General features: G+C 38.3%; 2 protein-coding genes, 1 long non-coding RNA gene, 1 other non-coding gene and 1 pseudogene across 4 annotated transcripts; 1 reads left to right on the forward strand and 4 right to left on the reverse strand.

Moving 5' to 3' along the window:
• Window positions 1-12,383: 12,383 nt before the first annotated feature.
• Window positions 12,384-13,887, reverse strand: LOC133829209 (uncharacterized). The gene is made up of 4 exons (XR_009891620.1): window positions 13,751-13,887; window positions 13,575-13,644; window positions 12,721-12,809; window positions 12,384-12,641 (listed from the first exon to the last, which is right to left on the reverse strand). It is a non-coding gene; the product is annotated as an uncharacterized LOC133829209 (long non-coding RNA).
• A 164-nt stretch (window positions 13,888-14,051) lies between these two features.
• LOC133832585 (conserved oligomeric Golgi complex subunit 7-like) lies at window positions 14,052-17,778 on the reverse strand (annotated as a pseudogene).
• Window positions 17,779-24,103: 6,325 nt separating this feature from the next.
• On the reverse strand, window positions 24,104-24,210 carry LOC133833444 (small nucleolar RNA R71). The gene has a single exon (XR_009892823.1). It is a non-coding gene; the product is annotated as a small nucleolar RNA R71 (small nucleolar RNA).
• Window positions 24,211-30,875: 6,665 nt separating this feature from the next.
• LOC133832586 (uncharacterized) lies at window positions 30,876-31,196 on the forward strand. Its single transcript, XM_062262908.1, has one exon. The coding sequence runs from the start codon at window positions 30,876-30,878 to the stop codon at window positions 31,194-31,196; it is 321 nt and encodes a 106-aa protein (XP_062118892.1).
• A 36,754-nt stretch (window positions 31,197-67,950) lies between these two features.
• Window positions 67,951-68,418, reverse strand: LOC133832587 (secreted RxLR effector protein 161-like). Its single transcript, XM_062262909.1, has one exon. The coding sequence runs from the start codon at window positions 68,416-68,418 to the stop codon at window positions 67,951-67,953; it is 468 nt and encodes a 155-aa protein (XP_062118893.1).
• Between the last annotated feature and the right edge of the window lie 3,671 nt (window positions 68,419-72,089).

Raw genomic sequence — 72,089 nt, forward strand, 5'->3', positions numbered from 1 at the left:
CTAAACTGACAACCCAGTGGCCTGAGGAGGGCCTGCTGCCTCAACTGTCGAAGTTCTTCCTCTGTTCATTGCAGTCTTGCTTTCATTTCAGCAAACATCTGTTGCCAATTTTGTGGGGCAAGTGGAGGGTCCTAACCCTGGTTGTCATCCTTGGCCCTACTGCCGCGAAGTCTCCATGATTATCGAGGCATCTCAACAATATGCCTGCAATCAACGACGCCGCTCATCAGGCATGATAACAACATCCAAAACCACGTCCCAATAGCATTAGCCAACCATAACAATAATCCACATAACATACAAATAGCATATAACACTCAACGGGCAATGCCCTGGCCTCATGCATATGTTAACTCATTCATCATACTCTATATAAAATAAGCAGGCAAACAGGGCAGCTAAGCACATATTCAAGCATATAAGTTAATCATTACCAACCAACTCTGAGTTGAGCTTGTCACTGACAGCGAGTGTACATGTTCAGTCAATCTCCAGGAACCATAAACCTTGGCTCACTCTGATACCAAGTTGTAACGCCCTACTTCCTTCCTTAGAGCCGTTACTAAGTGAGTTCAAAACGTGCAGTTAACTCGCTAATCGAGGTTTTAAGACAAAAGTGTAGCTAAACCATAAACAAAGTCACATAATTTGAAAATATATCCATTCATTGAAAATTATAAAGCGTTTAACATTTGGGATCCCAAAATACTATTTAGAAATATTTACAACTAAAAAATATAACTAAAGTTAGCAAAATGACAAAATTAGGTTTAATACAAACATCTCCCAAAAATACCCTGGCCGTGGCAGCCAAGCAGGTCAAATATGTATGCATCACCTCACGCTCTCCATACTCATGGTTGGTCGTCTTTCCATTTTCCCTTACCTGCACCATAGAGCACCCGTGAGTCGAAGCCCAGCAAGAAAACTCACACAAGCAAATAACATATGCATATCTTTCGTTCAACATATAATCTAACCGCCAACAGGCTAAACACATACGACCATGACGTCCCAGGTGCTTTACCAGGCCCTGGGTTCGCGGTCTACACCGTGAGGATATCCTAGGTATCCTATAGGGTCTTGCCCTGGCAACTCGCACTCTGCGTGCTAAAGGCTTCTTCCGGGCTCCTTGCCGTACTCGGCCTTCGCCGTTCCCGACCCTCGCAGTTCCCGGCCCTCTCCGTTCTCGGCCTTTGCCGTTCCCAGCCCTCGCCGTTCCCGGCCCTCGTCGTTCCCGGCCTTCATCGTTCCCGACCCTCGCCCTTCTTAACCTTCGCCGTTCCCGGCTCTTGCCGTTCATTCACATATATGCACACATAGCATAACTAAACAAATACTTAAACACGTATAAACAGAATCAATGGGGCTACGCCCTGTAACACAATCATATAGGGTCGTGCCCTACAACACAAGATATAGGGCCTTGCCCTGCTCTACGGGTACAACAGTTTTCTTACTTGTGTCCTGAGCTTTCCAAGCACCGATATCCCGAGCATAGTCCCCTAGTTTGAGCCTTGCTAAAAACCTAGCAACAACGCATCAACAACATCCATACATCAAGTTCTAATCCATTAAATAGCTTTGGGTCATAATTCTAGTCTTCGGGACCTTGAATTCTATCAATCCGAGTGATAAAATCCATCCCGAGCCTTAACTTTTGGATTCCTGAGCCTAAAACTTCCTTGAAGCCCAGAAACACACTAAGTGTCATGGCCCCATGAACCCATGTCGCGGCCCGCCTCAACCAGAAACCCCCAACCCCAAAACAGGGCAGGCGCGCTAGGATCACATTTTTACTCAGTCAAAGCAGTTTAATTAATTCAAAATATGTGAAAGAGTGCAAATACGTGTTTGATATATCAGCGTATGCGAATATATCGCAGCTATAGGGATATCTGATGACTTGCTTTGTCCAACGACTGATGCATTTATTTAATTAATTTTAGCTTGGGATATTTAAAAACTATAGGGTAAAGTTTTGGTTATAAATTTGAAGTGAAATTACCAAAGGGTCCTTGAATGCCTTAAAGTGTTGTAAAATTTGGCAACGACATAAAAGTCTTTTCACAAGGGAGGAGAGAGAAAGGTGGAAGGCTAGGCTATGCCTATGCACTCAAGTGTCTTATGACAAATATCATAGGGAAGATTAGGATACTACCCTAATGATTAGTGCTCTTCAATATTATTGTCCTTAATCCTTTCACCAAAACTACACACTTCCCTCAAAAATCATTGTTTTCCACTCAAGCAAACTTTCTCTCTTCCCCTACACTCCCAAAATCGAAACCCTAAGTCCCCTAAACCCCCCATTGCTACATTTCTTCTCTTCTTCACAAGCTCAAGAGTACTCACCTCCATGGAAGGAATGAGATCTTCAAGAGTTCTAGCATTGTAAGTTTCGAATCATAGCTCTTCCTTCTCTTCTTTTTTTTTTTCCTTTAAAATTTGAAACCCTAAGGGGAATTTTTGTGCATGCATGTGGTTCTAATGGCCATTCATGGCATGGATCTTATGTTCTAGGGAAAAAAGGGAAGTTGTTTTGAGGAGATTTCAAGGTTTGGAAGCGCATTGGTACATTAGTGAGAATCAAGGTAAGATTTTAGGATTTGGTTAAGTTTTTTTTTCTCTTTCCACTCATCTCCATTTTCTACCCTAACACTCTCTAAAAATCTGCATGTGAAACCTATGGGGCTCGGTTTGAGGGAATAGAATCCAAGAAGGTTCTTTGGAAAAGCTAAGGACTATCATCTCCAAGTTAGAACCATCAAAGGTAGATCTTTGGTTGGTTTTGAGTTGTTTTTAGTTATTGATGTTAGACCTGGTTGTATAGGTTGTTTTGTTGGTATTTTAAGTTTATTTTATGCTTGAGGGTTAGATTGGTTGATTTGTTGATTTGCATGCATGCATATGACTAGGGTTTTGCTAGTTGTGTTTAGTTTTGCTAGAATATGTAAAAATGCATGCTGCCAAGTTTTCATGGTTTGACTTCCAACGGGAAACATAGAAAAAATGTGTTTTTAAACTGAAGTTATGAACTTTTTGGCATCTTGATGTAAATCTAGAAAAATTATGGGCAACATGCACTACCTAGATTGTTTTGACTTTTGAACGAGTTTTATTATTAAAAAAGCTATAAAATTTGTAAGATGTTAGTTTAAACTTGTATAAGGGTCACTGTGAAAATTTAAAGGAAAATATGTTAAGGTATAAGAGATATGATTTTTCAAAGTTTTCCCTAGAATCTAGAAACAAAACTTCTGGGCAGCAAGAGTTTTATTTTTAGACATGTATAAAAATCCCTGTAAAATTTTAGAAAGAACTGCACTATGATGTAAGAGAAATAAATTTTCAAATTTACGATAAAAATAGGGAAAAACTTATGGGCGGCAGGCACTGCCTAGATTGCTTTAGAAATTCGAATGGGTTTTGCCATCCCGAAAATTATAAACTTTTGAAGGGAATTAGTTAAGATGTGTACAAGGACTCCTGTAAAATTTGAGAGAAAAATATGTTACGGTTTAAGAGAAATAATTTTCCAAGTTTCCCTAAAAACTTAAAAGCAGCAATTTCGAACCTTAACGAAAAGTTGATTTTTACCATTTTATAAATTAAGGGTCCAATTGTCATTCTTTTCCAAAAACAGCATAAATAGAGATCCTAGGTTATGAGTAAGAATTGGTAAGAATGCAAGTTTGGGTTTTGTAGAACCTTTAAGAGAGCGATATGACAATGTTAGATATTATTTGAAACGGATCAATAAGCGGTATTTTGATAAATAATAGAAAACGGTAAATTTTCCTATGAGGACGACAAGTTGATATTTTCTAAAGATATGAGTTGAGTATTACTCATTTTTCCTAAAACCAAAATACGAGTTATCCGATAAGTGTGTTCTTCATTTAAAGAATATTAAATTGCATGGCACGGTGAGCGTGTCGCGACGAGACCGATTTTCCTATGATTCTGTTAAGACTTAAATGAAATCTGACCTTATACAATGTCAAGTGTATAAGAGACTATAGTATAGAATCTTTAAGAATTTATTTCATCTAGCTATTGTGGAATATTAACTACAAGAATATGCCATAGTTTAATTCGAGTCACTCTGTGGTTTCCCTACAGTGTTATCTAAGCATGAAGGCTCGCTTCTGGATAGAAGATTTCCACAAGCAAGCGCTAAGCAATCCGAGAAAGAAAACTTATGACATGTTTGGCTACAACACATTAATGACTAGTTTAGATAACTGCGTTATTAGTTAAAAATTTGAACTAGTCCTAGAAGGTTTACGCAAGACCGTGGTCCTAGAGAATTCACATAATCATGACTAAGGTAAGTAGTCCTGCTAGCTACCGCGACGACAATGAACACTGGCTAGCCACCAGGGAACTATGTGAGAAACCGGTTCTCCACTGATGCCAGTGTGGTTAAGTTCGGTCAGCCATCGCAATATGTAAGAAGTCCGGCTTAACACCCGTGTCCTAAGAGTCCACCTAGCTACCGTGACAACTATGAACTCCGGCTAACCACCGAGGAGCTATGTGAGAAACCAGTTTTCCACCGATGCTTGTGTGGATAAGGTTGGTTGGCCATCGCAATATGTAAGAAGTCCGGCTTAACACCCGTGACATAAGAGTACGACTACTTACCATGCCAACTATGAACTCCGACTAGCCACTGGGGAACTATGTGAGAAACTGATTCGCCACCAATGCCTGTGTGGCTAAGGTTGGTTGGCCATCACAATATGTAAGAAGTCCGGCTTAACACCCGTGACATTAAGGTCTGGTTAAACTTCGTGACACATAAGCAAGTTAATTCCATAATCAATTCTCTATGGCTAGGAAAGTATGTCAAATTCCTCTAGGAGTCTGGGTAACTGGTGTAACTAGTTTACACCCGTCGACGCTATGGTGAGATATGTTAAGATGTATTAAGATATGTTAAGTTATGCTAATATCTATTGGGATATGCTGAGCTATGCTAATATATGTTGAGATATGTTAAGCTATGTTGAAGGTTCCTCCAGAACCTTAAGTAAGTATGTATGATATGATACGAATGACTAAGTAAGTATGTATGTTATGATATGACTGAGTAAATAAGTATGTATATTACCAGTTAAGACTGTATGTATGCTCTGGGATTTTCTACGTGCAGGTGTACTTTCAGGATACAAATCTTGGTTATGAGGCATGACCATAAGTTTGTCAGGACGTTCACACGTTCTTAAATTGTATGTTAGGGTTCGGTTTCATCCGAATCCTATCCTTGGTTTATTATCTACCTAGTTACAGTTAGTTAAGTTCATGCTCTATTTATGTGGTTGTGTTTGTTAAGTTATTCTTACTAAGCATTTCGCTTACCTAGTTGTTTCGTGTTGTAGGTAAGCTCAAAGGCAAAGTGGATCAGTGATCGCTGGAGTTTATCTGCAAGGATGTACATGTGTACCAACCTTTTGTGGAAATTATGTTTTGGGAACTAGAACCCATCTGATAACTAAGAAATTGTTTTGGTCTTGTTGAATGTCTTGAAATTATGACACTTTAATTTACTTTTAAGTATGCGCATACTTCCAAACTCTTGCATGTTTTGAATTTTTTTTTTAATATGGATTTTCGTTTTCCTTATTTTAGAAAATGGTTTTGTTTTTTTTTTCACAAATTATGTTAAGAGAGTTACGGGACCTCACATGTTTTATCCTATATTATTGAAATGTGATAAGTTACCATTTATTTGGTGAATAAAGTGAATTATTTGGGAAATTAAAATTTCTCATTTAAAGTGTTGAGCATCTCAATTATGAGATAAGAAAAGAAAAACCTAAGGGGGTTGCATCTTTTGATTAGTGAGTCTTGCTACTGCAAGAAAAATGGATTAAGGGGATCCAAAATTATGGGATGACATATTGACCTATAGGCTTGGAGTCTAAAGAGTGGTCAAAAGAGAAAATATTTGAGAATTATTTAGTGATAATAATTCTTAAATATTCAATGTCTCAACGAGGAGACATTAAAAAATTAGAGAAGCAATTTTGAATCTTTATACCAATAGTGAATAAGTTTGAAGAGAATTTTTTCATTCTTGCTAATGATGGTGATATGTTTAACTTAATCTCAATGAGGAGATAAGTTGAGATAATTTTAAACCAAAGCATTAGAAATCAAACTGTTTGAATAAATCACTGGTGATTTATTTTCTTTTAAAAATTGGCATCTTCAAATTGATTTTGATGAGAAAATCAATGGATGTCAAAATGATGTTTTAAAAAGAATCTCAAAGAGACTCTTAGAAAGCGCACAAAAGTTGTTTAAGTGATATTAAGATTATTTAGACAACTAAAAGTGAAATTAGTGATTATTTGCTTGAGAAATTTTCACATGGTATTTATATCTCCATATGAGTTATGGAAAGGAAGAAAACCCAACATAGGGCACTTCAAAGTGTGGGGGTGTCTTGCATTTTGCAAGAAAAACGAACCTAATAGAACAAATTTAAGTTCAAGATCAATAAAGTGTGCATTTGTTGGTTATGCCAACAATAGTAAATCTTATAGGCTATTAGACTTAGAGTCTAATGTTGTGGTTGAATCTAGAGAAGTTGAATTCTTTGAGAACATGTTATGTGACAATAATTCTCAAACTTCAACATCTCTAAAGGATAATTTGTTATATGAGAACAGTTCTCAAACATCTATATCCAAAAATGATTCTCAAGAGGATAAATCTCAAATTAATGTAGAGCAACCCATTGAACTTAGAGGAAGGCAAATGGTTAGAAAGGAGAAAAGTCTAGGATTAGATGAGATAGATTCTCAATGAATTTCTTTCTATTTGGTAGAAGGAAATAGAGAGAATTTCTTTCTGTATGGTAGAAGGAAATAGAGAGGAAGTCATTAGGAAAATTCCTATTGTACGTCTAGTTGATGATGATCCTAAGACTTATAGAGAAGCCATGCAATCAAGAGATAGTGCATTTTGGAAAGAAGCCATCAATGATGAGATGGACTCCATTCATTCCAACAACACTTGGAAATTGGTAGATCTCCCATCGGGTTGTAAGCTAATTGGGTGTGAGTGGATATTTAGGAGAAAATACCACACTGATGGAACTATCCAAACTTTTAAAGCTAGATTAGTAGCTAAAGGATTTAGGCAAAAAGATGGTATCAACTATTTTGATACCTGTGCGCTTGTTGCAAGAACAACATCTATACGAATTTTGCTCGCTTTGGTTTCTATACATAGGTTGTATGTTCATCAAATGGATGTCAAAACGACATTCCTTAATGGTGACCTCAATGAGGAGGTCTATATTGAATAACCCGAAGGGTTTGTCCTACCATGATATGAACATAAAGTATGTAGACTTGTAAAATCCTTATATGGATTGAAACAAGCTCCTAAGCAATGGCATGAGAAATTTACTCAAGCCATCATGTCTAGTGGGTTTAGGCATAACAATGGAAACAAGTTTTTGTATTCCAAAAATTGTAAGGGATTTGTGATCATTGTTTTCTTATATGTGGATGACATGCTTATTCTAGGTGATATCATGAAAGGGATAGAATAAATGAAGAGGCTTCTATCATCAACCTTCAAGATGAAAGATCTTGGAGATGTTGACACCATACTCGGTATCAAAGTGAAGAAACATAGTGGGGGGTTTTGTGTTGGGGCAAGCCCACTATATTGAGAAAGTATTAAACAAATTTAACCATCTCAATGCTAAACATGGCAATACTCCATTCAATCATAGTGTAAAACTAGAGAAGAATGAAGGAAGAGCGGTGGCTCAATTTGAGTACGCAAGTACAATAGGGAGACTTATGAACGATGCCCAATGTACTAGACCTTATATAGCATTTGTGGTAAGTAAACTTAGTAGGTTTACAAGCAATCCAAGTGTGGATCACTGGAAGGCTATTGGGAGAGTCCTAGGTCATCTTAAGAAAACCAAAGGACTAAGCCTTCACTACTCCAAATTTCCTTCAATCTTAGAAGGATATTAAGATGCAAGCAGGGTATCAAATCTTGGGGGCAACTTGTCCACCATTAGTTGGGTATTTACACTTGGTGGGGTGCAATTTCTTGGGGTTCCAAGAAACAAACCTGTATATCTCATTCCACTGTGGAAGCAGAGTTCATAACTCTAGCTGCTACTAGAAAAGAGGCCGAATGGTTAAGGGATCTTTTGATGGAAATACCCCTAATCAAGGAGAATGTATCCACTATATCAATACATTATTATAGCCAAGAAACATTGGCTAGAGCATACATTAGAGTGTATAATGGGAAGTCTAGACACATAAGTCTAAGACATGGATATGTAAGAGAATTGATTCAAAGAGGAGTCATCTCAATATCTTATTTGAGAACAAGTGAAAACTTGGCGGATCCTTTCACTAAGCTACTAACGAGAGATTTAGTGGCTACATCATCTCGAGGGATGGGACTTAAACTCCCTAAAGAGGTTCACGATTGATGGTAACCTATCTTAATATATTAGTTGTACTCAAAACAATCCCATCTGAGATCGAGGGTTTAAACCGAGAGATTTTTTAATAGAATTCAGTCTTGTGAAAACAAGTGTTTTTGGTAACAAAATACTGTAAGAGTTCTACCTATATGGACCTAGGGGTGGTGCCGCCTCTCATAAGAATTGGGTGTATTCTCAAGAACATCCATTAATGGAAAGTGCACATGGGCATTAACAGTGCAAAGCGAGACATTAAGGTTTCAAGTGAACATGGCAAAGGTGTGTGTGTTATCAACGATATGTTATCATGGAAAGATTGTTCAATGCCTAATGCAACCAAATTTTCAACAAAATTTGTGATAATTACAATGTAGTAAAGTTCAAATTGAAAAACAGTTTACTTTATGCACCGATACAATGGCTTCTATAAGAGAGAGTTAAGAGAGAGTTATTATTTAATCAAGTGGAGGATATGTTATATTTTAGAATATAATGTTAATTGATTGAATAAGTGTTACAATGGATAACTATTTAATCTAGTCGGGGAATGTTATATTATTTTATAATATAATGTTTTAGATTAAATAAATGTGACAAAGAGTTTCACATATTGTGACATATAAAAGAGAGTTACAATATTAGGATATATGTGAATATTCATGTATGTAACATATTTGGTATTACAAATTCAGTTACAAATTTGTAACTTCCAAATATTGCCCATTATTGTGTAAATTTGTTGTTACACAATTTTGAGTTGAATTTCTTAAAGCCATAAGTAAAATGGTTGTTGGAGACTTGGTTTTAACCTCAATAATGTGTTTGGGAGTTACAAAAACAATTAAGAATGATTTGGAACCGTTTGGAAAAACAGCACAATTTTGTGTGCTGAAATTGGGTGGTGGTCGCGGCCTGGGGGACAGACACCAGTGGCCGCGACCACTGATACTCCTAGCTGCGGCCAATGTGGCTGACTGCCAAAAATTTCAGTTTTCCAACTTTTTTGAACGGCTCCAAAAACACAAATAACTCTCAAATATCCTTTTAATTCCATAAACATCCAATTAATCATTGGTAACATTCATGGAGGTTGGTGGAATTTGAAATTCAAAGAGTGTCTGTAAACTCTATAAATATGGGCCTATTGCTCACTTGTAAGACACAATTTTTCTATCCATTAGAGCACTTGGCTAGAAAACACCTAGAGGCTTGATAATTTCAGAAAGTTATTTCCAAAATAGATAGAGTTCCCTTAGTGCTTGAGTTAGGGGAAAATAAGCTTTTGGACAAAGGTTTCAAATCATGTTCAAGTTGGCGATCCCCAACACTCTTCACTTTGGTTGTGTGAGTGAAAGTTCTTAGTTTATTGGTATTCTTATTTCCTTTTATTCTATTGTTTTTCACCTTCTATATTTACATGTATTTTTTGCTTAGAGTTGTAATCCTTTCATTTCTTTTGTTACAAACACTATTTTTTTATTTGTATCTTTTGTTTAGAGTTGTAATTTTCTATTTTATTCTTCTACTTTTTCTTATTCTATTTATATTTTTCAATTATAGATTTGTAGCATTATTTAATCAATATTGTTTATTTGTATATTTTGCTTAGAGTTGTAAAGTCTTTTTACCATTTCCGTTGTGACAATCTATTTTTTTCTAACAAGCTTGCCACCATTTCTCATGGCTCCCCAACTTCCTGTCGTCTCCCATGGGTCCCCAGCTTTCTGGCATCGCCCATATCCCATCAAGAGCTTTTGTGTTACTCCAGCCATGTCGTTGCCTGAGAAGAAAGGAAGAAGAAGTAGAGAGGGAAAAAGGAGCAAAAGAAAGAAAGTTTTAGGGATTTTGATATTCAAATCAAATTTTAGCTTTTTTTTACGATAGTTTTTATTTTTTGTTTTAAGATTTAATTTAATTCAATAAATATTTTATAATTTTTAAATAGATTTTTAATATTTTATTATTTAAAATTGATTTTTTTAATATTTAAATGATTTTTTAAATATAACATTATAAATAACACTTGGACAATTAAGAATCTGCCATGTAGGCACTTACTTGCCACTTAACGCTAGGTACTTACGGCTATCAAAAAATATTGACAAAAAGTATTTTAGCTACAAAAAAAAAAAGTATTTAAATGTTACAATTTGCAAAACTTAAATATTTTGACCACAAATACCGCTTTTATTTTTAATATTTTTTCACTATTAAAACTAAACAAGTAAGACTATACAATTTTCCAGAATAGTATATTACCCATAGAAATATTTTCCCACTATATTTGTAAATATACACAAGAGAGCTTTTCATTCGTCTAGCTATAAAACTTTAAGAATCATTAAAAACAATAAATTTTATATATTATATTTATATTAAAAATAAAAATCAATTTTTGCAAAAAAAAAATTAATTAGTTTTTTATGTATATATATTGGGATTTGAACCCCTCCTCCCACGTATCCAACCACAAATAGTCTTAATCAAGATAAATTGAAAATAAAAAATATATAATTCAAATTCATAAATATATTATTCAGCAAATCACCATAATTTTTTTTTTATATCCAAATTAAAATTTTCATATTTGAATTTGAAATACAATAGTCCCTCATCCAAACTTATGATCTCACTTTGTCCATTCCTATTTTTGTTACGAATTCCATTAAATAATAATAATAATAACTATGAAAAACCCCACATAAATTAACATTACAATAACCAAGAAAGAACCATACAAAGTCAAGCCAAATTAGTTTTACTGAAACATCATAAATCAAGACAATTTAGTTCAATTGATTTTTGCTGTATCCTATTATCAAAATGGGTATCAAAATCTCAACCAAAGAAAAAAGAAGAAGCTTATTGAACTTCGAAATGGCCACTTGCCATTCCCTCACCTACCTTTAACCTGCTGCCAATTTACCTCCGTCCCACCTCTGTCTCGCCTCACCTAACAACCTCTATTTGTGTGTTTCCTTGCACAACCACCTCCACCCCCAGCTGGTGGTTTTTTATTTCGCCTCTGGTCGCCTTTGTACACTTATAAAGAGTCATTTTATAAGATGAGCTTGCCTTGGTGCTAGATGACAAATACCCTTTGATATATATTGCAAAAGTATCTAGTTTAATTTTCTTACAAAAAAACTATTTAGGAAAATTTATTATTATGGTTTTATGTAGGATTATAGCCATAGTCTTGGAGAATCTATTATTATAGTTACATGTAGGATTATTGCCATAGATGTCATTTTTATTTTTTGTGCAAGACTTGACTAATGATCAAGCACCAAGGCATGCTCACTTACAAAATGGCCCCATGTGGGTGTGCCAAAGGGGCAGCACGCCACACAGCGCACCTGCTTAATAGAGCCCAGGGGAGGCTCTGGCATAGGTCCAGGTCACGACGACATGAACTCGCACTACAAGAAAAAACAGTATTCATAACACTTAAAAACTGCTAACTGGGACTATTGATAACACTTCTGAAAATGCTAACATAGCCCCTGTTATTAAAAGTCCAGTGTTTTCTATAACAGTATTTGAACGTTATGTTCAGTGTTATCTTAAACTATTCAATAACACATTTTTAGGTGCTATAATATTCAAATAATAACATTTAGATAGAGTTTTTGGTTATAAATTTGAAGCTTAATCTTATACTTTTTTCATAACACTTTTCAACTGTTACATTTGATTATTTTGATAACATTTTTAGTTTGTTATATTATATAAACCATAACGATTTTTTACGCTTATAATATGTTTTTAAATCATAGCATATAGTAATAAAATTTTAAATTTTATTTTGATAAGTATACTTATATGGTTTTTTTTTTAATTAAAAGATTTTCATTATTGTATTTTGATAAAAAAAATTCAAAATTAATCATAAAATGTAATTCTCAATAGATTGATAAACCATAAGTATTACATTAAACAATAACTAATTCAAACCATGAATGTGTCTACTTCATGAGATCTTAGTTCTAACTTAAGTTTGAAAGCATAACATAATAAAGTTTTATAATTTTGAACAATTTTTACTTCAAAAATGAAAAATAGAAACATTACAAGATACACAAAAGTAAACGAAACTTGCTCCATCCTTCAATTCATCATCCTTTGTGCACTTGTCTTTGTTGTGAGTCCATTTGCTTAGCTACAACAAAATTTAAATAATTAATGCTTCAACTTAAAGTTATAGTAAACTAAAAGAGTACATAAAAAAAGTTAATTACCTAATTATAACTTTATCAGCTGGAAAAGCTTAGCCAAACCATTCAAGAACTTGAGGAGGTTGTTCTAGCTGGAGGAGTTGCAGTCAATGCTATTCACGATTACAAATGACAGATAGAAGAATTGAATGTGAGTCTAGATAAATTTACTTGTTGTCTTTTTGACAATTATGGTATGCTAACCTCATTTGAGTAAAAAATTAAGGAGGAAAAGAGGACTCTAGAGCGAGAACTTGCAAGAGCAAAAGTTTCAGCAAACCGCATAGCAACTGTGGTGGCTAATGAGTGGAAGGACGAAAATGATAAAGTTATACCAGTTAAGCAGTGGCTGGAAGAAAGAAGGCTTATGTAGGTATAGTTTGATTACCTCAGAAATTTCCTACAAATCCTACATTTGACACAATGGTACAACTCAGTTATGCCTTTCCACTGCTTTTCATCTACTTTTCTTTCTAGTTGTACGAGTCTCCTTACAAATGAAAGAAGAAACTTATTATTATGTATATGTTAGCATTTATTTTCACTTATTCTATGAATGTTCAATTCTACAATATGTAGGCTTTAAAAAAACAACACAAACCAGTAACAAAATACACCAAAGCCAATAGAAAAATAAATATTCTAAGCCATTAAACCAGTAGCAAAATGCACCAAAGATGTTTTCAAAAAATACCTTCTTGCTTTCAAAAAGCAAAAAATTCCATATGCAACCAAGCTCTTCTCTTCGTTGTGTAATAATGACTAAATGATATTCACATTCAGTCATAATACAAACAATATATAGCAACCACCAAAAAACTTTGTAAAATTTTGTAACACTAAATGTGCATAAGAATGGATCAAGGAAAACAACAAACCTCCAAATTGTCAAGAGTGACATGCCCAACCTTGATCATCCCATTTTCCATCATCATTCAATTGGTAGACCTTAACATTGAAATTTATGTTAAAAAACTAAGGTTAATTAGTCAAACAAACATATGTATACATAGGTTAATTAGTTATATATATATAGCTAAAAATAAAACTTCACCTGAGAATGAGACACGCATGGAGAGGAAGATAGAGAAAAAAAGAGAACCACATCTGGGCCCTTGTTCTTGCTTGTCGCCTGAGGGCTGAGGCAGAGAGAAAGAAAAAGGGAGGGTGTTGTGGTGTGCTTCAAGGGATCAAAAACTGCACTAAATTTCTTGGTGGGAGGCCTAAGCTCATAACGCAACAACTAAAAAAGCTTCAGTCTTGCAAGTTAAATGGCCAAATATTCACCATAACGTCGAGTAACATGAGAGTATAACACGTTCAGATCAAAAACATCTATCATATAAATAAATATACTATACTAAGAGGAGCAAGATCAATAGAGACTAAATAGATCAGATATACAGAACAGAAAACAATAAAAATACTAATGAATAATTCAGATTCAAAAATTTCCATACTAATGAATAATTCAGATATACAAGTTCATTTATTGTGTCAGCAAATGCTGTGACTCTTTGAGATGCCAAAGGAAGTGCATGAAACCTGGGATCTTTAGACTGCATAACAAAAGGTAAAACTTGTGAGCATCATCTCCTTACCCCACAAGAAGTTCCAGCAAGGAATGCGACAAAATCTTTTTTCAGTCATTAAAAACTAATATGCCTCTGAAATTGAAATATTGGTATCATGTACCTGACTTAAAAGGTTAAAGAGCTTCTAGGCCTTCTCAGGAATGTCAATAAGCTGCACTGCTGCCACATCCAAGGCAGCCCTTCCACCCACAGATGCTTCTCCATTACTGTCATCACCAACATGTGATGGGCTTTGGTCCACACTTGAACCAAATACTGACAGAGAAAAAGTCGTGCTTAATCTAGCAAGAGTAGCTCTCAAGGAAGCTTCAAAAACAAAGGACCTGCTAGTTAAACAGTCTGAAACTGCGAGGATCTGCAAAGCCCCTTGAACAATGGACCATTCCTCCTCATTTGAAATCAATTCAACTTTTCGTGCAGTGTTGCCATCTCTCTTGTCTGATCCCATCTCTTTCTTTGAACCAACACCATCATGGTCTACTCCACAGACCACTCTTAATGATCTTAGTATCTCTTGTAAAGCAGAGATATATTGTAACATTATGTGATCAAGAGCAAGAATTAGTTCATTTGCCTCAGAACCACCAGTAAAGTTGATACACCTTTCTACAACTGCCTCAAGAAGTACAATGATATGGGGAATAGATTCCTCCATTCTGCAAACTGTTTCACTGAGTTCAATCCCCTGGGCACCCACACCACAAGTAACAGCTCCCCTGAGATCCACCCCAGCAATTTTAGAAGAAAGGATGGCCCGCTCCATCTGTCCATACCTTATATACATATTCAATCATTAATCAAAAAATGAACATAGCATTTACAGAATCTAGTATATAACGAAGAAAAAATAACAGAAAAAAGTTTTCAAAAAAAAAAAACCTAGATATTTTAGAAGAATGTGGAAGTGCAAAAAAGTTTATGATTGCTTACCTTTGTTTAAATGATTCAAAGGGAGAGTACACTGGCTTCAGTGTATCCATTAGAACTCGAAGATCAGAATCTGAAAAGGAATGCTGAATATTTCTAGCGAAAGTCTGTGTCACGTTGTGTAACTCAATCAATGCCTCCAAATGTTTCCTAATCTTAATTCCCTTTGGCATGTCACCAGACATAATATCTAATAAACTTGAATAAAAAGAAACACATTGATAGGATAATTTATAAATTGCCAAAAATAAAATTGCATGACTTAAAGCTTGTCCAATTGAAAGATATCATATAATATTAAATGCCTACAAAATTTAAAAGCACCATAAAAACAAGCCCGTACAAACCTTTTCCCAAAGCTCTTGTTTCAGGAACAACTTCTCCAATTGAAAGGTTGATACGTGAAATAAAGCTTGCTCCAATAGTTGCCATTGTCTCAATCAGTAGCTTTGGTACAAGAGTTTTATAATCCTCAGGAAAAGCAACCATACACCTGCAGATGACAGTTTAAGCTCAGTGCTTAAATTCAGTGATAGCTTCTTTGTATCAACAAGATGTTCCTCGGTGCTTAAAAAAATATATAGTCAGAAGAATTTACCACTTCCACTCTTGCTCAAGATAAAGAATCAACTCATCATAGAAGCTTGGCAACCAACTTGCGAATGAAATTGTCGAAGAGCTTGATTGAAACTCATGGCTTGACAGCCTTTCAGCTTCAGTCTTCTCATTTGCAAGCTTAATAGCACGTTGTTTTGAATTGAAATCTTCCCAGAGTTGTTTTATGGGCTTTAGGTGAACTTTTGTGTAATGTAGCTCCAGTGATTTGAATCTTCCAATTCGAATGAGAATACCCCGCAAATTTTGAGCAATGTCTATCTGCAGGATGATAATAGATGTAAGTTATTCAAGTTGCGTATGGTATGTACTAAAAGGAATTAATAGGAGATAAATTGAACAGAAAGCAAGCCATAGGCAAAACAAGTGCTGTAAGAAATTTGGTGACCTTTCGGCTGGATAATGCATCTGTTAAACGTGGCTGTACCATTGCATCTAGCCTATCCTCTAGGACCTCGAGTTGCTTTCTCACATTAGCAAATTCAGCAACCTAAAATGAGCAAAACAAAAAATAAAATATCAAGTTAAAATCATCAAAAATTATAAAATCAAATGTAGAGTATAATGTTAAAACAATTTATAGAAAAATATTACCTCCCCAACAGCAGACAAGCAATGCCTCATGTTGGCTAAGGTTTCTGCAGCCCTTGGAAGATCACCACTGGCAAAAACATCTTCCACAGTTGAACTTAATTGAGTTAACCCAGCAGCATCCTATTGATCCATCAATGAGTAAACCAAATGCAACATCAACATTTTCCAATACTGCACTGATTATAACTTTTATGATCAAATACCCACCTGCAATGTCTCATAAGCAGCTTCCATTCTCTGCTTAACAGTATCAACTTTGGCCAGAGCAGCTATAGATTCAGCTGATGATCCTTCAGCCTGCATATTGAAACCAATTGTTTGAAGAGAAGAGTATTGTTATACATATGTATCAAGTGAGAAGCTAAAATCTCAAACCATATAAACAAAGCTAAGCCGGCAACAGCTGTCTACCCATGTAAATTATATAAACCAATTACATTAGTAAATGTACTGAAACGTGGGTATATCAATGTGAACCTGCTACTATAATTTATAGTAATGCTCTACAACATATTGCAAAGCAGAATATATATATTTAGGCAACTATTTCAGTTATGTGTGCGTATATCCATGCATATAACTCAACGTAATTCCATTGTTCACATTAGCAATAATCTATTCATAATATCTACATTTATTTTTAAGCAGAAAATGCAAAAACGAGACGTTTTAACCAAAAGGGTGCCCTGCCTTCTTGTAATTTATTCCAAAAATCTATTAACTCATTGCCAAGAGATTGAGCTCAAAAGGTAGCACAAACTACACAATCGTAGTTCTCAAATATCCAAAAAAAAAAAAACTAATATTGAAAAATTTGCATTAGAAAATCTTCCTCAAATTTCCCTCGTTCACTTAGGCAAATTGAAAAAACTCAGTTGAGTAATTGAGAAATATATTAAGCTTCAAATTTGGCATTAAGGGATAGCATAATTAAAAGATTATACTTTCTTAACTTATAAAATGTAGTAAATCTGACACCGCCATCCTAATATTGTCCAAATTTTCCATACTTCACGTCTTCTAGTGAATTGAACCCAAAAATAAAGTTAAAAAACCAAATTCGAATTGCGCCAAAAAGAAGAAACATAGCAGAAACAGACATAACATGTAGGTACCTTCTTGAGCTTCTGAAGGATTCCGGCAACGGCGGAGCGTAGTGAGACCGCATCATCGCGGAGTCGGATCACATCGCGGGTGGCCCGTGGCATGCGAAGTAGGGCAGCGGAGCTCTGCTCCTCTAGCGAGGCAGAGATCTCTTCAGATACGATTTGGAGCCTCATCTCCAGATCGGCGAGATGGTTATCGACTGAGTCCTCCGGGTGCCGAGTCTGACACGCCGAGTTCACCCATTTCTTGGGATCGAAACACAAAACACAAAAATCACACAAAATGCAAAACACAGACACACAAAACGCAAAAACAAAGCAAACCCAGATCACAAAAATCATCGAAAAACTTGAGAGAAAAGAAGAATTGACAAGAGAAAGAGTCGAGAGCAGGAACATACTCGTGTGGAGGCAGAGATAGATGGTAGTAGCTTCGCTCAAGAGCTTATTACAAAGAGGGCACGTCATGCATGCCTCCATCCCTCCTCGCTTTAACAATCTGACCCGCCATATCTGTGTGCGACTCCCTCTCTCGCTCTCTCTCTCTCTCTAGGCTGAGAAATTGGTGTCTATTGAAATGGCATTCGACTCAAATAAATTGAATATATATATACATTGATTATATGATATTAATTGAAATCTAAATGCTAAAAAAACAAAAACAAAATACCTCACAGAAAAACCGAGGTCCAGCGGGAGAGATATTAGAGAGAAAGAATGACGGGGAAGCTGGCACAGTCATGGTGCGTTTCAGCGACTCGCATGAGAGAGAGAGGGCTGAGGAAACTAAGTGAGAGAGAGAGGAAGAGGAGGCGACACTGATTTAGGGAGCTGGTTTGGGTAGTTTAGGGTTTAGGGATTCAATGAGAGCAGATGAGGGATTAGACCAAAAGTTTCACATGGCGCCTTATTTCTTTTTCATTTGGCGCCTAACACATACACGACTTGTTAAAAAATAATTAATTCTCCTTTTTTTTTCACTTACACATTAATAACACTTCTTCATTTATGTTATATTTTAATGTAACATATAGTCAAAATTGTTGTAGTGTCGGTCGCGACTTAACCCAGCAAACCCAACTCCCCTGCCCATTTCTCAATTCAAACTAGCCCAAACCTTCATCAATTAATTCCCAAAATCACACCCAAGCATCAACACAATATACACACCAATTTAACAACAAATCCTAAGATTTAAACCACCCAAAACAACAACACACATCCAAAACCTTGAGCTAAAGAACTAACCTTAAAACAGAGCAAAACCAGAAACTATGGCTGGAATCTTACCTTAATCATAGGTTTGAATCCCCTTCAATGGATGATCACTAGCCTAAACCCTCAAGCTTTAATTCCCTAACTTGAATCATCAATCTTGCTTCAAAATTCCAACCAAGAAGAAGAAGAAGAAATGATCATGGAAGAGGAAGAGAGCTACTTTGTTTTGGCTACCTAAACCTTCTACAACCAGCCATCTAAGTCTATCCAATGGTCAAAAGACCAAAATGCCCCAAGGGTCAATTAATTCTTTTCAAGGATAGCAAGGGTAAAACTATCATTTCCCACTAATCCCGTTAATTATAACTAACGTCCTCCAATTCCTGTTATTCCCAATATTCTCAAATAATAATTAAATCATAACCCATTACCCATTCATTCCCAGTAATGTACTAAGCATCAAATTACCCCCAGACTTACCCCGAGCCTAGAAATTAATCCCATTATGACCAAATCGCTAACTTGCGTTCTAGGATCGTCTCATGCTGAATAGCTCAAACATATCCACATTATAATGTGGTCTCATTCATAAATCATAAACATGCACATAAATATACAAATATGCTCTTAATAGATCAAAATTACGAAAATGTCCTTCTAATAAGAAGTGGGCCCACATGCATGAATTATCATCATATCATCATATAATCATGCATTAATCTCATAATTGCATCATAAATAAATTATGGCCCTCCTGGCCCCCTAATCCAGGCATTAAGCCACATTAGGGAATTTGGGACATTACTTCTTTGGTACGACCTCATCTCGGACTGTCCCTGGACTCTGGAGGAGTACCAGGATTACCAAGACATGATTGACGCTTATCTCCACACCCAAAGAGACGGCTCCCTCCTCGGGGTTTGTTCCTTTGGATGACGTGTCATCCTTCCATGCGCATTGGTTTTGCCAATACGATACTAGCACCACTCAAGAGATGAGAAGCTCGTATGGGAGTTCAAGGATTCGATGCTTCACCTGGAGGATCCATCTAGTGGTGAGGATTCTCAAGAAGCCCACGTGCTGTCGACACTACTGTCATTTATGTTTTATTTAACAGTTTTTTCCTTATTTTTTACAAATGTTAACACCTACTATTTTTCTTGCACACCAAATGTGATTTTCTGATGCAATCCATGCCAAGAAGCAATGGTTTGAAGCTCTGACCCAAAATGAGGTGCCCGCGACTCAAGTTGATGGGCCTGCGGCCAATGTCGAGTTGCTTATGGCCCAAGTTGAGGGGCCTCGGGTTGTGGATGCTCTTGTCATTGATCTTTTTGGTGGTTTACCCACCACCGGAGAAGGGACTTTCGTGGCAGGCGAAGTCCTCCAAAGTACTGGAGTTCTCAAAGTGGCGGAGAACCTAGATGTCGAGATCTCTCGGTTACTGATATATCTGGAGTACTATGAGAGGGAGGATCTCGCCAGATACAATGCCATGGTGGAGCACTTCAACGCCTGCTTGGAGGAGGGAGACTGAACTTTCCACGCACTGGATGAGTATATTCGCCATTACAAGCCACCAAAGGGAAGACCTCAAGTGCCTTTAATTGGCAGGGCTTAATTAGAAAGTCTCTTCGCCAATAAGCTAGGCAACCTTGTTTCTCCATTGGCCCACGTCGAGTTGCTTGTGGCCCAAGTTGAGGGGCATCGGGTTGTGGATATTCTTGTCATTGATCTTTTTGGTGGTTCACCCACCACCGGAGAAGGGGCTTCTGAGGCAGGCGAAGTCCTCCAAAGTACTGGAGTTCTCAAAGTGGCGGAGAACCTAGATGTCGAGATCTCTCGGTTACTGATATATCTGGAGTACTATGAGAGGGAGGATCTCGCCAGATACAATGCCATGGTGGAGCACTTCAATGCCTGCTTGGAGGAGGGAGACTGAACTTTCCACGCACTGGATGAGTATATTCGCCATTACAAGCCACCAAAGGGAAGACCTCAAGTGCCTTTAATTGGCAGGGCTTAATTAGAAAGTCTCTTCGCTGATAAGCTAGGCAACCTTGTAGCTCCATTGGCCCACGTCGAGTTGCTTGTGGCCCAAGTTGAGGGGCCTCGGGTTGTGGATATTCTTGTCATTGATCTTTTTGGTGGTTCACCCACCACCGGAGAAGGGACTTCCGAGGCAGGCGAAGTCCTCCAAAGTACTGGAGTTCTCAAAGTGGCGGAGAACCTAGATGTCGAGATCTCTCGGTTACTGATATATTTGGAGTACTATGAGAGGGAGGATCTCGCCAGATACAATGCCATGGTGGAGCACTTCAACGCCTGCTTGGAGGAGGGAGACTGAACTTTCCACGCACTGGATGAGTATATTCGCCATTACAAGCCACCAAAGGGAAGACCTCAAGTGCCTTTAATTGGCAGGGCTTAATTAGAAAGTCTCTTCACCGATAAGCTAGGCAACCTTGTTTCTTCATTGGCAGCTGAACAACTTCAGGGGATAAGCTCCACTATGTACGAGATGACTTCTCACAACTTTGTGCAACTTGGGAGTGACAATGAGGCTTCTCTCCTTGCCACCTACCGATGCTCCACCACAAGGGTAAGTACTCATCTTTTTTCCTTAGTCTTGGAAGGCAGCTCCCATTTTTTGGTTTTAACAGTGTTTTTTGTTTCAGGTTGTCATGATGTGTAACCATCTGGGGGATGTTATGACAAACAAATCCTTCGAACTAAAGCAGGCCCAAGACGAGATGCCCATGTTGAGGGCCCAACAGACCGTTCCCCCCGAGGAGCTGGAGCAGCTCAAGAAGACACTAGAGGAGGAGAAGGTCCATTCTTGGGCACTTGAGAAGACATTGGAGAAGGAGAAAGTCTGTGCCTAGGCCCATGAGGAGGCACTGGTCAAGATTGTCAAGGAGGAGAAGGCCCGTTCTTGGGAACTTGGGGAGGCATTGACCAAGGCGTCCGAGGAGAGCAAGGGTGCCCAGAAGGAAACTACCAAAGGATTGGGAGAAACTTCTCAAGCCTCGGAGGTTTTAGTTTTTTATCATGTGATTGACAGTGCAGCGGAAGAATAAGATAATAATTCAATGCAATAATAATAATTATTAAAGCATAAGAACGAATCACTCCAGGAACCATAACTAGAATGGGATCTTTCTCATGCGCATGAATCTGAATCAAATAGAAACTTACATATACCTTTTTTAGATGTAGAACACGTGTAGATCAAATAGCGTCTTAGCCTCCTAACCCACCATCTTTCATACTATGACTCACACAAAGAGAAGGAGACAGGTGGATGTCTATGCTATTTGGTAGGATACACAAGAACAAACTTTTGAATCTCTACACATGAAAGAGTGTTCTTCTCATAATTCAGAGAGAACGAAGTTCTCTATTTTTCTCTCTCGGCAAATAATCTTAGTTACATATTGATAAGTGAGTTTTAGACTCATTTATCTATGTGTTTTTCAGGTAAAGTATTAGGTGTTTGTTTTGTTTTGTTATATTTTACGTTTGTTTCGTTATGTTTTTAGGTATCGAAGGACTTAGGTGATTTAGGTGTGGAAACATGGTGGAAACATAGACAAAATGACAAAAAGTGGTGGAAATTGTGTTTCGGAGCACTTCCTGCGACCGCAAGAAGTGTGTCTTGCGGCTGCAGCTTAAGAGGAGTTTCACATTCTAGAGCATTCCTGCGACCGCAGGAATGGCATCCTGCGACTGCAGGATATGCCTGAAAAAGAGAAAAATGCAGATTTTAATTAAGGGGTTTTTAGTCATTTGAAGCGGAACAAAAACAGGGATTAGGTTAAAAATGACGACTAATTAGAGAGAGGAGGCGTTTATGGGAGGGTTGAACAGAGGGAGACGACGACGGAGAGTGGAGGACACCATTGGAGGATCCATTCTTGAGTTTTCATCATCTGTCTTTAATATTTTCATGTTTGTAATTGAAATCTATGACTGCTAGAATGAATATTATGGGCTAATTTCTCCTTTAGGGCTATTATGTGAATCTTTTGGAAACCCTTTTTATGGATTAATGCAAAATTCATGTTCTTCTTCATCTCTTTCAATTCCTTACAATCTGTGTTACTTGTGCAATTATTGATTGACCAACTCTAATTGTTATTTCATGAATCAAATTGAAATCTGAAAAGTGAAATTTGATATGCTTTGATTGTTTGGATGCAAATTCAATTTAGAACGAAAGTATCTAAATTGTTTGCCTATTTTTCTGAGTTGCGTTTTAATGCCTTCTTCATGATTCAACTTACCATAGAAATATAGGAAGTTGTCATTTAGATTGAATTTTGTAAATCTTAACCAGATTATGAATTGCTTTTTTGCAACTTGTTCTTGAAGAAGGAGAAGGGGATATAATTCTTGCATTAGGAAATAAAAGGGTGGAAAATAGAGGATCATAATTGTCCTAATTTCATTTTCTCTGTTATTTTGTTTAAATTTTCATTGTGCTTCGTTAGTATTCTTCTTTGTTTAAAATCTTTGAAATTGTTTAATCAAATAGAATTAAAAAGATTGATTGATTGGTAATTGATAAATCAGTCCTTGAGGACGATACTTGGTTTTTACCATTTTATTACAAATTGCGACTGTGTGCACTTGCATAGCAAAAATATCGCAACAAGTTTTTGGCGCCGTTGCCGGGGACTGAAAAATAATTATCAATATCAGTCTAATTAATTTTTATTCTAATTTGATTTTAATTTCTCTTGTTTCTAATCTGTTTAGTTGCTTAATTTATCTATCTCAGGTGAACTGTGTTATATGCGTAGCAGAAAAGGAGCAGACAATCTTGTTCCTTTGAATCCTGAGATTGAAAAGTCTTGCAAGCAAAACAGAAAGAACAAGAGGGAGGCCCAGAAATCTGTGAAGATGGCACAGAATGAAGGGGGTGGCAGGAATGTTTTAATTCCTGGAATTGTACAAGGGGGTCAGGCTCAGAACAATGCTGAGAGGAGCCTGAGAGACTATGTGGTGCCCACTCTGACGGGAGTACAAAACAGTATAAGCCCACCAGATGTAGAGGCTAACAGCTTTGAAATCAAGCCAGCTATTCTACAAATGGTGCAATCCTCTGTTCAATTTAATGGGTTTCCTTCTGAAGATCCTCACACCCATTTGTCTAATTTTCTGGAGTTGTGTGGAACTTTCAGATACAATGGGGTGAGTGATGACGCAATTAAACTTAGGCTTTTCCCATTTTCTCTAAGGGACAGAGCTAAAAGTTGGCTGAACTCTTTGCAACCGAACTCTATTGTCACCTGGCAAGATCTAGCTCAGAAGTTTTTGTCAAAATTCTTCCCTCCGTCCAAAGCTGCTAAATTGAGGGGAGAGATCAATAATTTTTTTCAGAATGATGGAGAGTCATTGTATGAAGCTTGGGAATAGTTCAAGGAACTCTTGAGAAGATGTCCTCATCATGGCATTGAACAGTGGATGTTAGTACAGAATTTTTACAATGGTTTATGTCCTACAACCAGAACCATTATTGATGCTGCAGCGGGTGGTACTTTTATGAGCAAGAGTGCAACTGGTGTGTAACGCCCTACTACCTTAGAACCGTTACCAAGTGAGTTTTAAGACAAAACAGTGTGCACAGAACTCGCTAACTGAGGTTTTTAAAACGAAAGTGTGACTAATCAAAAGTTTAAGGCTGTAATCTTTGAAAATGCGTTGTTTCATTAAAACTTCTAGTATTAAACATTTGGGATCCCAAAATAAGGTTTGAAAACTATTTACATCTTAAAATCAGTTTACAGTTGGTTAGTTATAAAAATCATAGATTATTACAGCCATTTCTCGAATAAACCCCCAACCAAAGCAGTCGGGCAGGCCAAACATGTACGCGTCGCCTCACGCTCTCCGTACTCATGGTTGGTTGACTCAATCTATGCCTTTACCTGCAACACAGAGCACCCGTGAGCCGAAGCCCAGCAAGAAAACTCATGCAGTACATAACATATGCAAATTATACAGTTAATCATATCAGATAGTCCACAGATAAACAAGTCAACCATTAGACTAAGCAAACACGGCCATGTCACCCTAGAAGCCTTACCAAAGCGTGGGGTCTCGGTCCTCATCGTAAGGATATCACATGTATCCACTGGGTCCTACCCTGAATATAAGCATCCCCATGTGCTAAGTGTTACTTCCGGCCCCACTGCCGTTCTCGACCTTTCGCCGTTCTCGGCTCCGTTGCCGTTTCATTCCACTATAATCACATATAGCATAGCTCAAACAATCATTCAAACAAATATCAATTCATTTAAGTCTGCACCCTAACATGTAATGCAATATAGGGCCGTGCCCCGCAATCACACTATGGGCCCATGCCCTATCCTACAGGTGCTATAGTTTTCTTACCTGTCAATTCGATAGCTTTCAACACTTGATTCCTTGAGCACGATCCGACTCGAGCCTTAGCGCACACCTAGGCACAAACATAGGTCAAAGTCAACACCGAACCCCAAGTCCGAATACCTAGCCTCGGGACCACTCCCGAGCCCCCGGGAAGTCCTAGATCCCCAAAACAAAGTGGCGGAATCGAGCCCCGAACCCTAGGTCAAAATCCCTCTCAAATAGCCCAAAAACCCCTTCTGTGAACAGTGCAGCGCTACAGCGCTCTAAAGAGGGCGCTGTAGCGCTACAAGCAGAACCACACCCCCAGGAACAGGGGCTAGCGCTACAGCGCCCACTGACTAGCGCTGTAGCGCTAGTTGCAGACCAGCACTACCCAAAATCGTCTCCTGCGATTTCCTTCTACCATTTCAACCCCAAACTTGTCCAAATCATTAGCAAACTCAAAACCAAGCATATAAACACTCTCCATTCATCCCAAGCATCCCCAAATCTCAAAACCCAAGCACACACATCCCAAATCTCAAGATTCACCATAGATGAACCCTAAACCCAGAAATTCAGTCAAACAACAAAGTTAAGGACTTAGAAATCATACCATTGATGAAATTTCGACCTTGATTCAACCCTAGGCTCCTTAGCTTGCTCTCCCTCAAAGCTTGCCCAGAAATTCCCTAAAGTTCCCATCAACTCGGCTCAAAACACAGCTCAAACCAGCAAAACCCTTAAAATTGAAATCTCTAAAAACTTACCTCAAAAGTTGATGTGTTCTTGCTAATCCTTGCCAAATCTTCAAGTCCAACATTAAGATCCTTGATGCTCGGCCTATCCTAGCTCTCCAATGAGCTTTGCCCCAAGAAAAATGGAGAGAAATGGTGCAAGAATGCATAAACCGATCCTTGAGAAAAACCCCTCTGTTTTCTCTGTTTTCTATAAATCCCACTAAGTGTAAAGCCTTATAAATAATTCTCTAAAAGCCAATTGACCGAAATGCCCTCCCTAATAGTTCAAATCCCTTTTTGTCCAAGTAGGGCCATTTTAGTCATTCACCCAATTCCCGCTAATCCTCAAGTGTCTCTAATATTTTCCCGTTGCTTTCCAACACCTGAAAAGTCACCAAATAATATTCCTCGATATCAAAATAAACCCCAATATACTCATTAACTTCCTATTTATACCCCCAGGCTCGCCCCGAGCCGGGTATAATTCTCTGCCTCGACTTTCTGCTAATCCGCTCACTGGGATCGTCTCGAGTCACAAATCACAGATACATCCACATCACAGTGTGGTCTCAACAGTCATCACATATCAATACAGTTATGCCCAACATGGCCAAAATTACAATTATGCCCTTCTAACACAATCCAGGCCTACATGCATACTAATGTACATAGTCATGCATCTCAAATATTCAAATAGTCATATAACACGCTTTCAATCATAATCATGCATTTAACTCATAAAATCACACAAAAGTCCCATCATGCCCTCCTGGCACGCTAATCAAGGCCCTTAAGCCTTATTAGCGAATTTGGGTCGTTACATGGTGCTTATGAGCTGCTGGAGGACATGGCCACAAACAATCATCAGTGGTCTGAGGAAAGATCATCAGGGGTCAGAAAGGTAGCTGGGGTGCATGAGCTGGATGCAATCACTGCTCTAACAGCACAAGTAGCCTCCTTGACAAAACAGTTACAAGAGAGCACTGTATGTGCTAATGCGGTTCAAATGTCAGTTAGGTGTGAAATTTGAGGTGGTTCTCACTCTATCGATCAGTGCCCTATCAGTATGAATAATAACACTCCGATGGATCACGCTTAAGTTCAAGCGGTGGGAAACTTTCAAAGGCCACTCAATAATCCATTCTCCAATACTTACAATCCTGGGTGGCGAAATCACCCCAATTTTTCTTGGAAGAATAATCAGGGCCAGCAACCTCAGTTTCAGGGCCAATTTCAGAATAATATGCCTCAGCCACCTATGCATCAAGCCTCTTCATCACAATAGCCTAGGCCTCAACAATCAATGAATCAAGCTCAACCTGAAAGGCCTAATGAACTGCAAGTTGCATTATTGACCCTCACCAATACTCAAACTCAGTTTATGACAGAGACTAGATCTTCTATCAGAAATCTGGAAACACAAGTTGGGCAGTTGGCCAATATGCTCAATAATAGACCGCAGAGAAATTTGCCCAGTAATACTGAAGTCAACCCTAAGGAGCAAGTTCAGGCAATTACTCTGAGGAGTGGGAAGCAAACTGAGCAGCCTAGACCTCCACAGGCAGTGGTTCTGAATAAAGAGATGGGTGAACAGTCTGATCCAGCAGAGGTTACTGAAGACCACCAGTTCGAGGCTTAGAAAGACTACACTAGATAAACAGTTTTCTAAGTTTTTAGAGGTGTTTAAAAAGCTGCATATAAATATTCCTTTCGCTGAGGCCTTGGAGCAGATGCCTAGCTATGTGAAATTCATGAAGGAGATTTTGTCAAAGAAAAGGAGGATGGAGGACTATGAGACTGTAGCACTCACTGAAGAGTGCAGTGCGATATTACAAAGGAAGTTACCCCAAAAGCTGAGAGATCCGGGGAGCTTCACCATACCTTGCACCATTGGCAAGTTTGAATGCAAACATGCTTTATGTGATCTGGGGGCAAGTATTAATCTGATGCCCTTATCTGTGTTTAGAAGACTTGGCTTGGGGGAGGCAAAACCAACAACTGTCACTCTACAACTAGCAGACCGATCAGTGACACATCCACGGGGTATTATTGAAGATGTTCTTGTGAAGGTGGATAAGTTTATATTTCCAGCTGACTTTATCGTTCTGGACATGGAGGAGGATACGAATGTACCAATTATTCTTGGTAGGCCATTTCTAGCCACAGGCCAAGCTCTTATTGATGTTCACAAAGGAGAGCTTAAGCTTAGAGTTCAAGGAGATGAGGTGGTCTTTAATGTCTTCAAGGCCATGAAGTATCCGGTGGCTAGTGACAGTTGCTATAGTGTGGATGTGATAGAGAAGGCAGTCTCGAAGAGAAGGATGAATAGTGATGCCTTAGAGGCAGTATTATTGGGTGATGAGGTCGGTGATGATGATGCTGAGATAAGAGATTGTGTAAACTGGATCAACTCTTTCTTGCCATACTGGAAGAAGTTTCAAGAATTAGCAGATGCGCTTGATAAACTGCTAACATCCATTCAGCAGCCACCGCAGCTGGAATTGAAGGTTCTCCCAGATCATTTGCGATATGCATATTTGGGAGAGAATGAAACTTTACCTGTCATTGTGTCAGCTGACCTGTCAAAGATAGAATTGGAGAAAATGTTGAGGGTTTTAAGGGAGCATAATTTGGCCATTGGGTGGACTTTGGCGGATATTAGAGGAATAAGCCCATCGACAGTAATGCATAAAATCTTATTGGAGGAGAATAGCAAGCCATCCATAGAGGCCCAGAGAAGACTCAATCCAGCCATGAAGGAAGTCGTACTGGAGCAAATTCTTAAATGGTTGGATGTTGGGGTGATCTACCCAATTTCTGATAGTGCATGGGTGAGCCCTGTGCAAGTGGTACCTAAAAAGGGTGGTATGACTGTGGTGAAAAATGAGAACAACGAACTCATTCCAACAAGAACTGTAACGGGGTGGCAGATTTGTATAGATTACCGCAAGCTCAACAAGGCAACAAGGAAGGATCATTTTCCTTTACCTTTCCTTGATCAGATGCTTGACAGATTGGCAGGCCATAGCTACTACTGTTTCTTGGATGGGTATTCAGGGTATCATCAGATCGCTATTGCACCAGAGGATCAAGAGAAAACAACTTTTACATGTCCTTATGGCACATTTTCTTTCAGGAGAATGCCATTTGGACTATGTAATGCCCCTGCAACATTTCAACGGTGCATGATGGCCATATTTTCAGATATGGTAGAGCGGTGTATTGAGATATTCATGGATGATTTCTCTGTTTTTGGCTCATCATTTGACCTCTGTTTGGGTAACTTGGAGAATGTGTTGAATCATTGTGAGAAGGCAAATCTGGTGTTGAATTGGGAGAAATGCCATTTTATGGTGAAAGAGGGGATTGTTCTTGGCCATAAAATTTCAAGTGAGGGAATTGAGGTAGATAGAGCAAAAATTTCTACCATTGAAAAGCTGCCTCCACTAGTGTCAGTCAAAGGTGTTAGAAGTTTTCTTGGTCATGATGGGTTCTATCGAAGATTCATAAAAGATTTCTCTAAAGTGTCCAAGCCTCTCTCGAATCTGCTTATGAATGGAGTTGTCTTTGATTTTAATGATGAATGTTTGAAGGCTTTCAATTTCTTGAAAGAAAAGCTTATTTCTGTTCCAATTGTGATAGCTCCTAATTGGGAATTGCCTTTTGAGTTGATGTGTGATGCCAGTGATTATGCAGTGGGGGCAGTTTTGGGACAGCGAATTGACAAGGTATTCAGGTCTATTTATTATGCTAGTCGGACTCTAAATGATGCTCAACTGAATTATGCTACTACAGAAAAAGAGTTGCTAGCTATTGTGTTTGCTTGTGATAAATTTAGACCGTATCTAATTGGTAATAAAGTGATTGTCTACACTGATCAATCTACCATTAAATACTTGATGTCAAAGAAAGATGCCAAGCCCCGCCTGATTAGATGGATTCTTTTACTTCAAGAATTCGACATGGAAATTCGTGACAAGAAGGGCAGCGAGAATGTGGTAGCTGATCACCTCTCTAGACTTGAGGTGGAGGAGACTGAAAATAAGAAAGCAGTGCAAATCAATGATCACTTTCCTGATGAGCAGTTGTTTGGGGTAAGTGAGAAATTAGCTATCCCTTGGTTTGCTGACATAGTGAACTTCTTGGTTGCCAAGATTGTGCCTCCTGAAATGTCGAAGCAGCAATTAAAGAAATTATTTTTTGAGGTGAAACATTACTATTGGGAGGAGCCTATTCTCTATAGGCATTGTGTTGATCAGATTATCAGAAGGTGTGTTCCTGAAGAAGAGATGCAGTCCATTCTTAACCATTGTCACACTCAACAATGTGGTGGGCACTTTGGTGCATCCAGAACGGCGGCCAAGGTATTACAAAGTGGTTTCTATTGGCCTTCATTATTCAAGGATGCCAATGCTTTTGTCAAAGCCTGTGATAGATGTCAGCGAACTGGTAATATCTCGAGGAGAAATGAAATGCCTTTACAGGGAATTCTTGAAGTGGAACTGTTTGATGTATGGGGCATTGATTTCATGGGGCCCTTTCCACCATCTTACAACAATGAATATATTCTATTGGCAGTAGATTATGTATCTAAATGGGTGGAGGCTGCAGCAACTAGAGCCAATGATGGTAAAACTGTGCTTAATTTTCTTCATAAACATATTTTTACTAGATTTGGCACTCCCCGAGCTCTTATTAGTGATGAAGGGAAACACTTTGTGAATAAACAACTTGATGCATTATTGGCTCGTTATGGAGTATATCATCGAAAAGCCTTGCCTTACCATCCTCAATCAAATGGGCAAGCTGAAATTTCAAACAGAGAAATCAAAAGTATCCTTGAGAAGACCGTTGACAGTTCGAGGAAAAATTGGTCGAAGAAGTTAGATCATGCGATTTGGGCCTACAGAACTGCATTCAAAACACCAATAGGTATGTCACCTTACAGGTTGGTGTTTGGTAAAGCGTGTCATTTACCAGTTGAATTGGAGCATAGGGCATTCTGGGCTATGAAAAAGTTGAATTTTGATTGGAGTGCAGCCAGTGAACGAAGGTCGTTGCAACTGAATGAACTTGATGAATTCATAAATGAGGCTTATGAAAATGCCAAGATTTATAAGGAGAGAACAAAGGCTTGGCATGACAATAACTTAGTCAGGAAAGAGTTCCAACCAGGGAAGAAGGTACATCTTTTTAATTCAAGATTGAGACTTTTTCCTGGCAAATTGAAGTCAAGATGGTCGGGACCATTCACTGTTGTTCAGGTCTTTCCATATGGTTCTGTAGAAGTTCAGGGCAATTCCAGTGATTCTTTTAAGGTGAATGGCTAGAGATTGAAACCCTACTTGGGTGGGTATGTTGATCAAGCAAAGTCGATCCTTCTTTTGAAGCCCCTCTGAAGAGGAGGTCAGCGTCCGGCTAAATGACATTAACGACAGCGCCATTGAGAGGCATCCCAAGTTCATTTAAGTTTTTTTTTTTAAAGTTTTTAAAAAAATTTAATTGAGACAATTTTTATTTTTTTTAGTTTTTGGTTTATTTTATTTTATTGTAACAATTATGGTTTTATCATCGTGAAATACGTGAAAAAAAATGATGAAAGTGTGGTTTATAGAGCAATCCTGCGACCGCAGGAATCACCTCCTGCGACCGCAAGATCAGAGAGTTGGGAAAACTGGGAGCAATCCTGCGACCGCAGGATGCGCATGCTGCGACCGCAGGTCCAGAGCTGCACGCGAAATAGGGACATTCCTGCGACCACAGGAATGGTGTCCTGCGACCGCAGGAGCCCGTGTTTCACTTGAAAATAATAATAATAATAATAATAATAATAATAATAATAATATATACTATCAGATTTCTTCTTCTCTTTCTATTTTCATTTTCAACTCTTTCTTTTTCTCTTCAAAAAAATATGCTTCTCTCCTTCTCTCCTTCTTTCATTCTTTCAATTTTTTTCAAGAAGAAATCTTAGGCCAACTCCAAAGTTTTGTAAGTATTACTCTCCTCTACTCATTTTCACTCTCTCTCTTTCATCAATTACCATTGTAAGTCCCCTAACTCTTTCTCCTTTTAATTTCTACATTGTGTTCTTAAGAAAATTGTTCATGCTAATCTCTTGAATCCGAAATTCTGTGTAGTGTTTGATAAATATATGTTATTTCTGGATTTTTAAGATATTATTGAAACAATTTTGCATGTTGGTGGATTTGCATGTGTATTGAGATTCCTTGATTTTGGAATTGGGAAATTTTGACCTAATTTTGGGTCTGAATTTTGCTGTGTGATTTTGTAAAATTGACTTGACATTGGTGAAATTGAGAACTATAATTGCTTATTTTTTTGTTCAATTTCATTGGGTCTTCCATTAATTTGGAGAATTTTGTCATTTTCTTATTATAAGGGGTTAATTTGGGGCTTTTAAAAATTTGAAGGAGTTGATCCTTGTTTGACTTGTTTTGAGTGGGTAATGTTATAAATTGAATATCGCTATCACTTGTGCAATTGGTGCCCTTGAATAAATTGTTGGTGGAGTGTGCATTCCTTTGGGTTGTTTTGGTTCTTGAGTCATAATGTCTACTAGTAGAAAACACCCTAACACAGGAAAAGCTAAGAAACGTCAACCACCACCCCCGCCCATAGAAAATGAGGACGACCTAAATTTTGAGGATGTGCCTAGGTTTGTCAACCCAACAGCCAATTCTAGGTACGTTCAAGATAAGGAGCGTAGCCTCATTCGAGAGAGAGGGTTTGCTACCAATTGGAAAGATGAGTTTATTGTCCCTAAGGAGTATACATCAGTGATTAGAGCCCATAAGTTGGAGGTTTTCTGTGCACCTCCAATTGTTGCTATTATCCCTGTTGTTTGAGAATTTTATGCTAATGCTTTTCATCATGATTATACCTGGGAAGCAACTGTTAGGGGAAAAATTGTGAAATTTCACAAAAGTGATATCAATAAATTTTTCAAATTGCCTACCTTAGAAAATGACGAATATAGGGACTTACAGGATCAACTTTGTGAGGAGAGTACTTGGGACACTATCGTGCAAGCCTTAACCCCGCCAGGTACTGAATGGACCTTCAATGGCACTCATCGAGTGGGGTTTCCCTTCAACTCATTGACTAGGGAGAAAAGAGTGTGGTTGTATTTTATTTGTTCAAATCTGACACCCACCGAAGCCTTTACCATTGTCACACCTAGTAAAGCCGTATTGCTGTATGCTATTTTACACAAGAAATCCATAGATGTTGGCAGCATTATTGCTGCTAATTTAAATGAGTGTTGTGTCACTGGTTATGTGGGGCTTTATCTTCCTAGCCTCATCACTAGTTTGTGTTTGCAAGTAGGGGTCCCCATTTACGACTTAGAGGAGAAATTGCCCCCTCTAATTTATGATCTGGTTAAGATTAACAAGGTCAAGACTTTTTTAGCTGATCCTAGTGCAGGTACTTCAAGGCAGGCTGCTCATCCACCACCAAGACCTCAGAATGTCAACCAAAGGTTGGACACTTTAGTGTCACAGTTCCAGCAGCACCACTTGTGGAGTGTTGGTGTGGCGCAGAACCAATATGCCTACAACCAAGCTTTCGCCACTCATTTTGGCATAGACACAAGTGGATTTCCACCGTTTCCACAACCACCTAATTTCGCGTATCCTCCGCCTGAGGGGGATGACGAGGCCGGTCCTTCTTCCTGAGTCGAGTCAGGTAATTTTCCTTTCCTTAGCTATTATTTAAACATTGGGGACAATGTTTTTGTTAAGTTTGGGGAAGGGGAATTTTCTTATTTGTGTTTTGTTTGGTGTTTGGTGTTTTGTGTTTTGTTAAAATTGTTAATTGTGTTGTGTGTTAGGGTGTCTAGAGAGTCTGTCGAATCAAGATAATAATGATTAGCTGATGAGAATATGTGAATGACTTGTAATATAATTCGAGAAAAATATGCTTGATTGTAAAAACAATCCGTGTGCTTGGTTTGACCACTTCTTTGGATTACTTTAATACATTGTAAAACTGAATACTTGATCATGACTGGTAAATTCTTGCATTTAAATAAGTTTACACTTGCTGAATTTTGAATGTGGAAAGAATGTATGAAAAAATTCTAGAACTTGCTTGCTTATTATTTGAGGCGAAATCATAGACAATGCTTGTTTAGGAAGATGATTTAGGCAATTTTTTTTTGGAACGTTTGAGCCTTTCAAGCTATCCTTGATTGGTTTATCCTTAGTTACCCCTGTTTCGAGCCTAAAAGTATAACTTTTTATTGTTTACCACTTATTTTGAGCCTAGTTGAACACTTAATTATTTTTTTCATTCCCTTGATTTATACCATATAAATGGGGATTGAATTGTATTGGGTGTTATTCTTTGATGTGGTTGTAACAATAGAAAAATAAAGGAAAGATTGAGAGGAAAATTCTGAAAAAAAAAAGAAAAGAAAGAGATTGAAAATAAATTACACTTCTTATATTTGTTCACATTGAAAAAAACATAAGTTTGGGGAAGTGTAGTTTTTTTTAAAGAAAAAAAAAACAAAAAGGGATACAATTAGTGTGAATTCTTCTCAATCTTGGAAAATAAAGGGAAATTTGGGATTGTTTGGATTACAATGTAGATATCAGGTTTGGGTTGTTTGGATTATGTGCTTATGGTATAAATGAGCCTAAATGACTATTTTATCTACCATTACCTAAGCCTCTCAATACAAGCTTTAAAAGACCTTTTGATTCTTGAACCTGCATTGATTTATATTAGTGGAGAGTAATAAGTTAGCAAGCATACGGAAATTTGAGAATTGATGGATTGTTGGTGAGAGTTCAGCATGTGTAAATTATTTTAAATATGATTTATTTACTGTTCATGATTGAGTAGACAAAAGTGATCAATGGGTTAAGGTAAGTTGAAGAAGTGGTTGGATTGAAAATCTGGATTATTTGTCAGTTATTTTTCAAAAATTATATTTGCTTCTCATTCATTAATTTTGAGGCTTTAAAAACATTGTGGTTATCTTGGTTCATTTGTTTAGCGTCTGTATTTATTTGTTTAGTTTATCTTGAGTCGTGTTTTCTTTGCTCGAGGGCGAGCAAATGCTAAGTTTGGGGAAGTTTGATAAGTGAGTTTTAGACTCATTTATCTATGTGTTTTTCAGGTAAAGTATTAGGTGTTTGTTTTGTTTTGTTCTATTTTACGTTTGTTTCGGTATGTTTTCAGGTATCGAAGGACTTAGGTGATTTAGGTGTGGAAACATGGTGGAAACATAGACAAAATGACAAAAAGTGGTGGAAATTGTGTTTCGGAGCACTTCCTGCGACTGCAGGAAGTGTGTCTTGCGGCCGCAGCTTCAGAGGAGTTTCACATTCTAGAGCATTCCTGCGACTGTAGGAATGGCATCCTGCGACCGCAGGATATGCCTGAAAAAGAGAAAAACGCAGATTTTAATTAAGGGGTTTTTAGTCATTTGAAGCGGAACAAAAACAGGGATTAGGTTAAAAATGACGACTAATTGGAGAGAGGAGGCGTTTTTGGGAGGGCTGAACACAGGGAGACGACGGCGGAGAGTGGAGGACACCATTGGAGAATCCATTCTTGAGTTTTCATTATCTGTCTTTAATATTTTCATGTTTGTAATTGAATTCTATGACTGCTAGAATGAATATTATGGGCTAATTTCTCCTTTAGGGCTATTATGTGAATCTTTTGGAAACCCTTTTTATGGATTAATGCAGAATTCATGTTCTTCTTCATCTCTTTCAATTCCTTACAATCTGTGTTACTTGTGCAATTATTGATTGATCACCTCTAATTGTTATTTCACGAATCAACTTGAAATCTGAAAAGTGAAATTTGATATGCTTTGATTGTTTGGATGCAAATTCAATTTAGAACGAAAGTATCTAAATTGTTTGCCTATTTTTCTGAGTTGCGTTTTAATGCCTTCTTCATGATTCAACTTACCATAGAAATATAGGAAGTTGTCATTTAGATTGAATTTTGTAAATCTTAACCAGATTATGAATTGTTTTTTTGCAACTTGTTCTTGAATAGGGAGAAAGGGATATAATTCTTGCATTAGGAAATAAAAGGGTGGAAAATAGAGGATCATAATTGTCCTAATTTCATTTTCTTTGTTATTTTGTTTAAATTTTCATTGTGCTTCGTTAGTATTCTTCTTTGTTTGAAATCTCTGAAATTGTTTAATCAAATAGAATTAAAAAGATTGATTGATTGGTAATTGATAAATCAGTCCTTGAGGACGATACTTGGTTTTTACCATTTTATTACAAATTGCGACTGTGTGCACTTGCATAGCAAAAATATCGCAACACATATGATATCTCTTAATTTTTCTTGATGTTATATTCTATTAATATAACAATAGAAATCAGACCTAGCCCTAATCTCATTCGGCCTCTGCGTGGGCCATAGTCCATTTAGACTGTGGTTGGCGCCAACTACAAGGCTTTGGGCCCTGTATTATTTTATCTCTATAAAATTCTATTTGTTGGGACTTCATCAAATTATTTTATGTAGTATACAATTATACCGCAAAATTAAATATGATTAAATTAATTTCCAATAAAAATTAATTTCACACAATTATTAATATAATTTTATTTTCCATTAAATATTATTTCATAAATAATATTTTAAATATTTTTTAAAAATAATATTAATTTGTGAGATTAAAAATAAAACTTTATTATTTTTAATTATTTCCATTTAATACCAAAATCCTACCTCTGTGTTATCTAGCTAGTACGGAGACTGTATGGAACCGTAGTTCTATGCTCCAATAATTTAATTAATTTCATTAACTCTTAGTTCCATTAATTAATTTATTAACTTTGAATTACTCCAATAGAAATTCATAGTTGAAATCTCAAATCTACAGTGTTGTATTATTGGAAGATATAACTATAAATTCGTCCATTGATTTTGTCATTGCATGAATTATGACCCCTTTGCTACTTGTTCATAGTTAAAGTCAGATCTTAATGTCCGTTAACCTCTCTAATTATGTCTTTATCAATTAGTTCCATTGATCCTCTAATGGACATTATTCTATAAATTTAATTATAGAATGAAATTTATATTCTCTAACAGAAATTGAGTGCTCTATGTTAAACTTCCGAATCAATACTAAAAGGAACAACTAATCTGCTTTCATTTAAGTAAGGAGTAGATTCCATATTTTTGAAGTATGTTCCCAGCCACTTATAGTTCTATGACTCCAAAATATCAGGAATACGGTAGTAGGAATATTGAACCTTACCCGATAAGTCAAAAGTCATAAAAGCACAAATAGGAGTTCATTACTCACTTCAGGATTGAGGTCAAGTATAACGCCCTGAATAGCCAAGACCGTTACACTGTGTGTTTATGAAGGTGCAAGACTTGCTAATCAAGTCATAAAGTTGAAAACGTGGACCTAAAGTCATATTATGAAAAGATTAAAAGGTTTTAGTTATAAACAGATAATTTTTCATATAAAATGAATGTTTAGTACATGGGATCCCAAAACAGGATTTAAAAGACATGTTTACAAAAATTCCAAAAGTTACAAATAACCATGGCCACTCTAATGACAAAATTACATTTTAGGTTTTCTTCCCTGTACAAACCCTCGACCGTGGCGGCCGAACAGCTAACAATGTACACCTCGCCCCCACAGCTCTCCAACTCATGGCTGAACCACCAAGCCCTTGTCTTACCTACACCATGCAGCACCCGTGAGCCGAGGCCCAGCAAGTAAACATAATATCACCGCATGATCAATATAATTAATAAAATATTCCACAAGCATCACCAAGTATTCATCAATTCTTAACATTCACCGATTCAGTGATAAGCAATGACAAATTAACAATTTGTCAACTAGATAATCAACATATCATATTCATCAGGTTAACAACAATTCAAATAATACTCAGGGTCGGTGCCCTTAGGCCGCACCCTATGTTTAACCCACTGTGTTCGGCTCACTTAGGCCGTCCCCAGTGTTATACCCACTGACTCCGGCCAGCTTAACCGAGCTCAGTGATTAATAAGCTGTCCTCAGCTACCAGTGGCTGAGCCGCGCCCTATGCGCAAATATTGATTCTGGCACTCTTAGGTCATTTATCATATGTCCCCGTGGCGTAATACCACCTCATGACATTATATACTAATAAAGGGAACTCTTAGTCCCAGTACAATCACATATCACAATCATACAGTAATGTATACCAATATAGGGAACACTTAGTCCCAACTTAACCACTTAACCGGGTGCAGTTTTCTTACCTTAGATTCTGATTGCTTTCATTAGCAAAATTGACCTTCAAGCATGATCTCGTCCGAGCCCTAGTGTACATCTAGTCACAGCCACAATTAGAATCATCGCCCAAACTTCAATTCCAAAACCTAGCCTCGGGACCAATCCCGGGCCCTCGGGAAGCCCTAATTCCACCAAACGGAGTGGTGGAATCAAACCCCGAGCCCACGGGCAAAAACCCTAAGAAATAACCCAAAAATCCTTTTCTGGAAACAGGGTAGCACTATAGTGCCCTAAAGTGGGTGCTATGGCGCTACAACCAGAGCCAAAATGCCCTAATCACCCAAGCCTAGCGCTGTAGCGCCCAAAGGCTAGCGCTATAGCGCTAGTCACAGATCTGCAACACCCTGTTTTTCTTCCTTCGTTTTTCCTCGAACCAAAACCCCTTGGAACCCTTCCAAACCTCAACTATACTTCAAAGCAAGCCTACCAATCACTACACCTCACCCCAAATGGCCCAACAACCTCAATTCTAACCACATGCATCATCAAGCAAAGAAAACAAGCATTGAACTCATAATTCAAGAACTCATCTGAAAACCAGCAACTACCTAGCAATTCAAGATGACCAAACCCAGAAATCCTCACCTTTTATGGAGAGCCCAAAACTAGGTTGCCTCTAGTATCCTTCCAGTCCTTAGCTCCTCAATCACCAAAGCTCAATTCCCTTAAGTTCCATCCAAAACTCAAGTTTAGAAATCCATTCTAGCAAAGTTTAGAAAACTCAACAGAACCCTTTAAACCTTACCTTAATTGAGTAACTAATCCCTGTTAACTCCTTTAGCTTCACCAAGTTCTCTAGCCCCAAGCTCAAGCCCAAGCTTTCTCTAAGATTCCAGCTCGAAAACTCACAAGGAATGGTGAGGAATAGAGCAAACCGAATGAAGAAGAAAGAGTCCCTATTTTTCTTCTTTCTTTCTACTTCTAATATTTTCTACAACTTCCACTAAGTGCGTAAAGGCAGAAAACATCCTTATCACTTCTTAACCAGCAAAATTACTATTTTGCCCTCCCATTTTAAACCTAAGTAATAAATCATCATATGGGCATTTCAGTCATTACTCCCAATTCCCGCTAATTCCTCGAGGGTCCCTAATAATTACTGCTTACATCCCGACACCTAACTAATCACCAATTATTTTCCTCGATATCAAATAGTCATTAATATATTTCCCAAATTCCCAAAAATACCCCCAGGCACCCCCGAGCTGGGTATAAATCCCCACTGTAACTTTTTCGCTAAATCGCTCACGAGGATCGCCTTGAGTCTCAAACCGCAAATATTAATAATGTGGTCTCTACAATTCATCACAAATAATCATGTTTATACCCTTATAACCTAATTAGGGCCTATATGCATACTAATACTCATAGTCATGCATCTCATTTATTCATATAATCATATAAGCATGCTTATCACATAATCATGCATCTAATCATATCCATATACTCATTTAGTCATGCATGCCATATAGTCATTCATTTAATCATCCATTCACATAGACACTGTAACAACCCAAATTTACTAATGAGGCTTAAGGGCCTTGATTAGTGTGCCGGGAGGGCATAATTGGAATATATGTGATTTAATGATTAAAAGTATGTTATATGACTATTTGAATATCTGAGATGCATGACTATGTGTATTAGTATGCAAGTAGGCCTTGATTAGGTTTGAAATGGCATAATTGTAACTTTGGCTTGTTGAGGGCATAACTGTATATAAATGTGAAAAATGGTTGAGACCACATTATTATGTGGATATATTTGTGATCTGTTATTCGGGACGATCCTAGTGAGCGGTTAAGCGAAAAAGTCACGGCGGGGATTTATACTTGGCTCGGGGCGAGCCTAGGGGTATAAATGGGAATTTAGAGAATATATTGAGGAATATAATTGGTGATTAATTAGGTATCGGAAGTAAGCCGAAAATAATAGAGACACTCAAGGAATTAGCGGGAATTGGGTGAAATGACCAAAATACCCCTAGGTGGATTAAAGGAGTTAGAATTAAAGGGGAGGGTTTTATGGTCATTTGGGCTTATAAAGGATTGGCATAACTGAGGCTTTATGTTTAGTGGAACTTGAAGAAAGGAAAGGAAAGAAAGAAAAGAAGGAAAGAGGGAAAGGAAAACAGGGCATTTTATCAAGGTCGGTTTAGGCTTTTCTCCATCAGCTCTTGGGGTCTTTTGGAGAAGAAGCCCAGGAGGAGTTTGAGCAAGAGCTAGAGGCTAGGATCCTTGTTCTAGCTTGAAGAATTGGCAGAGCAATTCATCCACTTGAGGTAAGACTTTGAGGTTTTCTTCAGTTTTTGGTGTTGGCGTTGAGCTAGTTTTCTAAGCAAGGTTCTGTGGGAATCTTAGGGAGTTGAAGCTAGGGATTTGAAGAGGTGAAGGCTAAGAAATAGTGGGAGATAACCTAAGCTAAGCTCATTCATCAGAGGTAAGGAACTTTAGTTTCAAGCTCTGTGATTTCTACGGTTTTTGCTGAGTTTTTGAGTTTTAGGTTCAACTATGGTGAATTCTATGGTTAGGGATGCATGTGATTGGGTTATGTGTATTTGGGATTCTTGGGATGAGTGGAGCAAGTTGATAAGCTTGTTTTTAGGTTTGGTTGAAGATTGGAAAAGTTTTGGTAAGGTTTGGCTCGGGAGAATCGCAGGAAGGAAAAATGCGGGGTTGCTGGTTCTGTGACTAGTGCTACAACGCTTGCTTTTGGGCGCTGTAGCGCTAGGCCAAGTATTCTGAGGATGTTTTTGGTTCTGTTTGTAGCGCTGTAGTGCCCTCCAAAGAGCGCTGTAGCACTACCTTGTTTCCAGAAAAAGGTTTTTGGGTTATTTTCAAGGGTTTTTGCCCGGGGGTTTGGGGCTCGATTCCGCCACCTCGTTTGGTGGAATTGAGGCTTCCCGAGGGCTAAGGATTGGTCTTGAGGTTAGGTTTTGGACTTGAGGTTTGGTAATGATTCAGACCTATGGTTGTGACTAGGTGCGCGTTAGGGCTCAAGAGGGTTCGTGCTCAAGGATCAAAGTGAACGAAGCTAGCGAATCTAAATGTAAGAAAACTGCACCCGGTTATATGTTTGTGATGGGACTAAGTGCTCCCGATATCTGTATAATGTTAGTGATGGTATTATGCCATTGGAAAAGTGATAAACGACCTAAGGGTGCCGTATACAATATTTGCGCACAGAGCGCGGCTTGGCCACTGGTAGCTGAGGACAGCTTAATATTCACTGAGCTCGGTTTAAGCGGGCCGAAGTCAGTGGGATAAGCAGAGGGTGTAGCCTAAGGTCGCTAAACCTAGTTATCATTTGTGAATTGATTATTGATATGAGGTGATATGTTTGGTATGCCGAATACTTGGTTACCACGAATGCTTAAACTATTGAGGACATGTTTATGTGATATGAGATATTGGATTGTCTATTGATTGTTTATGCTATGTTATTGTGTTTTCATGCTGGGCCTTGGATCACGGGTGATACGTGGTGCAGGTAAAGGCAAAGGCAAGCTTAACCAATTCTGAGATGGAGAGCTACGGGGCTGAATGTACGTAGTCAGCTGTTCGGCCGCCATGGGCGAGGAGTAGATCAGGACAAGGAATGCCTTTCAGTCCGTTTTGCCTTAGAGTGGCTAATTACTGTATTTAAATCTTGGATCTTTGTAAATGACTTTAATCGTTATATTTTTGCGATCCCGTGTAAGCAGAAAATGTTTATTTATAAGAAATGCGGCTTTTGAGACCAAAATCTTTTAACCCTAGTTCCACAATAGTTTCAGTAACATGTATTCAACTACACGACTTGATTAGCAAGTCTATCACTTTTATAAACACACAGTGTAACAGTCTTGGCTATCAAGGGTGTTACAATTTGGTATCAGAGCGTCCTAGGTTTATGGGTTCCTTAAGACTAGCTGGACATGTACATTCGCCACAAAAGAAAAGCTCGACTCAGGGTTTGGTAATTGTGTACACATGATTATGTGCTTAAATGATTTGGATGAGATATGACTGTTAAAATCTATTTGATTAATAGGGAGCATGAGATACTGATAGGGCCTGGCCCTTGACTATTGCATGATGTTATTGAGGTGTGCTTATTTGCACTGCTATGCATGTTGATGAATATATGGATGAATATTTGGATAAATTATTATACTTTGATTGCTTGTGAATGATTGGAGTTCCAGTGATGGATCATGAAAGGATTATTACCCTATCATCATAGTTTGATTGCCGAGTCGTTGATTGCAGATTGACTTGGATAATTATGCGTCCAAGAAAATCTACGCGACTAGCCGGCAAGTCCGGGACTAGATATGATGATCAGGGTCAGACCCCTCCGGCAGTCCCTGAGAACTGGCAGCAACTGATGGCAGACATGCAGGCTCGACTACAGAGCCAAGATGAACATATTTGAATTCTGCAGCAGCAGGCTCCATCTGGGAGTGTTGCCCCCATTGTGCAACCTGCGGTGGTACCTGTTATATTATTTTATAATATAATGTAAAATTATATTATATTATAATATAATGTTTTAGATTAAATAAATGTGACAAAGAGTGTCACATATTGTAACATATAATAGAGAGACACAATATTTAGATATATGAGATATATCCAAATAATGTAACATATTTGGTGTTACAAATTTGTAACTTCCAAATATTACCCTTTATTGTGTAAATTGTTGTTACACAATATTGAGATGAATTTCATAAAGCCATATGTGATATGGATGTTAGAGATATGATTTTAACCCCAATAATGTGTTTTGGGAGTTACAAAGTCATTTGGGAGGGTTTGGAACCGTTTGGAAAAACATCACATTTTTAAGTGCTGAAATTGGTCGGTGGCCGCGGCCACAGGCCAAAAACTGACCAATTTTTCAGTTTTTTCAATCTTTGTTGAACGACTCAAAAAACCCAAATAACTCCCAAATCTCTTTTTTAATTCCATATTAATCCAATTAAACATTGGTAACAACCATGGGTGTTGGTGGAATTTGAAATTCAAAGGGTGTCTCTAAATTCTATAAATAGGAGCCTATAGCTCACTTGTAAGACACAATATTTCTATCCATTAGAGCACTTGGCTAGAAACACCTTGAGGCTTGATAATTCCATAAAGCTTTTCCAATATCTAAGAGAGATCACTTAGTGCTTGAGTTAGGGGGAAATAAGCTTTTGGACAAAGGTTTTAAACCTTGTCCAAGTTGGTGATCCCCAACCCTCTTCACTTGGGTTGTGTAAGTGAGAGTTTGCTTGTGTTTCTGTTCTTCTTTTTATTCTATTGCTTTTCTTCTTATTCTCTTGTTCTATTTACTTGTATATTTTGTTTAAGAGTTGTAATCTTTTCTTTTGGTCTAAACACTTTATTTTACTTGCAATCTTTTGCTTAGAGTTGTATTCTCACTATTCTCTTCTTCATCATCATCTTCTTCCTTTTCTTTGTTTATTTGTAATTTTCAGTTATAGAGTTGTAACCTTATTTAATCAATCTATTTTTATTTGTAATATTCTGCATAGAGTTGTAACATATTATTATCATTTCCATTGAGGAAAAACAATTTTTCCTAACATTCAAAAGCTTATCCCTTTTTGTTTCAATGGAAAGGGAGACAATCAAGATCATGAACCAAGACCTAGTGAGATTGGATAGGTTTGATGGAACCAATTTTACTAGGTGGCAAGACAAGGTGAGGTTTCTTTTAACCACTCTTAAAATCGCCTACATCCTTGAGTCATCCTTGGCACCTCTAGCCGAGCCATCCGACAAAGACACTCCCGAGGAGGTGGAGAAGAGAAGGAAAAGGGAGGAGGAAAACCTTCTTTGTAGGGGTCATATCCTCAACGCCCTATCCGATAGGCTCTATGACCTCTACACCGAGACCAAATCGGCCAAGGAGATATGGGATGCACTTGAGAAAAAGTTTAAGACGGAAGAGGAAGGTACCAAAAAGTTTTTGATATCTCAATACTTCGATTTCAAATTTTTTGGTGATAAACCTATTCTTCCTCAAATTCATGAATTGAAAATTATTGTTAATAAATTGAAAGTGTTAAAGATTGAGCTTCCCGAGGCCTTTCAAGTTGGTGCTATAGTGGCTAAATTACCACCAACTTGGAAGAGCTATAGGAAAAGAATCCTTCATAAAAATGAGGATTATTCTTTGGAGGAGATCCAAAAGCATATTCGAATCGAAGAGGAATCGATATGTAGAGATAAACTTGTGGAGGGGTCTAATGGAGAGACTTCCAAAGCAAATGCAGTGTCACAACTGAAACATCCCAAAAACAAAGGGAAAAAGGGTAATGAGAAACCTTTGGGTCCAAAAATCAACCCAAACAAGTTTAAGGGCGAGAAAGGTCCTTGCTTTGTGTGTGGGAAAAATGGTCACTATGCTAGAGAGTGTAGGCATAGAAAAGACCAACAAGGACCTAAGGTGAACGCAACTCAAGAGGAAAACATAGTTGCTACCGTTAGTGAGGTGAATGCGGTCCAAGGCAAGGTGAAAGGGTGGTGGTATGATACATGTGCCACTGTCCATGTCACCTATGACAAATCATTGTTCAAGACCTTTAAAGAGTCAAAGGGCAACCATGAGATACAAATGGGCAATGATGGCAAATCCAAGGTACTTGGCAAAGGTACTATTGATGTCTACTTCACCTCTGGCAAGAAAGTTACATTAGTGAATGTACTTTATGTTCCCGAAATGAGTAGAAACTTGGTAAGTGGTGATTTTCTTGGCAAGCCCGGCATTAAAGCCGTTTTTGAGTCTGGTAAACTTATACTTACCAAATCAAATGTATTTCTGGGAAAGGGGTACTCTTGTGAGGGTATGGTTAAATTGTGCACCAATGATGTAACTTTCAATGTTATCAATAAAAATGCTAATTCCGCCTATATTGTTGAGTATGATTCTTTATTTTTGTGGCATCTTAGACTATCGCATATAGGTTTTTCTACCATGAAAAGAGTAGTAAAATGTGGTATGATTGCATGCACTATTAAAAACTATGGTAAATGTGAAACATGTGTTAAGGCGAAAATGATTAAGAAACCATTTCCTAGTGTAAAAAGATCATCTAATTTACTAGATTTAATCCATAGTGATCTTTGTGAATTAAATGGTGTTTTAACTAGAGGTGGTAAAAGGTATTTTCTTACTTTTATAGATGATTTTAGTAGATATACCTATGTGTTTCTTTTAAAGCATAAGGATGAAACTTTTGATGCTTTTAAATTGTATAAATTAGAAATTGAAAATCAACTAAATAAAAAGATTAAGGTGCTAAGAAGTGATAGAGGAGGAGAGTACTTCTCTAATGAATTCAATACATTTTTTGAAGAAAATGGTATAATTCATGAGTGCACTGCACCTTATACACCACAACACAATGGTGTTGCCGAAAGGAAAAATATGACTTATCTAGAGATGATAAATTCTATGTTGGTGTTTTCTAAGTTGAAATTCAACTTATGGGGTGAGGCGCTTTTAACCGCTTGTCACATTCTTAATCGAATACCGATGAAGAAAAATGAGATATCTCCATATGAGTTATGGAAAGGAAGAAAACCCAACATAGGGTACTTCAAAGTGTGGGGGTGTCTTGCATATTGCAAGAAAAAATGAACCTAATAGAACAAAGTTAGGTTCAAGAGCCATAAAGTGTGCTTTTATTGGTTATGCCAACAATAGTAAAGCTTATAGGCTATTAGACTTAGAGTCTAATATTATGATTGAATCTAGATAATTTGAATTCTTTGAGAATATGTTATGTGACAACAATTCTCAAGCTTCATCATCTCTAAAGGAGAATTTGTTATATGAGAACAATTCTCAAGCTTCTACATCCAAAGTTCATTCTCAAGAGGAGAATTCTCAAAAGGATGTAAAGCAACCCTTTGAACCTAGAAGAAGTCAAAGGCTTAAAAATCATAAAAGTCTAGTAGTGGATGAGATAGATTCTCAACGAATTTCATTCTACATGGTAGAAGGAAATAGAGAGGAAGTCATTAGGAAAATACCTATTGTACTTCTCGTTGAGGATGATCCTAAGACTTATAGAGAAGTTATGCAATCGAGAGATAGTGCATTTTGGAAAGAAGACATCAATGATGAGATGGATTCCATTCTTTCCAATAACACTTGGGAATTGGTAAACCTCCCACCGGGGTCTAAGCCAATTGGGTGTAAGTGGGTATTTAGGAGAAAATATCACACTGACGGCACTATCCAAACCATCAAAGCAAGATTAGTAGCTAAAGGATTTAGGCAAAAAGAGGGTATCGATTATTTCGATACCTATGCGCCTGTTGCAAGAGCAACTTTTATCAGAATTTTGTTCGCTTTAGCCTCTATACACAACTTGTATGTTAATCAAATGGATGTAAAAACAGCATTCCTCAATGGCGACCTCAATAAGGAGGTCTATATGGAACAACCCGAAGGGTTTGTCCTACCAAAATATGAACATAAAGTTTGTAGACTTGTAAAATCCTTATATGGATTGAAACAAGCTCCTAAGCAATGGCATGAGAAATTTGATCAAGCCATCATGTGTAATGGGTTTAGACATAAAAATGGAGACAAGTGTTTGTATTCCAAAACATGTAAGGGATATGTGATCATTGCTTGCTTATATGTGGATGATATGCTTATTCTAAGTAATAGCATGAAAGGGATAGAAGAAACGAAGAGGTTTCTATCATTAACCTTCAAGATGAAAGATCTTGGAGAAGTTGATACCATACTCGGTATCAAAGTAAAGAAACATAGTGGGGGTTTTGCGCTTGGGCAAGCCCACTACGTTGAGAAAGTATTGAACAAATTTAACCATCTCAAGGTTAAAGATGCCAATACTCCATTCGATCATAGTGTAAAACTAGAGAAGAATGAAGGAAGAGCGGTGGCTCAATTGGAGTACGCTAGTGCTATAGGGAGTCTAATGTACGCTGCCCAGTGTACTAGACCTGATATAGCATTTGCGGTAAGTAAACTTAGTAGGTTTACAAGTAATCCAAGTGTGGATCATTGGAAGGCAATTGGAAGAGTCCTAGGTTATCTTAAGAAAACCAAAGTACTAAGCCTTCACTACTCCAAATTTCCTTCGATTTTAGAAGGATATACAGATGCAAGTTGGATATCCAATCTTGGGGACAACTTGTCCACAACTGGTTGGGTATTTACACTTGGTGGAGGTGCAATTTCTTGGGGTTCCAAGAAGCAAACCTGTATATCTCATTCGACTATGGAAGCAGAGTTCATAGCTCTAGCTGCTACCGGCAAAGAGGCCGAATGGTTAAGGGATCTGTAGATAGAGATTCCCCTAATCAAAGATAATGTATCTACTATATCGACACATTGTGATAGCCAAGCGACATTGGCTAGAGCATGCAGCGGAGTGTATAATGGGAAGTCTAGACACATTAGTCTAAGACATGGATATGTAAGAGAATTGATTCAAAGAGGAGTAATCTCAATATCCTATGTGAGAACAAGTGAAAATCTGGCGGATCCTTTCACTAAGCCACTAACGAGGGATTTAGTGGCTGCATCATCTCGAGGGATGGGACTTAAACTCCCTAAAGAGATTCACGATTGATGGTAACCTATCTTAACACTAGTTATTCAACTAAGGTTAGGTTCAATAGGTAATAACAAGTCAATCAAGTGAATATTAGTTGTACTCAAAACAAGTCCCATCTGAGATATTGAGTACTTGTGTGTTACCAAGTGGAGGGTTAAAACCGAAAGGCTTTTTAATAGAATTCAGTCTTGTAAAGACAAGTATTTTTGGTAACGAAATACTGTAAGAATTCTACCTATATGAACCTAGGGATGGTGCCGCCTCTCATGAGAATTGGGAGTATTCTCAAGAACGTCCATGAATGGAAACTGCACATGGCCATTAACGATGCAAAGCGAGACATAGAGGTCTCAAGTGAACATCGCAAAGTTGTGTATGTTATCACCGATTTGTCATCATGAAAAGATGGTTCAATGCCTAGTGCAACCTAATTTTCGACAAATTTTGTGATAATTACACTATAGTAAAGTTCAAGTTGAAAAACACTTTGCTTTATGCACTAATGCAATGACTCCTATAAGAGAGAGTTCTTATTTAATCAAGTGGGGGATATGTTATATTTCAAAATATAATGATTGATTAAATAAGTGTTACAATAGATAACTATTTAATCTTGTGAGGGAATGTTATATTATTTTATAATATAATGTAAAATTATATTATAATATAATGTTTTAGATTAAATAAATGTGACAAAGAGTGTCACATATTGTAACATATAATAGAGAGTTACAATATTTAGATATATGAGATATAACCAAATAATGTAACATATTTGGTGTTACAAATTTGTAACTTCCAAATATTACCCTTTATTGTGTAAATTGTTGTTACACAATATTGAGATGAATTTCATAAGGCCATATGTGATATGGCTGTTAGAGATATGATTTTAACCCTAAAAATGTGTTTTGGGAGTTACAAAGTCATTTGGGAGGGTTTGGAACCGTTTGGAAAAACAACACATTTTTAAGTGCTGAAATTGGTCGGTGGCCACGGCCACAGAATTTTGTTTGGTGGCCGCGGCCATTGAAATTGGTCGGTGGCCACGGCCACTGAAATTGGTCGGTGGTCGCGGCCACTGAAATTGGTCGGTGGCCGCGGCCTGTTGCAAGAACAACTTCTATAAGAATTTTGTTCGCTTTAGCCTCTATACACAACTTGTATGTTCATCAAATGGATGTCAAAACAACCTTCCTCAATGGTGACCTCAATGAGGAGGTCTATATGGAACAACCCGAAGGGTTTGTCCTACCAAAATATGAACATAAAGTTTGTAGACTTGTAAAATCCTTATATGGATTGAAACAAGCTCCTAAGCAATGGCATGAGAAATTTGATCAAGTCATCATGTGTAATGGGTTTAGACATAACAATGGAGACAAGTGTTTGTATTCCAAAACTTGTAAGGGATATGTGATCATTGTTTGCTTATATGTGGATGACATGCTTATTCTAAGTCATAGCATGAAAGGGATAGAAGAAACGAAGAGGTTTCTATCATCAACCTTCAAGATGAAAGATCTTGGAGAAGTTGATACCATACTCAGTATCAAACTAAAGAAACATAGTGGGGTTTTTGCGCTAGGGCAAGCCCACTACGTTGAGAAAGTATTGAACAAATTTAACCATCTCAAGGTTAAAGATGCCAATACTCCATTCGATCATAGTGTAAAACTAGAGAAGAATGAAGGAAGAGCGGTGGCTCAATTGGAGTACGCTAGTGCTATAGGGAGTCTAATGTACGCTGCCCAGTGTACTAGACCTGATATAGCATTTGCGGTAAGTAAACTTAGTAGGTTTACAAGTAATCCAAGTGTGGATCCCTGGAAGGCAATTGGAAGAGTCCTAGGTTATCTTAAGAAAACCAAAGTACTAAGCCTTCACTACTACAAATTTCCTTCGATTTTAGAAGGATATACAGATGCAAGTTGGATATCCAATCTTGGGGACAACTTGTCCACAACTGGTTCGGTATTTACACTTGGTGGAGGTGCAATTTCTTGGGGTTCCAAGAAGCAAACCTGTATATCTCATTCGACTATGGAAGCAGAGTTCATAACTCTAGATGCTACCGGCAAAGAGGCCGAATGGTTAAGGGATCTGTAGATAGAGATTCCCCTAATCAAAGATAATGTGTCTACTATATCGATACATTGTGATAGCCAAGAGACATTGGCTAGAGCATGCAGCGGAGTGTATAATGGGAAGTCTAGCACATTAGTCTAAGACATGGATATGTAAGAGAATTGATTCAAAGAGGAGTAATCTCAATATCCTATGTGAGAACAAGTGAAAATCTGGCAGATCCTTTCACTAAGCCACTAACGAGGGATTTAGTGGCTGTATCATCTCGAGGGATGGGACTTAAACTCCCTAAAGAGATTCACGATTGATGGTAACCTATCTTAACACTAGTTATTCAACTAGGGTTAGGTTCAATAGGTAATAACAAGTCAATCAAGTGAATATTAGTTGTACTCAAAACAAATCCCATCTAAGATATTGAGTACTTGTGTGTTACCAAGTGGAGGGTTAAAACCGATAGGTTTTTTAATAGAATTTAGTCTTGTAAAGACAAGTATTTTTGGTAACGAAATACTGTAAGAATTCTACCTATATGGACCTAGGGATGGTGCCGCCTATCATGAGAATTGGGAGTATTCTCAAGAACGTCCATGAATGGAAACTGCACATAGCCATTAACGGTGCAAAGCGAGACATAGAGGTCTCAAGTGAACATCGCAAAGGTGTGTCTGTTATCACCGGTTTGTCATCATGAAAAGATGGTTCAATGCCTAGTGCAACCTAATTTTCGACAAATTTTGTGATAATTACACTATAGTAAAGTTCAAGTTGAAAAACACTTTGCTTTATGCACTAATGCAATGACTCCTATAAGAGAGAGTTCTTATTTAATCAAGTGGGGGATATGTTATATTTCAAAATATAATGATTGATTAAATAAGTGTTACAATAGATAACTATTTAATCTTGTGGGGGAATGTTATATTATTTTATAATATAATGTAAAATTATATTATATTATAATATAATGTTTTAGATTAAATAAATGTGACAAAGAGTGTCACATATTGTAACATATAATAGAGAGTTACAATATTTAGATATATGAGATATATCCAAATAATGTAACATATTTGGTGTTACAAATTTGTAACTTCCAAATATTACCATTTATTGTGTAAATTGTTGTTACACAATATTCAGATGAATTTCATAAAGCCATATGTGATATGGCTGTTAGAGATATGAGTTTTACCCTAATAATGTGTTTTGGGAGTTACAAAGTCATTTGGGAGGGTTTGGAACTGTTTGGAAAAACAACACATTTTTAAGTGCTGAAATTGGTCGGTGGCCGCGGCCACTGAATGTTGGTGGGCGCGGCCTGTGGGACAGAGAGCAGTGGCCATGGCCACTAATGTCTCTGGCCGCGGCCACAGGCCAAAAACTGACCTATTTTTCAGTTTTTTCAATCTTTGTTGAATGGCTCAAAAAACCCAAATAACTCCCAAATCTATTTTTTAATTCCTTATTAATCCAATTAAACATTGGTAACAACCATGGGGGTTGGTGGAATTTGAAATTCAAAGGGTGTCTCTAAACCTTATAAATACGAGCCTATAGCTCACTTGTAAGACACGACATTTCTATCCATTAGAGCACTTGGCTTGAAACACCTTGAGGCTTGATAATTCCAGAAATCTTTTCCAATATCTGAGAGAGATCCCTTAGTGCTTGAGTTAGAGGGAAATAAGCTTTTGGACAAAGGTTTTAAACCTTGTTCAAGTTGGTGATCCCCAACCCTCTTCACTTAGGTTGTGTAAGTGAGAGTTTGTTTGTGTTTCTGTTCTTCTTTTTAATCTATTGCTTTTCTTCTTATTGTCTTGTTCTATTTACTTATATAATTTGTTTAAGAGTTGTAATCTTTTCTTTTGGTCTAAACACTTTATTTTACTTGTAATCTTTTGCTTAGAGTTGTGTTCTCACTATTCTCTTCTTCATCATCATCTTCTTCCTTTTCTTTGTTTATTTGTAATTTTCAGTTATAGAGTTGTAACCTTATTTAATCAATCTATTTTTATTTGTAATATTCTGCATACAGTTGTAACATATTATTATCATTTCCATTGAGGCAAAACAATTTTTCCTAATAGTACCTGTTGTGCAGCCAGTTGAGGTTGGGAACAAGTCGGAACTGTTGTATGAGCGGTTCAGAAAGCAACAACCCCCGATATTTGAGGGAGGACCCCATCCACTGAAGGCTGAACAATGGATGACCATGATTACTACTATTCTTGATTTTATGATGGTAAAGGGACATGACAGAGTGGCCTGTGCCACATATATGCTGATAGAGGATGCCCGAATCTGGTGGGAGGTGGCATCATAGACCTGAGATGTTACTGCTTTGGCTTAGGAAGGATTCAAGGACTTGTTTAGTCAGAAGTATTATAATGTTGCCAACAGGGCAACGAAAGTGAATGAGTTCGTGGGGCTAGTTCAGGGAAGTATGACAGTTACAGAGTATGTCCTGAAGTTTGACAGACTTGCGAAATTCGCACTAGATCTTGTGCCTACTGATGCAGCTAGGCAGGACAGATTCATTAGAGTGCTTAATGCTATGATTGCCCGTGATGTGAGGATTACAACAGCTCCTGGAGGGACAACTTATGCCCAGGCTGTAGAGAAGGCTCTTACCGCTGAGGAAGTGGAAAATAAGATATGGAGAGAGAGTGCAGTGAGGCGAGAGGGCCGCACGGCGGTGCCTCCATATGCTGGTTCTGGTAGGGGCGGAGGCTCCAGTGATTTGAAGAGGAAGACTCCTGATGCTTCGATCGCTCCTGGTTCTGATAGGAGAGGTCGGGGTACTCAGGGTGGCCGTCAGGTAGGCGGTGATACATGGAGGACTTATCCTGAGTGCGCAAGGTGTAGAAGAAGGCATCCAGGCGAATGTCAGGCTAATGCCTGTTATGTGTGCGGGGTGGTGGGACACCTCAAGAAAGACTTCCCGACAGTGAAGAAGGGAGATGCGGGGAAGGTGGACAACTTGACTCCAGCTCGAGTGTTCACCCTGACGTAGGCGGAGGCCGAGGCTAGTCCCTCGGTAGTGACAGGTCAGCTTTCTAGTGTTGGCACTCCTTTTACTGTATGAAGTGACTCTAGTGCTACACACTCATTTGTTTCTAGTAAGGTGATTGATAGACTGTGTAGACCTAGTGAGTATTGTGTTTCAGGGTTTGTGACTATTTTGCCTATAGGGGAACTGGTAGTATCTAGGAGGTGGATTAGATCACTGCCAGTGATAGTTGATGGTAGGGGGTTATCAGTAGACTTAATTGAGTTGAGTATGGAGGACTTTGATATAATTCTAGGTATGGATTGGTTGGTTAGATGTGGAGCTACCATTGAATGTAGGAAGAAGATGGTGACTTTTGAGCCAAAGGGTGAGATCCCTTTGTTTTTGTGGGAGCGGTGCATGGACACCGCATGCCCAGGATATCGACATTGAGAGCCAGAGTCTTGTTACAGGGTGGATGCATAGGCTTTCTGGCTAGTGTGGTGGACACCACCAGGGTTTCACCAATAGGACTGGAGGAGACCAGATTGGTTTGCGAGTTCCTAGATGTGTTTCCTGAGGATTTGCCTGGGTTGTCGCCACGTAGAGAGATTCAATTTGTTATTGTGTTGGTGCCAGGGACAGAGCCAATGTCGAGGGCACCATATAGGATGGCACCGACGGAACTGAAAGAATTGAAGATACAGCTGCAGGAGCTTCTGAATTTGGGGTTCATTAGGCCTAGTTACTCACCATGGGGTGCTCCAGTTTTTTTTTGTGAAGAAGGACGGGACTTTGAGAATGTGTATAGACTATTGGGAATTGAACAAGTTGACTATCAAGAATAAGTATCCCCTTCCAAGGATTGATGACTTGTTCGATCAGCTGCAGGGTAAGACGGTGTTCTCAAAGATTGATCTTTGATGTGGTTATCACCAGCAGAGGATCAAGGATGAGGATATACCGAAGACAACCTACCGAACGAGGTACGGGCACTATGAGTTTAAGGTCATGTCGTTTGGTTTGACCAATGCCTCAGCAGCCTTTATGGATCTAATGAACAGGGTGTTCAAGGATTTTCAGGATCAGTCTGTTATTGTCTTCATCGACGACATCTTGGTGTATTCCAGTTCAGAGGCAGAGCACGAGCTTCATCTTCGACAAGTTCTTCAGAGGTTGAGGGAGCATCAGTTGTACGCCAAGTTTAAGAAATGGGAATTTTGGCTACCAGAAGTGACATTCCTTGGACATATAGTGGGTGCAGATGGGATTAAGGTGGATCCATCTATGGTAGAGGCGGTTAGGGATTGGCCGAGGCCAAGGAATGCCTCGGAGGTGCGGAGTTTTCTTGGTTTGGCAGGTTACTACAGACAGTTTGTAGAGGGCTTCTCGAAGATAGCGACACCAATGACAGAATTGACACGGAAGAATTTGAAGTTTATCTGGTGATAACTCTATAAAAATAGAGTTATTTAACTCTTTTTGTGCATTAAATTGGTTTTGTTCTCAACTATTTTTATTTTATTTTAGTAACTTTTTATTTAGTTTTGAATAAATATTAATTTTAGTATTTTCAAATTAGTTTTAATTAATTTTCTTAATTTAAAATTTTTATTTATTTATTTAGTCTCCCATAATTAATTCAATATAATTATGTGTGGTGTTATAGGAGTTTAAAATGCAAACTTTGCATTTAGTGTTATGGGCCCATTCATTTAAAAAGAGAAAGTAAGTAAATCAAGATTAATGTATTGGGCCTAAACAACATCACTTTGTGTTTTTTTTTTGTGGAAAATGAATTAAACATTGTTATACATATACATATATATATATATGGTTGTTTTCATGAAGGAGAATGGGCTACGTATGTTATGTATGGTTAAAATTAAGCCCAATTCACATTATACATATATATGATGTATAGAGAAAGCAAGGAGGAGAGGAGAAGGAAATTGGACCTGGCGTAATTGAAGGGCTTTGGTATATATGCATTTTATATATATATATAGATATATGATGAGAGGGAGCGAAGAAAGAAAAAAAAAGGGGTGGCTGGTGGAGCTGACGCCGAGAGACCAAACAGAAATGAAGAAAAAGAAGAAGAAAAAGAAAGAAAGTTTTATTTGAGTGCAGTTTTTTTATTTAGTCTTAATTAGCATTTTTGTATTAGAGATTGGCAAATATTCAAAGGAAGAAGAAGAGGATTTTGGGAAAGAAAGCTTGGAGTATTGTGACAATTCCAATATGAGTTTTTCTTTTCATCTTTCTCTTATTTGGAAATTTGTAATTTTTGCACAATTTATTATGAGTTAATTTCCTTTTTGCTAGAGTTATTTTGTTGACTTGAATTGTGATTTGGTACTTTGTTGCTATGTTTGGTAAATTGATTTTGTTCATTCAAGAGTATTTATTGTGTAATTGCTTACTTTTGCTTGATCACCATTTGTAAGTTGCAAGCTAATCTTGATTTTGGAAAAAATATGGTTAGTGGTATTACTTGAATGATGCATGAGTATCACCTTGGAAAAATGTGGTTTGTAAATGGCATAGGAATATGTTATTTACCTTGTATGACTTGAAGGAATTGTGCTTAAATTGGTATTCTTGAAATTAATTGGGCATAGGAATCAAACCATAAACACTTTGGAAAAATGATTATGACATGTTAAATTCCTAGTTGACATTATCAATTTATAATAATACTCATTTGCACCATTATATCAACTTTGCATTTTTAGGCCAATTTAATAATTCTAGCTTGTTTTCTTCTCAAAGTTTGTGTTTGTTAATTTTTATATATTCTCATTACTTTATTTTATTTTTGTTGAAACCAATTTGTGAGTAATTAGTTTTGTAAATTAATTTCCAATTTTCAATCCCTGTGGAGACGACTCGATTTATCACTTTATTACTTGTTTGACGATTGTGTATACTTGCGTATATTAATTTTCACAACATCTGGTCAAACAAGTGCGAAGACAGTTTTCAAGAGTTGAAGCGATGGCTTATTACAGCACCTGTGTTGAGTCTTCCTTCGCGGGAAGGGAAGTTTGTTGTTTATTGCGATGCATTGAGGTTGGGTTTAGGCTGTGTGTTGATGCAAAATGAGTTGGTTATAGCTTATGCATCACGACAGCTAAAGGAGTATGAGCAGCGGTATCCTACCCATGATTTGGAGTTAGCAGCAGTGGTATTCGCACTGAAGATTTGGCGACATTATTTGTATGGGGAAAAGTGCGAGGTATACACTGACCATAAGAGTCTGAAGTACTTCTTTACACAGAAGGATCTAAACATGAGACAGAGGCGTTGGCTTGATTTGGTAAAGGATTATGATTGTGACATTCTCTACCATCCGGGGAAAGCCAATGTGGTGGCAGATGCATTGAGCTGGAGAGGCCCACGTCAGTTATATAGTTCCATTCAGATCTCAAGGGAGTTAGCTGATGAGATGGTCAGAGCGGGGATAAACTTGGTGGTAGGTCAGTTGGCCAATATTACTGATGAGGACATCAAGACTAACGACCCAATTCAAGTTCCAGTTGGTCCGGTGACGAGGGCACGAGCTAGGAGATTCAAAGAAGAACTTAACAACTTAGTTCGGAGAATTATACAATAGGAAGAGGTCGAGTTCACTACTGAGGGTGAACAAAAGCTTGTGTTGCTCATCAAAGTTGAAGAGGAAGGTACCAAAAAGTTTTTGATATCTCAATAATTATTTGTTTTCAGTTTGAACTATATTTTCATGTTTTATTAGAGTCTTTGTTGGAGTCAAAAGACATGTCATTTTGGGCTTTTTCATTATGGTTATTTTAGGGTTTTTATTTTTCTAAAAAACCCTCTTTGTATTTTCGGCTATATTAGGCCTTGTGGACAACTTGGAAGGCAGATTGTTTTTTGGTTAAATGAAAAATATTGCTACTTTTCTTCTTGAGTTCTTGAAGAGACTTTTCGAACTTATCAAGGGTTTCCTTGTGGCATTCAACCTGACTTATCAAACGGATATTCCATCCCTGTTTGTGGTGTCCTTCACCATACCAAGGTTCGTGCTTTTCTAAGCATTGGGTTGCAGTTATCCATTCCAATTTCGAGTGTTCTTGGGTTGTTTGTCTAGATTTGGTTCGGGTTTTGTCACATTTGTTGGCGTGGTTCGTATCAATTACTCTGTAGTCGACCCTGCCAGAGCGGATCAGAAAAGGACAGTTAGCAAACGTTCAGTTACAGGGGATTAGAGAGAATGTCTTAGCAGGAGTAGCTAAGGACTATTCTATATCTGAGGTTGGGTAGCTTTGGTATCAAGGACGGATTTATGTTCCAGCTGATGAGGGAATCAGATGAGAGATACTAGATAAGTCTCATACGACGCAGTACTCACTTCATCCGGGTACCACGAAGATGTACCAGGATGTACGGATGTTATATTGGTGGCTCGGGACTAAGAAGGATGTGGTGGAGTACGTAACCACATGCTTAACTTGTCAGCAGGTGAAAGCTGAACATCAGCGACTAGCAGGGTTGCTTCAGCCTTTGGGTATTCCTGAGTGGAAATGGGAGGACATTACTATGGATTTTGTGAGAGATTTGCCCAGAACGGTTGGGCTTCATGACTCGGTGTGGGTGATAGTGGACAGGTATACCAAGTCAGACCATTTTCTTCCAGTGAGATCGACATATACTGTGGATCAATATGCTGATTTGTATGTGAGGGAGATCGTACTTCTCCATGGGGTTCCTAAGTCTATAGTGTCAAACCGGGATCCTTTCTTCACTTCCATGTTTTCGGGTAGTCTGCAAAAGGCTTTGGGGACTCAGTTGAATTTCAGTACAGCCTTTCATCCTCAGACTGACGAACAATCTGAGAGGACGATTCAGGTGTTGGAGGATATGCTCAGAGCATGTGTGATTGACTTTGAGGGTTCATGGAGTAAGTATCTTTCATTGATTGAATTTTCGTATAACAATAGTTATCAATCAATGATCAGAATGGCTCCCTATGAGTTGTTGTATGGAAGGAAGTGCAGATCACCCATTCACTGGGATGAGATGGGTGAGAGGAAGTATTTGGGACCAGACATGGTTCAGAGAACAAGTGAAGCTATAGAAAAGATCCGAGCTAGGATGCTCGCCTCTCAGAGCAGACAAAAAAGCTACGCTGATCCTAAGCGTAGGGACGTGGAGTTCCAGGTTGGGGACCACGTGTTTCTTCGGGTTTCACCATTGCTAGGGGCGAGGAGATTTGGAAAGAAGGGCAAGTTAAGCCGTAGATTCATTGGACCTTTTGAGATCCTGGAAAGGGTCGGCTAGGTAGCTTACAGATTAGCCTTGCCACAATCATTGTCTGAAGTCCATGACGTATTCCATGTTTCTATGCTTCTGAAGTACGTCTCAGATGTAACTCATGTATTGAGGTATGAAGATTTGGAATAACAGACAGATTTGGCTTATGAAGAGCAACCGGTTCACATCCTGGATCGGAAAGATAAAGTATTGCGGAATAAGATGATTCCTCTGGTCAAGGTGTTGTGGAGGAATAGTAGGGTCGAGGAAGCGACCTGGGAGCTTGAGACAGCGATGCGGGATCAGTATCCCGAGTTATTCAGGTAAATTTCGAGGACGAAATTCTCATTAGGAGGGGATAGTTGTAACGACCCAAATTTACTAATGAGGCTTAAGGGCCTTGATTAGTGTGCCGGGAGGGCATAATTGGAATATGTGTGATATAATGATTAAAAGTATGTTATATGACTATTTGAATATCTGAGATGCATGACTATGTGTATCAGTATGCATGTAGGCCCTGATTAGGTTAGAAATGGCATAATTGTAACTTTGGCCTGTTGAGGGCATAACTGTATATAAATGTGATAAATGGTTGAGACAACATTATTATGTGGTTATATTTGTGATATGTGATTCGAGACGATCCTAGTGAGCGGTTAAGAGAAAAAGTCATGGCGGGGGTTTATACCCGGCTCGGGGCGAGCCTGGGGGTATAAATGGGAATTTAGAGAATATATTGGGGTCTATTTTGATATTGAGGAATATAATTGGTGATTAATTATGTATCGGGAAGTAAGCGGAAAATAATAGAGACACTCGGGGAATTAGCGGGAATTAGGTGAAATGACCAAAATACCCCTAGGTGGATTAAAGGAGTTAGAATTAAAGGGGAGGGTATTGTGGTCATTTGGGCTTATAAAGGATATGAATAACTGAGGCTTTATGTTTAGTGGAACTTGTAGAAAGAAATAGAAGTCTGAAGAAAGAAAAAAAAAAAAAGAAAGGAAAGGAAAGAAAGAAGAGAAGGAAAGAGGGAAAGGAAAACAGGGCATTTTATCAAGGTCGGTTTAGGCTTTTCTCCATCAGCTCTTGAGGTCTTTTGGAGCAGAATCCCAGGAGGAGTTTGAGCAAGAGCTAGAGGCTAGGATACCTATTCTAGCTTGAGGAATTGGCAGAGCAATTCATCCACTTGAGGTAAGACTTTGAGGTTTTCTTCAGTTTTTGGTGTTGGTGTTGAGCTAGTTTTCTAAGCAAGGTTCTGTGGGAATCTTAGGGAGTTGAAGCTGGGGATTTGAAGAGGTGAAGGCTAAGCAAGAGTGGGATATAACCTAAGCTAAGCTCATTCATCAGAGGTAAGGAACTTTAGTTTCAAGCTCTGTGATTTCTATTGTTTTTGTTGAGTTTCTGAGTTTTAGGTTCAACTATGGGGAATTCTATGTTTAGGGATGCATGTGATTGGGTTATGTGTATTTGGGATGCTAGGGATGAGTGGATCATGTTGATAAGCTTGTTTTTAGGTTTGGTTGAAGATTGGAAAAGTTTTGGTAAGGTTTGGCTCGGGAAAATCGCAGGAAGGAAAAATGCAGGGTTGCTGGTTCTGTGACTAGCACTACAGCGCTAGCCTTTGGGCGCTGTAGCGCTAGGCCAAGTATTTTGAGGGTGTTTTTTGTTCTGTTTGTTGCGCTATAGCGCCCTCCAAAGCGCGCTGTAGCGCTAACCTGTTTCCAGAAAAGGGTTTTTGGGTTATTTTCAAGGGTTTTGGCCAGGGGGTTCGGGGTTCGATTCCACCACCCCGAGGTTAGGTTTTGGACATGAGGTTTGGTGATGATTCAAACCTATGGTTGTGACTAGGTGCGCGCTAGGGATCAAGAGGGATCGTGCTCAAGGATCAAAGTGAACGAAGCTAGCGAATCTAAAGGTAAGAAAACTACACCCGTTTATATGTTTGTAATGGGACTAAGTGCTCCCGATATCTGTATAATGTCAATGATGGTATTATGCCATGGGACAAGTGATAAACGACCTAAGGGTGCCGTATACAATATTTGCGCGCAGGGCACGGCTTGGCCACTGGTAGCCGAGGATAGCTTAATATTCACTGAGCTCGGTTTAAGCGGGCCAGAGTCAGTGGGATAAATAGAGGGTGCAGCCTAAGGGCGCTAACCTTAGTTATCATTTGTCAATTGATTATTGATATGAGATGATATGTTTGGTATGCCGAAGACTTGGTTACCACGAATGCTTAAACTGTTGAGAACATGTTTATGTGATATGAGATATTGGATTGTCTATTGATTGTTTATGCTCAGTTATTGTGTTTTCTTGCTGGGCCTTGGCTCACGGGTGCTACGTGGTGTAGGTAAAGGCAAAGGCAAGCTAGACCAATTTTGAGATGGAGAGCTGTGGGGCTGAATGTACATAGTCAGTTGTTCGGCCGCCATGGCCGAGGAGTGGATCAGGACAAGGAATGCCTTTCAGTCTGTTTTGCCTTAGAGTGGCTAATTACTGTATTTAAATCTTGGATCTTTGTAAATGACTTTAATCGTTATATTTTTGGGATCTCGTGTAAATAGAAAATGTTTATTTATAAGAAATGTGGCTTTTGAGACCAAAATCTTTTAACCCTAGTTCCACAATAGTTTCAGTAACACGTATTCAACTACACGACTTGATTAGTAAGTCTAGCACTTTTATAAACACACAGTGTAATGGTCTTGGCTATCCAAGGCGTTACAGATACCAATTATGCCCTCCTGGCACACTAATCAAGGCACTTAAGCCATCAGTGATCATTTTTCGTCTTGTAATTGACACCAATAATACCCATAAGCCATTACCCACACCAGGGTAAAACAAACTTGTAGGCCCCTGGCCTCATTCTTGGTTCGATCTCATAATTCTTGTTAAACCCGGAATCAAACTCCCTTTTTCTTCCTCATACCATCATACTCTTTCTTGTCTGCACTGCTTGGGGACTTACAAGTCTCCCACTCTAGAATTTCGTGTTCCAACACTTGATTCTTGCGAACCCTTTTGTCCTTTTAGACAGGTAGACACTCCTACCCTAATAATTCTCATAACCTCATTGGTTTTCCCCCGAACCAATGCTGAACCATAATACTCGTTGTCTTTCGTTTGTTTACTTAGAATCACCATCACATGCCTCCTATCTTACCATATCTTATGTTGTGTCACCTCAACCGCAAGCCAGCATTCATCATTGTGGCTGCTCACCAAAGCGCTATAATTTTCTTAATATTCCAAACACTTACACATTCAAAAAATAGCCATCAATCCTTTAGATTTGTCATTTTTTCCGTAGATAGCCACCAATTCCAAGATCCAACCCTATCCTCTTCGTTCTCTAATTTCTTTCCAGAACCTAGAGAATTAAAGAGTCTCAACCGTTAACATCAATTGTTACACCATGTCACTCATTCCTACGAACCAAACTATATTAACTCAATCTGCCGAGTTATAACCTTTCAAGTCTAATTACCCTACTTATGGTCCAACGTGGTCCACACTAATGATCCACTACTATACCTTGTTACCTTTAGGATCTTCACCTTAACATCGAGTTCCATCGGATCACTCACCCGATCTTTATTTCTTAACTCGTATCACAATGGTCGGTTTCTTAACCCTTCTCATTAAATCCTCTTCTTGAATTCCATTGCCCATTGAGAAATATACCTATCCACAATCCATCACCGGCACCATACCAATCCCGAATAAGAGATTGATTTCCAAATTAATTTTCCCAGTCAGTCTCACCGGACCCTAATCTCAGGATTATTCCTTTACAAACAACCAAGCACTCTAATCTCTTACGCTCTTCCTACACTATCAACTAAGCATTCTCTGTACACCGGCCATGTTTCCATTCTTTCACCTATTGCAAGGCTCAAACCACTATCTCTTCAGACTATATCTGAGCGTGTTTCAAAATTGATGTGCCGCTTACAGTTTCATGTTTTAAAAAACAAAATCAAGTCCCTTCTCACTACCCTTTTGTAAGCATTCGTTACACATGGAATTCTATATCACAAGGTGTTGACCAATCCTTATTCCACCTTCCAAAAATTTGATACAAAGTTGTCCATTCAGTCTACCCTTAGATTCTTTTGTTATTCTAATCTCTGATGTGGCCATCCTCCAAAGAAACCTATGTAGTAGATGACATATTCACCAGTCTCGTTGTGCTTCTTATCCTTCAGGCGTTCTTCAGTAATCTCTCTGTGGCTTCTGATTGAACCTCTTCATATCTGATCCATTCTCTTCTTGTAGCATGACCTTTAATACCCTTGGCGAGATTGTAACCGACACCTTCTGAAGCCTTACCTGTTACCCTGCTTCTTCAGTCTTAGTATCGTTAGTGTAGTAGTCGTTCGCATTCTACTTCCAGATGGAAAGTAGTTCAGTGCATCCTTGACAAACCCAGAAGTGACTCATTCATATTTTTCCTGTAATCTCTACTTATTGAACTTTCCTGTGTTGTCGAAGCTTAAGTCAGTCAAGAATCTCTACTGGTAATCCATCTCACCCCACTTGGTACAAGTGATAATTCCTAAAATGTCCTTTTCCTTGATCCTCAGCTGGTAATAACCGGATTGAAGATCAATTCCTGAAGACATTATCATGTCTAGTAACTGGGCATTTAAACTCTTCATCCTTAACTGATGATAACGACAAATTCTACAGTACGACGCTCTATCTAATCCATCCCTAAACCAGATACTCCCTCTGCTGAACTAGCAATTCATTCTGCCAACCTAATACCATTCTTCACATTGTCCCTGATACTGAATCTGTTACGACTCCTGAAGCGTACTCAACAACTCCTTACATACCCAATCCTTACTGATCACTTCAGTTTCCATTCAATCCAACTTATATACTTTCAGTGATGTCCCTCTCCCCCCATGGTTGTCTCTTAACAAATTAACTTTCACTCAGGTTTATAACAAGGCTCTCATATGGCAGGCTCAATTACTTTCACTATGAACTCCTTTACCACCTGTATTATAATTCTTCTTCAAAAAAAATTTCTTATTCATCCCCAACAAGCACTAATATCTCAATCCCCTCATATAACACCCTTGAGGCATATACTTTATATAGAAACCTTTCCTGGGGGATACACCACACCGAACTTTTTCAGCCCATTATGTAACCAAAACAAGGATTATCAAGTCAACCGATCACCTCCAAGGAACTAGCCTCGAGCTTCGAGTGTAACAAGGAATTCTAATTTTCCATCCTCTAATCCTGGGCAATCCCTACTCGGCCTTAATGTACTGAATCATCCCATGCAGATAACGTGTCCTTATCTAGTAACTTTCCAGTTGGCATCTCCTACATCTTGTGCATACTGATTAATCTTCACTAAGCCTCATCACCATGCTAACAGCTATCTTGTAAACTATACCCCTTCCTGTCAAAACCAAAAGACCGAGAACTGTCAGAAGTTCTTTTATTCCAATCACTGAGTATCTGCCCTAACCGAGTTCCACCAATGGGAATACTGTCATCCGTATTTCTTACCCTTCAACACTCACGCTCCATACTTCATTCATTTCTAGTTACATCCGCTTGTGTTAACTTCCAAAGTGGATTGACTAACTCACCAAACTTGTTGACATACTCTATTGTTGTCTTACCATTCTAAACCATATTCATAAACTTACTAGTCCCTGAAGCTCCGACCATGTCTGTGGTACCATTTTTTGGGCATTCTTTTGCCACAGCTACTTGACACAACCGCTCTATCACAACCTATCATCTTTTGTAACCAAGGGTGGAATTAGCTATGCTCATCCACTAATCAATTCCTAGGCCACTCCAACCCTTCCTCAAAACCATGGAATTATGCCTCTAAAGCCTTTCATATAGTACTGTCATCTATCTGTATCTTTAAGTCAACAAACACTTGTGCTCCTGCTGTTACACTATACCAAACAAAGCCATTTTATCCATCTAGTCTTCTCTATCAAACCTTTCAACTTACTTACATACCAGCGAACATCCATTGCGATCTTCAGGGGAAGATGGAGGGTTTCAACTCGTTATCTATGATCTACAACTCCTACCATATCATTACTAAGTCCATTTAACCATTCCGAGCACAAACAATCTGAATTTACGTGCCATTACTGCTAAACCCTTCAGCCTTGATGTTCATATCCAGAACCATTCCACGGGCAGGTCCAAACAATCACAATAGCCATACGCATATAAAGCATAACAAACATCAATCCACATTACTATGCATTAATTAACAACTTCATTGCCACTAAATACAATCATGTTCATCATGCTTTCCATATACCAATAAATAGATAAACACGTAAATTCAATTTAACCAGTTAACCACTTGTAATCAATATACAAACCGTTATTCAAATATCCATCCACATGCAATGGCAATGCTAATCACCATGCGTTGATATCACCACACAGCAGTCAAGGGCCAGGCCCTCTCAAATCTCATGCTTCCTATTGCTCACACAAATTAATGCATTCATATTCCATTTAAGCACTTAAGCATATAATCTCATGTATTCAGTTATGAAACCTTGAGTCGAGCTTGTCTTCAGTGGCAAGTGTACATGTACAGCCAGTCTTTAGGAACCCTTAAACCTAGGCCGCTCTGATACCAAGTTATAACGCCCTGAATAGCCAAGATCGTTACACTGTGTGTTTATGAAGGTACAAGACATGCTAATCAAGTCATAAAGTTGAAAATGTGTACCTAAAGTCGTATTATGTAACTATTAAAAGGTTTTAGTTATAAGCAGATAATTTTTCATATAAAATGAATGTCTAGTACATGGGATCCCAAAACAGGGTTTAAAAGACATGTTTACAAAAATTCCAAAAGTTACAAATAACCATGGCCACTCTAATGGCGAAATTACATTTTAGGTTTTCGTCTCTGTACAAACCCTCGACCGTGGCGGCTGAACAGCTGACAATGTAGACCTCGCCCCCAAAGCTCTCCAACTCATTGTTGAACCACCAAACCCTTGCCTTACTTGCACCACACAACACCCATGAGCCAAGGCCCAACAAGAAAACATAATATCACGGCATGATCAATATCAATAATAAAATATTCCACAAGCATAACCAAGTATTCAACAATTCTTAACATTCACCTATTCAGTGATGACCAATGACCAATTAACAATTTGTCAACCAGATAATCAAAATCTCATATTCATCAGGTTAACAACAATAATCACATTCATAATCAACAGTTTATCAAAACCATAAAATAATACTCAGGGTCGGCACCCTTAGGCCGCACCCTCTGTTTAACCCACTGTCTTTGACTCAATTAGGCCGCCCCCAGAGTTATACCCACTGACTCCGGCCAGCTTAACCGAGCTCAAAGATTAATAAGCTGTCCTCAACTACCAGTGGCTGAGTCACGCCCTATGCGCAAATATTGATTCAGACACTCTTAGGTCCTTTATCATATGTCCCAGTGGTGTAATACCACCTCATGACATTATATACTAATAAAGGGAACTCTTAGTCCCAGTACAATCACATATCACAATCATACAGTAATGTATACCAATATAGGGAACACTTTGTCCCAACTTAACCACCTAACCGGGTGCAGTTTTCTTACCTTAGATTCTGATAGCTTTGATTAGCAAAATTGATCTTCAAGCACGATCTCGTCCGAGCCCTAGCGTACACCTAGTCACAGCCACAAATTAGAATCATCGCCCAAACTTCAATTCCAAAACCTAGCCTCGGGACCAATCCCGGGCCCTTGGGAAGCCCTAATTCCACCAAACGGAGTGGTGGAATCAAACCCCGAGCCACCGGGCAAAAACCCTAAGAAATAACCCAAAAATCCCTTTCTGGAAACAGGGTAGCGCGACAGCGCCCTAAAGTGGGCGCTATGGCACTACAACCAGAGCCAAAATGCCCCAAGAACCCGAGCCTAGCGCTGTAGTGCCCAAAGGCTAGCTCTACAGCGCTAGTCACAGACCTGCAACACCATGTTGTTCTTCCTTGTTTTTCCTCCAACCAAAACCCCTGGAACCCTTCCAAACCTCAACTATACTTCAAAGCAAGCCTACCAATCGCTACACCTCACCCCAAATGACCCAACAACCTCAATTCTAACCACATGCATCATCAAGCAAAGAAAACAAGCATTGAACTCATAATTCAAGAACTCATATGAAAACCAGCAACTACCTAGGAATTCAAGATGACCAAACCCATAAATCCTCACCTTTTATGGAGAGCCCAAACCTAGGTTGCCTCTAGTATCCTTCCAGTCCTTAGCTCCTCAATTACCAAAGATCAATTCCCTTAAGTTCCATCCAAAATTCAAGTTTAGAAATCCATTCTAGCAAAGTTTAGAAAACTCAACAGAACCCTGTCAACTCCTTTAGCTTCACCAAGGTCTCTAGCCCCAAGTTCCAGCCTGAGCTTTCTCTAAGATTCCAGCTCCAAAACTCACAAGGAATAGTGAGGAATAGAGCAAACCGAATGGAGAAGAAAGAGTCCCTATTTTTCTTCTTTCTTTCTTTCTGCTTTTACTATTTTCTACAACTTTCACTAAGTGCATAAAGGCAGAAAACATCCTTATCACTTCTTAACCAGCAAAATGACTATTTTTCCCTCCCTTTATAAACCTAAGTATTAAATCATCCTAAGGGCATTTCAGTCATTACTCCCAATTCCCGCTAATTCCTCGAGTGTCCCTAATAATTACCGCTTGCATCCCGACACCTAACTAATCACCAATTATTTTCCTCAGTATCAAAAAGTCTCCAATATATTTCCCAAATTTCCAAAAATACCCCCAGGCTCCCCCGAGCCGGGTATAAATCCCCACTGTGACTTTTTTGCTAAATCGCTCATGAGGATCGCCTTGAGTCTCAAACCTCAAATATATCCACATAATAATGTGGTCTCAACAATTTATCACAAATAATCATGTTTATGCCCTCAACGGGCCAAAAATACAATTATACCCTTATAACCTAATTAGGGCCTACATGCATACTAATACTCATAGTCATGCATCTCATATATTCATATAATAATATAAGCATGCTTATCACATAATCATGCATCTAATCATATCCATATACTCATTTAGTCATGCATGCCATATAGTCATGCATTTAATCATCCATTCACATAGATACCAATATGCCCCCTAGCACACTAATCAAGGGCCTTAAGCATCATTAGCAATTTTGGGTTGTTAAATCAAGTCTCAAATGACCATCGATTGGTGAATGTTGAACTACTATATATTAACTGAGATTATCAGAAGTTCTCTCTTTCATCGTGTCCGGGTCCAATACAATGTATATTGTATAATGTACCTCTATATCTTTGTGTCTCTACACTTAACATTCTAGATAAAATTTTCTGTCTTAAACAGAAGTTAGACCATAATCATGATCTTTATTAAATAAAGCTCCCATTTTATTTAGCGATTACAGAAAATTTTTATATTATTATCTTGAATTAAATCCTCTAGTGTATATGTATATATCATTATACATATACTTAATTCAAGACCACTTTAACAATATTGGATCTTCATGACAAATGGCATGTATTAATAAATACAAATATGAGTGGAAAATATTAACTTTATTCAATTAACAGTAATCGTTCATACAGAAATACACTTTAAGGGCACAAATCCAAACAATCTCCTACTTGCCCTTAAGCATATGAGAAATGACTATCAAAACTTGTAGCAGGCAGCATCTTTGTAAAGGGGTCAGCATGGTTGTTAACTGATTCATATGCTTGACTCTCTTATGGCTTCTCTTCTTTTCTTGAGTTGGCAACTGCTCCGCTGGTGTCACAGTAGAGTAAATTTGGTTTATTCATGTTTGGAACAATTTCTAGATCACCCAAAAATTTCCTAAGCCACACAACCTCCTTTGTTGCTTCGCTTTCAACAACATATTCTGCTTCCATGGTGGAGTCACCAATGCAAGCTTGCTTTATACTCCTCCATATAATTGCTCCACCCCGAAGTGTGAAATCAGATCCAGACGTAGATTTCCTAGAATCTTTGTCGGACTGGAAGTCAGAATCTATATAACTGATTGGAATCAAATTCTCTCCGTAATATACTAGCATATAGTCCCTCGTTATCCTAAGATACTTCATAATGTGTTTGACTAATATTGAGTGATCGAATCCTTGATTTGACCGATACCCACTGACTATACCCACAGCGTAGAAAATTTCATGTCTGGTTCGTAACATTGCATACATTAAGCTTCATACTGTGGAGGCATAGGGTATCGGTCTCATTTACTCTTTGTCTTGGGGTGTCTTAGGACATTGGTTCTTGGAGAGGTGAATACCTTGATGAGATGGGAGGTTTCTCTTCTTGGAGTTTTGCATCGTATAAATCACAAGTATTTTATCTACATAAGATGCTTGAGACTGTGATAACAACTTCTTCTTGCAGTCACGAATTAATTGTATCCCAAGAATAGCTTGCCTCTCCCAAATTATTCATTTGGAATTGGTTGGCTAGCCAGACTTTTATGTTAGATAATTATTCACATCATTCTCAATGAGTAATATCTCATCTTTGTATAAAACTAGAAAGAACACTATGTCCTTGTCGATTTGCTTGTATACACAAGGCTGATCAACATTTTGATAAAAAAAATATGATTTAACAGCCTAGTAAAATATTATATTCCATGATCTGGACGCTTGCTTAAGTCCATGAATGGGCCTTTGCAGTTTGCAAACCTTTTGCTCTTTTCCTTGATCTATGAAACCCTCTGGTTGTACCATAAAGATATTTCCATCAAGGTGGAGTACATCGATTCCATCTTGAATTTCATAAATTCAAGCCATTGTTCCTTATTAGGATCATTCATCGTTTGACTAAAAGTCAACGGGTCATCAACATTGTCTCCGAATCTAGTGTAACGAACCGGTTGTTGAACAACTCTCCCACTACGACGAACTACTGTAGTATCGTAGTTTGGTATTGTGGTCTGTTATGTTCCAACTTCTAAAGTTGGTTGTGGTGTGATTTTATCACCAAGTAACTCCTCGAGTACAACCTTACTTCGAGGTTTGAGGTCCCTCATAAAGTCTTCTTCCAGAAAAGTAGTATTTGTCGATACAAATATTTTATTTTTTGTCGGACTATAGAAGTAAACTTCTCTAGTGCCTTTGGGGTATCCAACAAATAAGCATACTTTAGATCTAGGTTCCAATGTCCCAGTCTTAGCTTTTAGCACATGTGATGTACATCCCCAGCACATGCCTCAGACAAGGTTTTCGACTTGTCCATAATTCTGATGGTGTCTTAGCTACAAACATAGATGTAACTAGGTTTAAGATTTATGCAGCTGTTTGTAAAGCATATCCCCAAAATGATAGGGGCAACAATGAGTAACTGAACATTGATCTTTCCATGTCCTGCAAAGTCCTATTCATCCTTTTCGCAACACCATTTTTGTAACGTCCCAAATTTGCTAATAAGGCTTAGTGCCTTCATTAGCATGTCGGGAGGGCAATAGCTAATTTAATTATATTAATACATGGATTAAATGATTATGTGATTAGAAATGCATGTTTAGGTGAATTAAATATGCATGTGGGCCCATGTTGGTTAATAGGGGCATATTTGTAATTTTGGTTTGTTGGGGGAATAAATACAAATTATATGTGCGTTGTACTTGATACCACAAGATTGTGGTGATATATTTGTGATGTGTGATTCGAGACGGTCCTATGGAGCAGAATAACGAAATAGTCAAAACGGGGTTGAATACCTGGCTCGGGGTGAGCCTAGGGATATTATGGGGACATAGCACGTGTTTGGGATTTTTGAGAAATGGGTGGTGATTTAGTGATTGCTTAAGTATGTCGGGGGTTAAATGGGGAAGTATAAGAACACTTGAGGAATTAGCGGGATCTTTCAAGTGGCAGGATTGCCCTAGGTGGCATTAAAGGATTAAGGATATACTTAGGGCATCTTGGACACTTTGCAACTGAGATAGGCTTAGGTTAATCAAGATACTAGAACTAAGGAGAGAAAAAAAAACAAAACAACCTCAACTCAGCTCTCCTTCTTTCTCTCTCTCGTGTACATCTTTCCTCTCTATGGTGTGCTTGAAGTTTTGGTGAATTCCTGAGAATCTGGCTGAGAATTGAAGCTGGGGACTTGGGGAAAACAAGCTAAAGGTATTGGGGAATTGGCTCAAGGTCAAAATCATCATAAAGGTAAGGTCTAGAGCAAGATTTTTTTATAAATTCCTCTGAAGTTTTAGTGTTTCGAGGTTTAATTGAACTCAAGTGATTGAGTTAAGTGATAATGAGGTTGTGGTATAGTTTTTTGGGTTCATGTACTCTACTGGGCATAGTGGAAGTGTTTTGGGTCTTAATTCTTGCTTTAGAGTATGTTTAGATTGACTTTCAGAAGGTTTGGGATTGTGAAAATGCATGGCTTTCTGGGTTTTGGGGCTCAAGCACGACCCTGTTCTTCAGGCACTGTGACCCGCATGAACTCAGAGGCTTGGGAGACTCAGATTTTACCCAGGCATCGCGACGTAGGCTGAGGCATGCTGACATGTCTCCTTGGCGAGAGCCCAAGGCTCTCTGACATGTAGTGGGTCGTGACTCAAATTAGGGAAAGTGACAAAAATAGGGTTTTAAGCTCGGGAACCCAAATCTTAAGGCTCGGGAAGGATTATACTACCTGTTTTAGTAGAATTTGAGGTCCCGAACGCTAGTATTTTAATCCGAAGTTATTAATTGGTTATGGATTGATGGATGTTTATTTATTATTGCGTTGTGACTAGGTTTTACGTGAAGGCTCGGGTTTAAGGGATTGTGCTCGGGATCACATCAACCAATCAGCTCAGGACACAGGTAAGAAAATTGTTTATGCCCGTAGAGCAGGGCATGTCTTGATTATCTTTGTGGAATGGTTTATGTAAATGTTTATGACTTGTTGTGTAATGTGTGTATGATTGTGAATAAATGATGAAGGCTGGGAACGAAAAATACCGGGAACGGAAAATGCCAGGAACAGCAATGGCTGAGAACTGCGAAGGCCAATAACAGCAAAGGCCGAGAACAGCGAAGACATGATCAATGAAGGCCGCTAGGGCGAGACCCTTTAAGGGTGCTGTATCCACCCGATCGGTGAAGACCATGAACCCAGTGCCTGGTAAAGCACCTGGGTCGGCATAGGCCACTATATGTTTAATCTGCTGTCTGTTTAAGTTGTATATTATTGGATTGGATTGTGATATGCTATGTGTTGAGTTTTCTTGATGGGCCTCGACTCACGGGTGCTCTATGGTTTAGATAAGGGCAAGGGAAATGTTGACCAACCATGACTTGGAGAGCGTGGAGAGACATGTACATGTTCGGCCTACCTGGTGGCCACGACCAGAGCTTTTTGAGGAACTTACTTTAAATGGTCGATTTTATCGTTTAGGTAAACTATATTGAAACTTTGAATTGTAATCGAAACTTTTGAGTTGTAATACATTTTTGAAATAGTATTTTGGGATCCTAGATGTATAAATTTTATTACATTAATGAGTGTCCAAATCATTTATAACCAACGTTAATCAAATGAGTCTTTATTTCAATTTAATCACACTTTATAACCTAAAATCTCGATTAGCGAGTTAATGGCATATTTGTAAATCACATGGTAATGAATCTAAGGTAGTAGTGTATTACAACTTGTTATCAGAGCATGCCAAGTTTTATGGTTTCTGATCGATCGAACATGAACGCTCTCTGCTAGAGAAAAGCTCAACTCGGGGTTGGTCGGTATTAAATGAGTTATGCATTTAATTACTTGTCTGAGTCGCCCTGTTTGCCTGAATATTATGGATAGAGTATGATGAATATGTTTCTATATATGTACAATGCTAGGGCACGACCCCTTGATTTTT

The sequence above is a fragment of the Humulus lupulus genome, chromosome 4 (genome assembly GCF_963169125.1).
Source record: "Humulus lupulus chromosome 4, drHumLupu1.1, whole genome shotgun sequence".
NCBI classification, from domain to species: Eukaryota; Viridiplantae; Streptophyta; class Magnoliopsida; order Rosales; family Cannabaceae; genus Humulus; species Humulus lupulus.

Excerpts from the sequence above, each read along its gene's own strand:
- LOC133832586 (XM_062262908.1), top strand. The coding sequence starts at position 30,876 with ATGAAAAAGTTGAATTTTGATTGGAGTGCAGCCAGTGAACGAAGGTCG.
- LOC133832587 (XM_062262909.1), bottom strand. The coding sequence starts at position 68,418 with ATGTATGCAATGTTACGAACCAGACATGAAATTTTCTACGCTGTGGGT.